General features: G+C 38.8%; 1 pseudogene; it reads left to right on the top strand.

Moving 5' to 3' along the window:
• The first annotated feature begins 12,248 nt into the window (after nt 1–12,248).
• Nucleotides 12,249–44,259, top strand: LOC130854234 (WD repeat-containing protein 55-like; annotated as a pseudogene).
• Nucleotides 44,260–72,089: the final 27,830 nt, after the last annotated feature.

Here is a 72,089-nt window from a genome sequence, read left to right as displayed (position 1 = left end):
AGGCACCCATGGAGACTTGTTTTCACTCTGGGGAGATTTGGCTGCAGTCTCCAGGCCAACCATGATTCTGCCGTGATACAGCTGTGGAGTCCTTTGCCTTTGCAGCCTGGGAGTTACGTGCACATAATTCTCCAGAGGGCAGTTCTCTACAGATGCTGGCACAGCATGGCCACATTCTCTGATTTCCCATCCCTGCCCGAGTGGACTCGGGGAGGCTGAGTAACCTCTATTGCCTTGGCTGCTGCGAATCACAGTGATAAACAGCGTGGGCTCTGGCGCCACTTAGTAGTCACGTGCTCTTGAACGGGTTACTTCTCTGTGCCTGAGTTTCCTCGTCTGTAATAACGTTTCCTGCTACTGCCTGTCTCAAAGTATTGTGTCACAAGCGTTTGAGTTGGCTGTTAAGACTCTGTAGTAGAACCACCTGGGCCATTGAGGAAGCAGTTCATGACTCTTGGGTCCCTCTCAGCAAAGTGGGGGTGGACGAAGCCTACACTATCTCAAGAGAAACAATGAAATGCAGTGAGAAGATGCTACAAAACAGTAAAGATCATTCAGTGCTAACAAGCTCCAGGCACTCTGCTAAACACTTAATATCTCACAGTAATGCCAGAAGGTGGGTATTTTTAATCCTGTTTTACAGATGCAGAGAGCTGCTCAGTGGTGAAGGTTGAACCCCAATTTGTCTGTCACCCGGTACTGATGCTCTTAATGACTCTTCTAGAATGCTCCCTAGGAGGTTAGGATCGGGAGATAACAGTGACTCAGGACTTAAATCTACTTATGCCACTAGCTAGTTTTGTAGCTTGGTGACCTCAGGTAAATTATTTCTTTGAAACTTAATTTTTTATTTCAATAGAATTGCATGATCTCTGTGGCTTTTTCCAGGTATGACTACTTATGATTCTATAAAGAGAGAATATATTTGGGAGGGAGGGAAAGGGAGGGAGTGAGGAAGAAGGAGAGAGAGAGGAAGAAGCAAGAGACTTTGATGGGTAACTATAATTGAAGACAGTGGTACCTTTGTAGCTTATAAGGATGTCAAAACCCTTTAAAATAACTCAATACATTCATTCTTGTAAAATATATAACTATATATCACCACCATCATTTTATAAATGAGGAAATTGCAGTATACCAAGTTTGTAACTTGCCAAGGTCACATAGCTAAGTCATAAAATCTAGCTATTTTACTGCCAATATAAAACAACATTCTCTGGATTAGGCTGAAAAGTCAATATATAAAGCACTTCTGAAAACTTCTATTGCTTAATAAAGCAAATAGTTATGTACTTCATGTTATGCAATCAAAGAGTTACTTGAAAGATGCAAATCAGATTTCTTTAAATCAAATCCTACTTGTACTGGCAACTCTTCAATGGGTGGTATCTCCTTTAGATTTTTCTCCTGCCTTATTTCTTATACCTTTTTTCCAGCCTTTATCCAGTTATTCAGAGCACAGTGGAAATTCATATTTAAATTGACTCTGCAGTGAATCTACTAAAAATTCTGTGACTGCATATTCACAGAACAGAATTCATTCATTCTGCTATACCTTTAATGCCGAAGTTTCTATACTTACAGTTGGGGACAGTGGTCTCCTCCTTGTCACATATATGTGACAAAGCTTAGACCAGAATAAATTTGTAGGAATCATCTCATTCGCAAATATGAATTTTTTATTAACGTTTCTTAAAAAGACATTTTTGTAAACACACAAATGTTCTTTTAGTATCATACACACTGGATTTTGAAAATTGGTTTTGTAGGTTCTGAAGTTTCTGACAGCAAACAAATTCCACCCTATAGGAAACTGTGGAGCTATCCTTAAAGAGAAGGATGCAGTTAAATCTGTTAGCAATAATACAATGGTAAAAATTCCAATTTCTATTTTTATCAGGAGCCTGGATCTATTAATATTTATGCACCTTCATGTAAATGTGTATGTGTAAAGCTCCTCCTTTAAAAATCTCAATTGTAAAATAGAATCAGAGGACTCATCCTTTTCTTCCTCTCTCTTCTTCTCTTTTAATTTTCCTGTTCCTGGGGAATTATCCTTTGAGGAGTTCCGTGACGGCAGACAAATTTGTTTCTCAAATGGAGCATTGGTTTTTGCAGTTCTGCTGGAGGGCTGGAGGAGATCGCAATGCCTGTTTGCTTCACAGAATCTTGTAAAATTCAACTTCTCCCAGTCATACATCTCTCTGATTACTGCTTAGCCGTATACATTTTGACAAGGAGAAAAACAGTCTCGAGTTTTTAGTACCGAAAAGCTCTAAGAGTTTTGTTTCAGCGGCAGCATATGGATATATTTAAAGGCTGAAATTCTTTACATATTTTGTGCTTGGATTTTAATTTCACTTGCTAAATCATGAAGCATAACTTTGGAGGAGAGTATTCCTATTAAAAAAGAAAAATCCCTAGGGATGGATATATATATTAGATATTAGATATGTATTTATCCTAAACACGTGTGTGTGTATCCTATTTATACATATTTCTCCTACTCTCACACACACACACACACACACACACAGAGTTTAGCAAAGGGTTTTGCTCCAGAAAGACTCTGTTAAAACAATCACATCTCACAAGTCTCCGACAGCCACAGTGTGCTGGGTTTCTAACCTCTGGAGAGCGCAGCACTGTGGTTTACTCATGATAACCAGAGATGGTGAAGAAGTTAACTGCCTGGCAGTGGATCACATTTCTGTAATAATCCAATACACGTTTACTTTGATTCGTTTCAGCTCTGGCACAAACTTAAGCAGCAAATATAGACGTTTCTTTAGTCTTTTGACACCAGTTTTGACCACGAACTTCATTCAGATGGCACTTTTTCCTTTTTTGCAACGAGTCTCAATGGGGAGTCAGCAGCTCATTTTCAAAAATTTCAACCTCAGAATTTACAGGTTTGGAATTTTGATCAAAATCCAAATCTTTTGGCAATTTTCATTTGCCTTTGGCAAAAAAAAAAAAAATCTTGTTTTCAGAAAGAAACAAGTCATAAGAGAACTTTATTAAAAAAGACTCAACCAGCTGTTTAAAAGGCTCTTTTGATGATGTCAGTGCAAGTGAATAAAAAACACATGGATTTAAATTCCCTTAAATTATACAAGCCTTTAAAAATTAAAGGAACTATGTCGGGCAAATGTGTTTTAGGTTTATTAACGTAGGAGTCAGTCTTCCATGGTTTCTAAATAGTCTCGTATTGGAGGGATACAACAATTATTTGTTAGACTTCAAGACAAGTGACAACAGGGAACATGGTTCGATAAGAACCAAAAGGCTTATGTTTGGGAGTCAGAATGGGAGTGAGAAAGCATGAGAATCACCCCTAGCTCCCTCCGCGATAATCCAGCAGTTAACAGAGGGAGAACAAGTGGTACACTTTTAACTTTCAACTGCAAGTCTCTGTGATGTTTTATTTGCTGCTTCAATGTTTATTGTCCTATTATGTGGACAAAGCCCTGGCTAGGGAAGAGCTTTTGGACTGATACCAGTTGCTGAAAGGAATCTACCAACCTCAGGGTTTCTCCATGGCTCCTGAAGATCGTGGTCTCATTCCTCTGACACTGAGGACTTTTTTAGCTTCCATAAGTTGGGCAGGACGACAGACTGTAAACAACTTTACTTTCAACGCTTAAGGCAACATGACACTTCTTTGCAGAAGATGTGCTGAAGTTTTGACGAATGAGTACGTTCATACGTGGATTCTATAATAAAAGCATTTAGAATACATGATCGATGGCCCCAAACAGACCTTTCTTGTCCTTAATTTGATAGAAAAATAAAAGTTTGTGTCTTCACCTGCTAGTTCCTTGGTGTCCTCTAAGCCGTTTCTGTCATGACATTGTGATATGATATGGGGACTTTGAACCCTGACGTAGCAGACGGAAATAACCAAATCACATCTGCACCAGCAACATCTTGATATACTTTTTGAAGGATTGTGAAGCACTAGATGCCACCTCCTTAGCCCTAGCCGATAGCCACCTCTATTGGACAGAGACAGAGCTGTCCAGCCCTCTGGGAACAATGGCAAAACTAACCCAGAGTCTCTGCTCTCCAGAAGGCCACGTGTTTACACGTCTGATGGTGGGGCAAGAGCTGTTATTACTGCTGTTGCTCATAAGTACTGTATCCTAATCTCACCAGTATGGGTAAATACTTAACATAATGGTATATGGTAGATGCTTAAGAAATTGTTATTTATTTTTAAAAAGTATTTATTTATGTATTTGTCTGCATCTGGTCTTAGTTGCAGCACACAGGACCTTTGCTGTGGCATGTGGGGTCTTTCGTTGTGGCGCACAGCCTCCAGTGCCCTGTGGGCTCAGTAGTTGCAGAACAAGGGTTTAGTGGTCCGGCCGCATGCAGGATCTTAGTTCCCCGGCCAGGGATCAAACCCGTGTCCCCTGCATTGGAAGGCGGATTCTTAACCACTGGACCACCAGGGAAGTCCCAGAAATTGTAGTTATTATTTCATACACATTATTTCATTTATCATTTGCAATTCTTTTATGTGATAATTATTTTTATTGTCATGCTGCAGATGAGAAACACAAGATTCAGAGAGGAAATGTGACTTGCTTGGGACCACATAAGCTGCTAGAATGTGCCACAACAAGAATAAAAATCCTGAGTCCAGTTATACTCTTCACATTGAAAATCCCCACCAGAGCAGATAAAATTTAAAAGGTGAACAGTTTGAGAACCTGAGCAGTTGGGCCTTGCATACCCTGCTGGTGGGAATGTAAATTGGTGCAACTACTTTGGAGAACTATTCAGAGATTTCAGTTAAAGCCGAATATCCTATTTTATGTTTCCACAATTCTGCTCCTAGATATAGCAACAGAAATATGTACATAGATTTACCAAAAGACATGTGCAGAAATGTTCATTATTTATAATTGTCCCAAACTGGAAACAACCAAAATGTCCATCATCAGTAGAATGGATATAAAAATTGTGTTATATTTATCCAGCGAAGTACCACGCAACCGTAAGAATGAATAAACAACTACAGTCGACCACATGGGTGAATCTCATCAACATCAAGCAGAATGACAGAAGCCAGATTTAAAGAAATACATTCCATAGGAGTCCACTCATGTAAAACTCAAAAATGAGAAAATCTGATCTATCATAGTAGATGGAGGGATGCTAGTTACCTTGCAGAACAGATAGTGTTTGGAAAGAGGCACGAATTGTGCTTCTGGTCTAACTGGAAGTGTTTTGTGTCTTGCTGTGAGTGCCAGTTATATGGGTATGTTCACTTTGTAACATTTATTGAGCTGTACTTGTTTCTTCACTTTGCTACACCATGTTTACTTACCAGATGTACCCTTCAGTGTGAAGTTTGCTCTCACAAATTTAAGGTGTGACATCCAGAAAGAGGAGACACACCATAGAGAAGAGGCATCCTATTACCCTGTGTGCTAGGTCCGTGCTCGTCTCCCTACAGCCAGCCTCGAGCCATGAAAATGAGCCCAGGCTTGGGATAACTTCTGGGCAGAGAGGTCATAGGCAACCTGTGTGTCACCCAGGCAAGAGGGTGAACTGAGAGTCTTCCTCCCACTGATAAAGCATCACCCATAGAAGAATTCAACTCCAGTCATCCTTACGTGAAACATTTTCCAGATACTGAGTCTGCAAGAATTCTGGTCAGTTTACTAAGTTTACTCCTACTGTCCTGACATGGGTGAGTGTGGTAAAGTATGCCCAGCCGCCTCGCCTGTTTTGGTGGCCAAGGAAACACATGCATCTGATCAGGACAATTTGAATTGAGTGTTTGCTTTCCAAATCCCTAATACAAACTTTCCCAGCAAGAGGAGGCAGCCCTTGACGCATTTTGCTTCTAGACTTGTTGCCTGCTTTCTTTTCAGCTGAGCATGTGGCCATAGCCTCATTTGCATGGCTTATATGCACACCCAAGTCTAATTTGGAATCACAAGACCCCAGGGTCCCTGATGCTAAATAACCTGGGACTTCCATCTGTAGCACAGCATATGTTAGTCTGATGTAGTAAAACTGGGCAAGAAATCCAAATCTAATTATAAATGTACAGTTACAATGTCAGGTAAATTACACTTCCTACAAGTAAATTATCACCTTAGGACACAGTGGACTTGGGCATGCCGGGCCATCTTCCCCACAGCGCCCTCTGCCTGTAAGCACCCACAGTGGGGCGTTGCCAACTGAATGTTCATTTAAGGAGTCTTGGAGCCCTTGACGAGTATTTTGCTGCACCTACAAAGAATATTTTGTCTAAATTCTGTGAGCTATACAGAGACAGACGAATGAAGGCAAAGTTTAAACACATTTAATATTCATTTGCATCTTATGATTATGTAGTGCCCTAGGGCAGGGTTTTTCAGATTGTAGGTTAAAATTCATAAGTAGGTCGTGAAATCAATTTAAAGGGTCATGACTAGCACTTTTAAAAACTGAAAAAGAAGAGATTAGAAAACTTGAGAGTGACTTGTATGTGATGATTGTCAGTATTGCTTACAGCAGCTTTTTTGTTTGATTGTGTGTGTGTGTGTATGTATCGTGTATAATGTGTTTTTTACTGTGTGGCAGGTTTTTTTATTTTATTGGAGTGTAGTTGATTTATAATGTTGTGTTAGTTTCAGGGGCACAGCAAAGTGATTCAGTTATACATACACATATATCCATTGTTTTTCAGGTTCTTTTCTCATATAGGTTATCACAGAATATTGAGTAGAGTTCCCTGTGCTATACAGTAGGTCCTTGCTGGTTATCTGTTTTATATATAGTAGTGTGTGTGTGTTAATTCCAAGCTCCTGATTTATCCCTCCCCCCCTCATTTTCCCTTTGGTAACCATAAGTTTGTTTTTGATATCTTTAAGTGTGTTATTGTTTTATAAATAAGTTCATTTGTATCATTTTTTTAAAAAAAATAGATTCTCACATGTGAGTGATATATGATATTTGTCTTTCTCTGTCTGACTTACTTCATTTAGTATGATAATCTTTAGGTCTATCCACGTTGCTGAAAATGACATTATTTCATGTTTTTATGGCTGAGTAATATTACATTGTGTGTGTGTATCATATCTCCTGTATCCATTCCTCTGTCAATGGACATGTCTTGGCTCTTGTAAGTAGTGCTGTAGTGGAATACTGGGGTGCATGTATCTTTTCAAATTATGGTTTTCTCCAGATGTATGCCCAGGAGTGGAATTGCTGGATCATATGGTAGCTCTATTTTTAGTTTTTTAAAGAACCTCCATACTGTTCTCTATAGTGGTTGTACCAATTTGCATTCTCACCAACAGTGTAGGAGGGTCTGCCCTTTCCAGCATTTATTGTTTGTGGACTTTTTAATGATGGCCATTCTAAAAGTGTGAGGTGATACCTCATTGTAGTTTTGATTTGCACTTCTCTGTTAATTAGTGATCTCGAGCATCTTTTCATGTGCTTATTGGCCATCTCTGTGTTCTTTGGAGAAGTATCTATTTAGATCTTCTGTCCACTTTTCGATTGGGTTGTTTGTTTTTGAACTGCATGAGCTGTTTGTATATTTTTGGAGATTAAGCCCTTGTCAGTCGATTCATTTGCAAATATTTTCTCCCATTCTATAGATTGTCTTTCCATTTTGTTTATGGTTTCCTTTGCTTTGCAGAAGCTTTTAAGTTCTTTTTTTTTTTTTTTTTTTTTTTTTGGTCTTTTTTTTAAGGTCTTTATTAGAATATAATTGCTTTACATTTTGGTACCAGCTTTTGAGGTACACCAAAGTGAATCAGCTGTATTTATACATATATCCCCATATCTCCTCCCTTCCATGACTCCCTCCCATCCTCCCTGTCCTGGCCCTCTAAGGCATCATCCATCATCAAGTTGATCTCCCTTTGTTATACAGCAGCTTCCCACTAGCTATCTATTTTACAGTTGGTAGTATATATATGTCTATGCTACTCTCTCACTTCATCCCAGCTTCCCCTTCGCCCCCTGACCTCCCAACCCCATGTCCTCCAGTCCATTCTCTGCATCTGCATCCTTATTCTTGCCCTGTCACTGGGTTCATCAGTACCATTTTTTTTTTATATATTCTGTATATATGAGTTAGAAGTTTTTAAGTTTAATTAGGTCTCATTTGCTTATTTTTGTTTTTGTTTTCATTACTCTAGGAGCTGGATCAAAGAAGATATTGCTGCTATTTATGTCAAAGAGTGTTTTGTCTATGTTTTCTTCTAGGAGTTTTACAGAGTCTGGCCTTACATTTAGGTCTTTGATCCATTTTGAGTTTATTTTTATATATGGTATTAGAGAATGTTCTAACTTCATCCTTTTACATGTAGCTGTCCAGTTTTCCCAGCACCTCTCATTGAAGAGGCTGTCTTTTGTCCATTGTATAGTCTTGGCTGCTTTGTCATAGATTAATTGACCATAGGTGCATGGGTTTATTTCTGGGCTTTCTATCCTGCTCCATTGATCTATATTTCTTTTTTTGTGCTAGTGCCATACTGCTTTGATTACAGTAGCTTTGTAGTATAGTCTCAAGTCAGGGAGCCTGATGCCCCCACCTCTGTTTTTCTTTCTCAGGATTGCTTTGGCTATTCAGGGCCTTTTGTTTTTCCATACAAATTGTAAAATTTTTTGTTCTAATTCTGTGAAAATTGCCATTGGTAATTTGATAGGGATTGCACTGAATCTGTAGATTGCTTTGGGTAGTATAATTATTTTGACAATATTGATTCTTTCAAATGAAGAACATGGTATATCTCTCCATCTGTTTGTGTCATCTTTGTTTCTTTCATCAGTATTTTATAGTTTTCTGAGTACAAATCTTTGCCTCTTTATATAGGTTTATTCCTAGGTATTTTATTCTTTTTGATGTGATAGTGAATGGGATTGTTTCCTTAATTTCACTTGCTGATCATTTGTTGTTAGTGTACAGGAATGCAAGAGATTTCTGTGTATTAATTTTGTGTCCTGCAACTTTACCAAATTCATTGATGAGCTCTAGTAGTTTTCTGGTAGCATCTTTAGGATTTCTATGTATAGTATCATGTCATATGCAAACAGTAACAGTTTTACTTCTTTATCAATTTGTATTCCTTTTATTTCTTTTTCTTCCCTAATAGCCATGGCTAGGACTTCTAAAACTACACTGAATAAAAGTGGCAAAGGTGGACACCCTTGTCTTGTTCTTGATCTTAGAGGGAATGCTTTCAGCTTTTCACTGTTGAGAATGATGCTAGCTGTGGGTCTGTCATATATGGCCTTTATTATGTTGAAGTAAGTTCCCTCTGGGTGGCAGTTTTAAAAAGTTTGAAGAAACTGATTAGAGGTGAATTGTAAACAGTAATATTGTAATGACTGTAACCATATCATTGGTAGTTTTACAGCTCTTTCATTTAGCAAAACCAACTCAATGCCTGGCAAGTGCTAGGCACTGAAAATTGAGCAGTGAGCAAGACAGACTAGGTGTCCCGCTTCATGGACCTTGCATTTCAAGAGGAGATGTGGATTAAATATGAACTGCATGATTAATTAATTTTGCAAGTGTAATGGTCCCAAGTGACACTAAGGAAACAAATTCAGAGGTTGTGAGAGTGAAAAGCAGGTGGATCTGGTAGAGGCAAGGGTGTCAGGAAACCCTTCCTTAAAGAAATGATATTTAAGCTAAGATCTGAAGGATGAATGATACAAGTGCAATATCAGAAACTCTAAATATTGTAACACAGCCCTTGATTTTCCCAGGTTCCCCATTGGTACCTCAAGCTATTTCATGCCTCACTTGCATTCCGGAAAAGCCCCTCGTGACACTACCAGTGTTCTGTGTTAATGGTAGGTCCTCAAAACTTCCATTTGACAGTCCCTCATTCTCCATTCACACAGACTGATTCCTGCCTTGCCCTGCTCATTGATAGACATCCCCCTACAAAGTCATCATCATTGGCATCTTTCAGTGAGTATCTGAAAGTGGTAGAGGAAGGTTTGGACCTGATGCACAGAGAGCTTCTGAACTATGGGGTGTGTGCTGACCAGCTCTGCCCCCAGCTCTCCACTTTTCTGAGTCCCCCCTCTATTTCTGAGTCCCCCCTCTAAGAAGCACCACGTAACATCTGCTTTGCCTCACTGAAAACTACCCTCTGCCCATTCACATGATCCCCTTTTCAACTCGGGTAATTAAATGAGAAAACTCCACGTAACAGATTTCTTCTTGGGGTGAACACTGCATTTATTTGGAGAAATAGTTTGAAACCACTGCTTGGGAGGGTGTTGGCGAGATGACAAGGTGTCCATCTGGCACAAGTCACAAAACTATTCCTTCTGCAGAGGGTGGGCTCTTATTGAGAGCTAACTTTTCTTTCCGAGGAAAATTTGTATGGAATTATGATGTTGAGGACTGGGTCAGAGATGAAGGGCTCTGCCTAATAGATAGGGGATGTTGCCATTCCCTGGGAGAGATCCAGGAAGCTGTGTGCTGCGTAGAAGAAAGATGAGAGAGGAAAACTCATGGGGCTCCTTGCTCAGCTTTTGGCCCCCGTGGGTTTCCTGCGCTCCTCAGCTCAGCTTTGCATTTAAAGAGATGTCTGTATCTTATCCATTATTTCCTAGTGTTGGAGCAGGAGGGCTTTTCACAATATCTACTTTGACATACCGCCAACAGTAGACGTCTTTGGTACACTTAAATTGTGAGCAAAAACCACTCACTACAGTATATATACAAATTTTATTTAGCAATAACGTTTTCCTTTCATCATGTAAAATACAGTTCCTGGGATAACAGAGTTGTAATTCTCAGAAGCACAGGTAACATTGGTGCTTCTCTAGAATGTGAACAAACTATATATTATTAAGAGAACTAGGAGATACCACGTTAGTGAGCTAGATCAGTCCTCTAATTGGTGATCCCCACGTTTTAACCAGGGATTACAAATGGACTCTACACTGCAATGGTGTGGTCCTCTCCTCTTCTCTAGAAGCAATGGATAACTAAAATGAAGGTAATTCTGGTTAAAAAAAAATAACTTTCTTATTTTGCCCCCTCTTATTTATTGTGGAGATAATCAACATTGGTAAGGAACTTTCATTCACTAAGTTTTTAAGAAATTTCGGGCAGAAGGAACTCCAGAGAAAGTTTGAAAAGAGGTTTTAAAATTGTTTACTCACGGGGACGTAAGGCCACTCTTCCACCAGCTCCCACTCCCCCACCCCAAACCCTTCAGTGAAAGTCGGCATTGCTTGCTGATACTTCCGCGTGATGAATTCTTTGTGAGAAACAAAAAAAAGTTGTTGAGTTTTGTGTCTCAGTGGGTGCCAGGTGAAAGCAGAGACAGCAGTCAGAAGTTGAAAGAAAAACTGTCTTTTGTTTACCACCAAAGCAGGAGAATATGGTATTTTCTTTCACAGCAACATCAAGATCTCTCTTGGCTTTTTTTCTTTTTATATTGACAAGAAATAGTGATATAGTGTAAGTTAGCTTCTCTATGTCAGGAGGTCAACAAACTTTTTCTGTTAAGGGTGAAATAGTGAATACTTTGGGCTTCGCGGGCCAGATTGTCTATGGTAGAACTGCCCAACTGTCTTTGTAACAAAAGCAGCCATAGACAAATATGCAAACAAATGGGTGTGGTTTGTTCTAATAAAACTTTATTTACAAAGACAGGGCGTGGATTGGATTTGGCCTGTAGGCTGTTCGTTTGCCAATCCCTGATCTATGTTAAAAGGCAAAACTTTAACGGAAAAAAAGCCTGAAACCTGTTGATGCTCACACCAATCTTAGGCTTTCCCAGTAACTGTTTCTTTGCAAAGCAGTGATTGTAATTTTTTCAGTAGTTTGTAAAGATTGTAGGGGCATTGTGTGTTCTTTCTTTAATCCCTTCAGCAAAGAAAAACTTCAAGTGATTTTCAAAACCATCGTGCTTTTTCTTTTTTTGCTTCCTGACAGTTGTGCTGATGTTACTCTTTTAAGAATAATCGATGTTTTCCCCCAGAAGAAAAACTGTACCTCTGATTGCCTTGTGTTATTAGGAGAGAAATCAAATGCCCCATGACTAGAGAGAAACTCTCCAAAATGAATCTAATCAGGGCACTGCCTGTGATTCATTCAGAAGGTTAATGTTGACATTCACTAAGCCTCATCCAAATATAAGTCAAAGACCTATATGTTCATATAATGTTTTCAGATTCAAACTCGTTTTCCACTTAGCATAGCGCTCACTCTGCTGCTCCAAAGAGGATGGTTTTAAAAAGTCAGTTTGGCAGATTTCATGAAGCTGGAGGGAGCCGTGGAGATCACCGGTCAGCTTCGCAAGCGATGCTGTCCTGCCTTACCCACACGTGCTCGTACACATTCAGTAATTGTAGTTCTCACGCTGCCCCAGGGCGGTACCTTCCTTTTCTGGCTCATTGTCATTCAAGATGTTATTGCCTTCCTCTGGATTTTTTCTACCTGTGGAGGCAATAGTACTTTATTCATCCGGTCGCCCCTGCCCCCTTCTGCAGGAACATCCTTCATATATTTGAGGATAGAGGATAGCTGCTTGTCTCTCATGATTATTTATTTCTCAAAGCCACACATGACTGATTCTTTCCAGAGTCCCTCTATAACACAGCTGGGAAAGGAGTCTCAAATAAGGACATTGACAGGCTTGAGAGATTGAGAATAAACAAGTGAAAGCTTGTTGGCTGGGACTGAGGTGAACCAGAGAGGGGCCCCAAGTGAAGAGACAGGTGCTACCTGGGATCTACTAGTTGTTGCTGTGTCATGGTTTGGACCAGGGCTGATGGTGAGATTTAAAAAAAACTGAGGATCCAGATTTCTGTTGAAAATCTCCCGATTCTTAAATGTTGGCAACTAATTTTTTGAAAATGTTTAAACACTCTGTAAGTCAAACAAAACACATCTGTGGGCCAGATTTGACTTGTGCAACCTTAAATCCAGAGTCATCTTACGGTCCTGGTTGCCACATTTTGTACACATTTCAATTTAGTCAGTTGTAACTTCAGGAATATTAACCATTGAAAAGAGGGAGAGAATTCCTTAATTGAAAGGAAAACAGAGAAACAGTAACTCCAACACAGATGAGCGCTAGAGATCCACTTTCCTACACAAACAAAATTTAGGTCACACTAACATAAGGTTAAGTTTTAACTTTTTAACCATTATGAACTCTAAAAGTAGAGACATGTGTTAACAGTTGATGTGATAGGTCGACATGAAAACATATTGCTCTTGTCTAGAAGAGGTCTCCTAAGAAAGGGAATAAAACACTAACGGAGTATAATATAAAACCATTACTGGACCATATGTTTGTGATATAAAACGAGTTTTCTTGCCAGGATATCACATAACCATGGCAAAGTGCCATTAGCTTCACTTTCTCAAGAGAGAGAGAGAGAGAGAGTCAACAGACATTCTTGGGATACGTGAGGTTGATGTTTTATTATACATATTTAATTTACAAAATATATTCCTGGAGTTCACTGCCACTCACCTAAGTAAACAGTTATATCATTGGGCTGCGAGGGTATTGTTTGGTCATTTGTAAGGCTGCCCTTTCCATGACACTTTGGTTTGCTGACTTTAGAAAGAGCTATCTGGAATACATTTTTGTTCCTGTGCTTCTTGCCCTCTGTTGTATGTTCTGATTCTCAAGCCAGTTTGGTCTTTCTCCCCTTATTTCCTCAAGAATCTGTTAGGAGTTTAATTGAAAGGACAGAATGAACACTGAGCCCCAGCTGGATAGCCCCTGGTGTTCAGGTCAATCCGCCAGCACCTTCTCTAATTGCAGACCTCTTCCTAGTGGAAAGGGTGGTCTTGGATGCTTCTGCAAGTCAGTCGACCCCATAAAAGTTTCTTTGTCCAAAGTTGGCAGCTCACAGAGTGGGGCAAAAAAGCAAACTTTGTGAACTATTTTACATGCTACAAATCCATTAATTTCAGAATTGCCTCTTTTTTCTAGTTCAGTCATCTTGTGAAAAAAAAATTTCCTGGCAAGAAAGCTCTGAATACTTAGGACATATTATTAAATTAAAAACTTAGATATCTTTTCTAGATGCGTATTAAGAAGGTACTTCAAATAAAATTTTGATGTTATATTTTGGAGACAAACTTATTTTAGAATTTAGAATATTTTGTTATTTCTGGAATCACTCTTTGTGATTATATAAAAAGAAATGCCAAGGAAAACTGTTGCCCCTCAGCTAATAGAGATTAAGAGATTAGACATTCATAGACTTAAATTACGTGCTTCTCTAGCCAGGCAGTAATTAAAACAATACCATTTATAGTTATAATATACAGTTCATCTATTGGTTAAAACCTAGAATTAATAACATTGAACCTAATACTTAGAAGGAAAGATACTCTTACTCTTGTTTTATGTTACACTTCTAAAGAGATTTAAGTCAATAAAGAAAAATAAATAAAATCTAGACAATTTAAAAAGCTGGATGATTGTCTCCATTTTCAGTTTACTACTTCGGTAAACCTAGTCACCCACAGAGTTACTCTTTCAAAGGCTATTTCTCAAATGCACATTATAGAACCAAGTCTTTGAAAGTTTAGATTTTTCTTTCTAATATATATATTTAGATTAATCCAGTGTGAAATGTAATACAGCTATTTCCTACAAACTTTGATACCTAAAGAAATTGTATTAAATTGTATTGTATAACTTCTATCTTCCTGAATGCCACCTTCCAATTTTCTTAATCTCAGACTCTGAAAATCCCTCTCATGCTGCTTATGAGACAAGTTGCTATCCTGAATGAAGCTGTTTTGAAAATCTTATAAAGTATCGGCCATCTTAATGCACAATTTACATGGACTTGTAGCAACTTGCTCACGTGCTTCTGTGTGTTTCGGATGCATATTTTTCTAAAGTGCTTGATATGGAATAAGCTATGACATTAGCTGTTCTGTGTGCTATTGCCAAGACACAACTTGTAAACACTAGCAGAATTTCTGATGCAGATGACAGTGTCATTTTGAAAGACCTCCAAGTTGATGTCTTTGCAGTTTTATAGATAAAGTTACATACATGTGTGTGTGTTACATATGTATATATAATATGTAGATGCATAATATATGTATATAGTTTTAAATTATTTTAAATTAATTGCACATATATATGTGCATATATATGCAATTAATTAAAAACTTTTTCTCTGTGAAGGACTCTGGAGAGTGGAAGGACAAGCTACAGACTGGGAGAAAATATTTATAAATTATATATCTGATCAAAGAATTTGTATCTAAAATATGTAAAGAACTCTCAAAACACAATAGTAAAAAAATCTAAATCCAATTAGAAAATGGACAAAAGATATGAAGAGGCATTTCATCAAAAAAGATATACAGATAACATGGCAACTAAGCAAATGGAAAGATGTTTAATATCACTGGCTGTTAGGGAAATGCAGATTAAGTGCATCATGAGCTATCACTGTATACCTATTACAATAGTTAAAATAAAAAGTAGTGAGAATACCAAATGCTGCTAAAGATGCTGAGGAACTGGGTTTTTTGTACCTTGTTGACAGGAATGTAAGATTGTACAGCCACTCTGGGAAACAATTCAGCAGTTTCTTAAAAAACTAAACATATACTTACCATACAAGCCAGCCACTGCTCTTCTGGGTGTGTGTGCTGGAGAAATAAAAACTTGTGTCCACACAAAAATCTGTACATGATTGTTTGTAGCTGCTTTATTTGTAATAGCCCCAAATTGGCAACAACCAAAAGGTCCTTCAAGAGGTGATAGTTAAATAAACTGTGGCACGTCAAACATGGAATACTGTATGCAGTAGGAAGGAGTAGACTGTTGGCACAGGCAACAACTGGGTTGGGTCTCAAGGGCCTTATGCCCCTGAAAAGAAGCCAGTCCCCAAAATGACAAAAGTATAGAGACAGACAACAGATTAGTGCTTGCTAGGGTTAGGGATGATAGGAAAATGGGGGCAGACTTGACTCTAAAGAGGTAGCATGAGGGAAACCTTGGCAGTGGAATAGTTCTGTATCTTGATTATTGTGATGGTTACCTGAATCTACAGATGTGATAAAATGACACAGAATTTCCATACATACATATCAATATTAACTTCCTGGTTTTGATATTATACTGTAGTCGTGTAAAATGTACCCCAATTGGAGGAAACTGAGTGAAGGGTATCCGGGGACTTTCTGTACTTCTGCGACTTCCTGTAAATCTATAATTATTTTAATACAAAAGCTGTTTTTAAAATCCTCCCCGAGTTATGTAGAATCCATAGACTATATATTAGTTATTCTTAACAAGGTGAAAAACATTGTTGTTTTAATGAATTTATGCCCTGAGATGCATGTGAAGAGCCTGGGTTTTGGTGTCAAGTAGCCTTGAATCTCAGCTCTTTATTTAGCAGCCACAGGTCATGGAAAATAACTTATTGTCTCCAAGTCTCAATTTCCTTTTCTGTTAAAATTTAATTATGGGAATAATAGTAATAATACCTACCTCGTGGCATTTTTACAAAGATTAGAATGAGATAATATATGTATTGCTCTTAGCACAGTGACTGACATCTAAATATACCTCAATAAATGGGAGTCGAAATTATTTTCTTTCTTTCAGACCTTCATAGAGCTCTGTACTAATTCTTTATTTTACTGCTGTATTTAAATTGGTATATATTTATGACTTGACACTGTAGCTGGGTAGGAAACTTCATGAGCTCAAGGACTGAGTTATACTTTACATGCCATTAGCACCTGGTAAATTACTAAATAAAGTTAAATTATTAAAACCCATACTTATCAAACGCATCATCTGCTTTGCACAATCCAGTGGTCCCTTTTCAGTGTCCCCTGGACCTTAGTTCTCAGCACCATTTGACACAATCAACTAGTTTCCCATTTTAAATCCTGCTCTGGGCTGAATTATGTTCCCCAAACTTCGCATATTGAAGCCCTAAACCCAGGGCGGTATAATTTGGAAATGGGGCCTTTGTGCAGTAATTAGGTTTAGATGAAGTCATGAAGGTGGGGCCCTTATGGTGGGATTAGGGCCTTTATAAGGAGAGACACCAGAGAGCTCTTTCTTTAGTTCTTTCTATACCATATGAGAATACTATGAGAAGGAAGCCATCTGGAAGCCAGAAAGAGCTCTCACCAGAAACTGATCTCACTGGCACCTTGATCTTGGATTTCCCAGTTCCCTGAACTGTGAAAAACAGATTTCTGTTGGTTAAGCCGCCTAGTCTATGACATTTCATTATGGCAGCCAGGCAAGTGAATACAAATCCCTTTTGCCCTTTCTTATGACATCCTTTTCTTTTGGTTTCCCTTTTATCTCACTGACCAATTCTGCTCAGTCTCCTTTGCTTTTCCACCAGCCTTTAAATATTAAAACTCCTTTGTGATCTTTCTTAAGCTTTTTTTTCATCTTTTAACTCTGTTCTCCTTCTTAGATAATCTAATCCGTTGCCAGCGTTCCAGTCAATACCTTTGTGCCAGTCACATCCACATTTATACCATCAAGTCACAGTTTGCTTCTGAGCTTCAAACCCATGTATCTAAATTTCCACTGGGGTGTCTTAAAGTCATCTGGATGTCTAAAACCAAACCTGTATCAGCCAGGCTTCTGGCAGGAAACAGAAGAAATGTTAATAAAGAATCTGTTTGCAAAATGGTGGACAAGGTTTAGAAAAAGCAACGTGGGTTGATGCCTTACTGTAGATCCAGTAACAGCAGGAAGCTATTAGGCCTCTGAATCTGAAGGGCAAGAGAAGGAAGTGGTTACAAGAACCCAGGGAGAGAGAGAGCATGAGAGAGCTCTGTGGAGAAGAATTTCTGATAGATAGTGGGACAAAGTCAACCCAAGAAGACCCAGTAGGAAAAGACCCAATGAAGTGCATATCCAGTCCTCACTCTCCTCTCTTCCTTTGATCTCTTTCCTCTGCCCCATTCATTGAACCCAGTTAGAAGTGAGAGGGCAAAGCCATTCATTGAACCCAATTGGAGGTGAGAGGGCAAAATCGTCTGTTGAGTAGGGCATAAAGATCAGCCTCCTGGGGCAGAGAGCAGGGTGGTGAAGACAGGAAGAGAGGAGATGTGGAAGAGTCAAAGGAAGCTCTCTGGTACAGAAAGTGTGAAGTACAAACCAACTGCATCTCCAATATTTCCTAGCTCAGCAAACATCACCACCATCCACACAGATCCTGAAGCCGAAATCCTGAGCGTTATCCTTGATGCTTCTTTCTTTCTGTTCCTACATCCACATCAAGTACAAATACAATGCCAATATTTTACAAATCTGATGAGGTTTCTCCATCCCTACTACCACTGCCCTGGATTGAACCCCCATGACGTTTCTCCTGCACTACTGGAATAGACTTCTACCCTGTCTCCCTCGTTCACTTTGGCCTCTCTCTGTGCCATTCTCCACAGGCCGTCAGTGCGGTTGTGGCAGGCAGAATCACGGCCTTTCCAAAAGTCCACGTTCTAATCCTTGGAACCTGTAAATATGTTGCTTTATATGGCAGAAGGGACTTTGCCGATGGCACTAAGTTAAAGGCTTTTGAGATGGGAGATTATGTTGCATTATCTTGGTAAACCAATCTGATCATGAGTTTTTGTTTTGTTTTGTTTAATTAATTAATTTACTGGTTGTATTGGGTCTTCGTTGCAGCCCGAAGACACTACTCTTTGTTGTGGTGCGCAGTCTCCTCATTGCTGTGGCTTCTCTTGTTGTGGAGCACAAGCTCTAGGCACGTGGGCTTCAGTAGTTGTGGCACATGGGCTCAATAGTTGTGGCTCATGGGCTCTAAAGCGCAGGCTCAATAGTTGTGGCACATGGGCTTAGTTGCTCCATGGCATGTGCGATCTTCCTGGAGCAGGGATTGAACCCCTGTCCCCTGCATTGGCAGATGGATTCTTAACCACTGCACCACCTAGAAAGCCCTGCACTGTTGTTTCTTGACTCCTTCTCCCTTGTCTCTGCATCTGTTGTTTGCCACTTTCAGCTTCTGGTGGCTGTCAGCATTCCTTGACTTGCGGCCACATCACTTCAATCTCTGTCTCCACAGCCACACTGCTTCTCCCACTTTTTTGTATTTTCTCCTCTTTTGTCCATCTCAAATATCCCTCTGCCTTTTTCTTATGAGGACTCTTGTTATTGGATTTAAGGCTCACCCAATAATCCAGAATGACCTCCATATCTCAAGATTCTTATTATGTTACATAAGATCCTTTTTCTAAATAAGGCAGCATTCACAGGTTCTGGGGGTTAAGGTGAATATAGCTTTTGGGGGTCGCCATCCAACCTACTACCAGTCAACTGCTTGAACGCCTTTCTCCCCGTTACCTACTCCACAGCCCCTTGCTCTTCTGCATAACCGCAATTGTGATCACATGTTCAATGCCTGTCTTGGTCAACTAGAGCACAACCTCCTGCCGTTTTGTTCACCACTGTGTTTCCAGTGCCCAACATATATTAGGTATGCAAAAAGTGGATTTTTTTTTTTCTCTCCCAAACCAACTGGATCGTTTCCTTCTCTTCTACTTTGCTGGGTAGAAATAGCCTAAGTCATTGCTAATGAAAGTTCTTCCCACTAATTGTGAACTTGTCATCTCGCAAGCTGTCTCATTATAAAAGCATTCATATTCTGCATTTAAATGAAGCCATTTTCCTTCTAATGCATTGCTTTACCTTAGGACCTTCAGACAGTCTCATTGTGTAAGAGACGGGTTGACATATAGAGAGTGCAACACAACTTCTTTGCTCTAGTCCATGGCATGTAAATGTGGCACAGGATACTGTGTCTACTTTAACAGCTCCATTCCATTAAGCTGATCACATTCCTTTTTACAATACAGATATTTAATCCTTTCAAGTCTTCCTGCACGCTGTGCCTTGCACACTGCAGAATGCAGAAGTGGTACTCAGCAGATAACAAATAACCACCACAGTGATGATTGTAATGCATACCGTAATATTGTTACTAGCAATATAATTATGTGAACAGACAATTTACAGAAGAGAAGGGACCTCAGAGCCCTTGTGTTGTCAATCTGGCCTCTCTCTTAATCAGGGATAATAATAATAAAAATATCCCCCCCCATCTGCAGTCAGCTTGTCAACATAGCAATATTTATAGAATGCTGTATATAACAGTGGCATCTCCATGCAGATGGATTAAGATCGAGGAGCAGCTGCAGATGGCTGTTCATTAACTGGAAGAAGAAAACGAATCTGAACAAAGGCACTTATGGAACCCCTAATTTATTAGTGCTGTAAGAGGGAAGAGGAGCTCTCTGGAATGGTAACTGAGTAAGACCACTTACAAAGATAATTGTGAAAACAAGACACAGATTCAGTACAACATACAGGGACATTTTATTGCCTGTAAGCTCTGTAGAATTACGAGGTCAACAGATATCAGATTCAACATCTAATCCTTCATATTTATTAATTACATTCCACAGAGCACTTGCCATCAGTCTACAGACTGAAACTAGATTAACATTCTGTCACAAAAACCTGCTTAGTTCATCCGGAAAGAGGTTAAGATTTCTTTTACTTCTCTGTTGTATTTAATACAGCGCGTGTACACACACACACACACACGTGTGTGTGCACACACATCCTTTCCACAAAGCACTCTCTGACTGCAGTCCTCAGAATGACTTCCTAACATTCCAGGATTTGATGAAGTAAGATATGTTAAATGCTCAACAAAATGTCAGACATGAAGAAGGTGCTCCCGGCTCCTTTTTTTTTTTTTCCATTGCACAGCTACCATGTAACTGAGAGACTTGTTGCCTGTGAGGATCTCTGGTTTCTACTTCTTCAGAAGAGTCCCTAAGTACCTGCAGTTGTCTAAGGCCAGGCGCGGGGAAATCCTCTGGTGGTGGTGGTGGTGGGGGTGATGGAGTGCCTCCCTGCCTTGATTATGGTGGTGGCTCCCCTTGTCAAAACTCATTGAACTATTCACTTAAAATGAGTTTACTTAACGTATACCTCAGTGAGTTGGTTTTAAAGATTCCGTTGCTCAAGTATGTTTCGAGAAATATTATACCGTGTATTCTCCTCTCACGAATTCATAGTTAATCAATTAAAGACTCTTAATCCATTAAAGACAATTGAGACATTAAAAGCCCTGAGCAATACTATGGTGTACAACACTGATTAATTGTTGATTTCCAGATTCCCTAAGTCTGTGTTATTTCCAGATCCCCCCATTTGAAAAATTAAATCCTATTAATATAGATTATTAATTTATTAACTGTGTGATTTTGGGTGAGTCCTTTAAATTCTTTGTACTGCTATTTCCTCACCTGAGAAATGAGGTATTTGTCTCTGCCTCATAGGTGTAGTGAGGATGAAATGAGTTAGATGTTTCTAATGCAATTAGAACAGTGCCTGAGACAATGTGTTAATTACTCTTGGAACACATTCTGGAAAATGAAGAGCCTTCCTTCAATCATTAACTTCAGTGGAGAAAGTCATGATGAATTATTGTCTTACACATTCTTGAAAAAGAGGACAAAAGTGAGTGACACTTCTTAATGTAGAATCTGCTGAAGTGATCTGTATGTGAAGCAATGCTCAGTGATGCTCTAGAAAAGAAATCAAACTTGACTTGATGCTCCAGCTTTGAGGTTTACTCACTGTATAACCTGGGAAGTCATGTGATGTCTCTAGACCGGAGCTGCTTCCCTTCATTTAAACATAATGGAGGCAAAAAGCAGATTAGAGATGGACAGGGACTGGGGTGGAGGATGGGAAGTGACTGTTCAGTGGGTACAAGGTATCTTGCCGGGGGTGCTGTTGGTGATGAAAATGATGTGGTGTTGGTTATACAATATTGTGAATGTGCTAAAAGCTACTGAATTGTAGACTTTAATGTTGTTAAGGTGGTGAATTTTATATTATGTGAATTTTATCTCAATAAAAAAATAAGGTGGCTGTACCGCATAATATTCAAGACCCGTAAAAGTGTGTTCATTCATTCACTTATTCAGTAAATTTCTATGAAGCCTCCACTCTATAGTAGGCAGTATGTTCTCCCGTGAGGACAGAATAATGAATAAAAAAGACATGGTCCCTAACCTCACTAAAATTGTATCTTTGGAGCTTTCCTTCTTAATGGTGCCCCTGGTTTAGGGTATTATATTCTATTCCCTTGAAGTCAATGAATAGTTTGAAGGTTGGAAAGCATGCTAAGGGTTTGATGCTATGGCATGAGTTACTATTTGATATTTTAGACAGAAAGAATAAAGGGATGAGACTGTCATTTACTCAGCCCCCAGTAGCAGTCACTGGACTTGACCATGCTTATCTCATTTAATCCTCTCCAGAGTCTTGTAAAATAGGTGTTATCATGCAAATTGCACAGATAAATTAAGCCTTAAGGGCATTAAGTAAATCTTACTTAGATTACAGATTTTATAAGTAATAGAACAAGGAGTTGAAGTACATAAACTCGTGGATTTCATAAAATACTACATTTGTTCCCGTAATGTAATTTTTATAAGCCTAACGTTATTTATGTAAAATGTAGAGTACCTATGACATTAAGATTTATAATGTTTCCTGTGAAGTTTGGCCTCACTATGACAGATGCCAGCAAACAGAGTTAACAAGGTGAAGAAAACTAATTAGAGGCCAAAGACCCAGTGATGCCTAGAGAAATATCCTTTGTGGTATTTACATATTCAAGATAGTTGTTAATATTCAAAACTGTCATTTAGAATGTTTGGGTTTTTATTTTTTAGGGTTTTTTTGCAACTAAGGGAGGACATTTAATTCTTTTGCAACTCCTAAAAGACTCTATTAAAATAAAATCTTGTAGTTATCATAATTTTTAACCAGATACTGGGCACATTACAAAAAAAAAATAAACCCTGACTGGGCATGTTCCCACAGTCCTTACAGTTTGCATGCACACATCAAGTGACAGCTGAAATGAAGCTGGCAAGGAAATTGAAGACAGTTTGGATAGTAAAAGATACTGAGGAAAGACAAACATGGACTCTTTACTTTGGTAGTAATTCACTGACACAAAGCTATTGTGACATTTAAGTTATATTATCAACTGGAGTTTTTGGTGGGTTGAAATATTTGCTTTAATCAGTGTCTCAGTTGGTACTAAAGTTAGATTTACTCTTCACAATCCAATAATTTATTTATTAGCTGAAAAGGAAATTTCCTAAGCAAAGCATCACTCCTACTTACGTGTTATTTCCTTTCTCCTTTTTGTTTTTATTTACTTGGCTACAAGTGCAACTATAATGTAAAAGAAAAGTGGTGATAGAAAGTACATTGTTTCTGACTTTAAAGGAGATATTTCTTATGTTTTAGTATTAAATAAGCTGTTTCTTTAGGTTTGTTGGGAGAAACTCACTACGAAGTTAAGAAAGTATCCTTCTGATCCCAGTTTGCTAGGAAGTTTTTGAATCAGTGTTTACTTTTATTGAATTCCTTTTTCTGCACCTGTTGGTAAGAACATACTGAATTTTCTCTTTTTTTCTGTTAAAAATTGTGTATTACATTGATCCACTTTCAGAGATCAAACTATCCTTACATTCCTGGTATGACGTTTGCCCTTGCTTATCTCTCCAGTCGCACTTCTTGCCATTTCCCCCAATATTCACAATCAACAGTCTGGTTCTATTTGATCTTTTTTCAGTTCTTTGAATAAATTTACTTTCACCCATCATACATGATGTTTTTTTTCTCCCCAGCACAGTCTTCTGGGCTTCTCTTTCTCCCAACACACCAACTTTATTAAATTATAATCTACTACCCTTAGCTTAAGCAAACCTTTTCCCAAGAAAGTCTATCTTGATACCTTGCACTCCTAGACTCCCAGTTTAGCACCCTCTCTGTCCTTCGACAGCCCTTATATTGAGTTGTAACTGTTAATTTTTCTTTCTTCTTAAATATCCTGTGCATTCCAAGGGAGAAGATACTAGGTATTCTTCAGTAAAATGTCCCCTATACCTCACTGAAGGCCTGGAACACTGTAAGAAATCAGTAAATTCTGAAAGAACGAAAATGAGAGAGTGGGGTGGCGCAAAATAGAAGAATATCTTCACTTTAGATTTCTGAGATGACTCTAAACATGAAGTAGCTTGTATTTCTTTTGATTAGCTTTGGAATTTTCTGGTTTCATTCAAATTATGTGTATACAGAAAAGCATGGAAAGAAATTCTATTTCTTGAACCTATGGGCAACCAAGAAGAAGCAACATTGATGTAGAATAAAGAAAAGGCACGGCTGTAAAAGATTTCCTTCCTACCAATAAAAGCAAAGCTGCATTGTTTTCTTTTTAATGTCACCGCATGTGAAGACGTCCAAGATATTGATTCATGTTTAGGACCTTGAAAACTATCATTTTATAATATAATCCTAGCAGTTGTGATATATAGACACTGCAGCTTGGGCATTCTGATGTTAAAATGCCAGCAGCTCTGAGATTGTCACAGAAGGTCCTAGGCAACAACAGGACAAGAGAACAAAGTGACAGAAGAGAAAGGAATAGAGCAATTACTTCTAGAACAGCCCTAGTAAGAATACAAGTTAAGGGTGTTGAAAGAAAGCAGAAGATGGAATAGACATGCACCTGCCATCTCTAGATTAGTAATTTCAGTGCCCATATCATAGTCCCATTTAGATTTCCTTTTCCTTTCCACTCCATTCTTCCTGTTCACCCTAGTTTATACTCTTAACAATTCATGCCTGTGTCTTTGCCTTCAAGCTCTTTCTGTTCCCATTTATCTTCCTCCTAGGAATACCCTTATTCAGATCCCTCTTCTTCTCCACTTCTTTCAGGTACATCTATCTTCTCCCCTGTAAGTCCCAGCAAGCTTGGGGGTTTGTTCAGTACGTAACAGGATGCATGTCAGATGTTCCAGGTTAAGTTATCACATTGTTTCAGCTTCGGCCTTCTTTCTGGCTAGGAAGAGATAGAAGTGAGAGTTGTCACATTCTCGCAGTCCAGTCTTCTTTCTTATCACCTTTGGGTCCAGCCTCCTTATGTAGGTTTCTAAATGCCAGATTAATAATCTCACTGGTTTTTCTTGTCCATTTCTGTTCCTCCCACTCTTGGCACCTACCTGGATATCAACGCTCTGACCCAAAGCCAAATTTCCTGCCTCTTATCACCTTGAACACAGAATTCAAATGTTCCCAGCTTTTTCATTCATCTCTGCCCCAGAAATGGTCTTGACCTCATGGCGCTTGTAAACACCTTCACTTCTTTCAGGAATTAGGATGGTCATGAGTAGATAAATAAAAATAGAAGTCAGCGAGGAAAGAGAGTAGGACAGACTCTGTTCCTGTTATGTATGTGCTGATTCAGAGTTAACCTGCCTGTTGCTGACTCCTGCTCTCCTGGGTGATTCTACTTCAGACCTTGACCCCCACTTGACCTACCAGCCACCTTTTCTTTCTCCAGCAACCACCCAAGGTCTGCAGCGTCCACACCCGCTTGCTGCCAGAAAGATCTGTTTCCATCATTTCATCTCCTCCCCACTTAATCTGCAAAATTTAACTGTTTAACACCGTGGCTGTCAAATTATGCTTATCTCTCTCTGGCAGCCAGGTACTCCACTGCAAACTGCAAATAATGGGACTCTTTTTCTGTGACATAGGAAAATTAAGTGAATGGGTTGAAATTTTCTCATTTTAATACCATTTTGTATTTCTATTAGTCATAGCATACAGCAAAAGCCTAAACACTCAATTAGCCAATGAAGAAATATTCACTGATTTGACTTTACCATTGTTTGTGGTTTGGGATTTATGTGAAAAGAAAGGACAGTTTCTAAAGAGTAAAGGGTGTGGGGGATTTTTATGCTCACTCTGTGTCTCTTGATAATATGGGAATCTGATACAATAACAATTAAACTAAATATAAAATAACTACTGTATATCTCTTCTACGTACATGCTATACTTTATATATAGTAAGTGTATCTACTAAAAGTATACATATAATATATGTTTTATGTAATACATATTATATATACACACACACTTGTGGTCATAATTATATACACAATATAAATAAATAACCTATACACACACACTCATACGCACAGAGAGGTGTTACTCATGCTGTGATTCCTTCTGTTAGTGAACGTTTATAACTCCAGTATGCTTTACTTTATAAGTGAGAGCAGTAATATTCTCTACATCTCCTTAATCCATTTCCCTTTTACCTGTTTTTGCTTTTTAGTATTTGAAATATTGTCTCTGTGTTTTTGATTAAAATAAAAAGTCTCTTTCTGTTAATAATCAGGATTAACTTCAGACAAGGCTGAGGCCAGAGTTCCTTTGGAAATATGCCTAGGGAGACCTCATGAGTGTCTGGTAACACTTAAGCCTTCACTAAATATCCTATTATATATTTATCAAATAACATATCTGTTTGTATCAAGCTTCACAATAACTCACTCTCATGCATTAGTCAAACATATGGATTGCTTAATGACATTGGCATGTCTTCTCTCTCCAGAGAAGTTTCCTCCCATGGCATCCACACACTATAAAGAAATCGTAGATGCATTTTTTGGAGCAAGGAATGAATTTTGGAATGACAGCCTGGCTCTGCTCCACGATTTAAAAATGAATGATAAAGCTTTTCAAAAAAGCTTGGTTAAAAAAGATAATTCTAAAATACTGGTTTACAAAGATCCCTGAACTTGTTTCGGTTACTGGAAATTTAGTATCTTTGGTAAATTATTCTGGAAATCTAGGTGACACTCACTATTCTATTTTGCTTTTCCAAACCAGTAATCCAGGGAGATGTTTATAATAACTATTTTCCTTAATCCCCAGCTGAACTGATGAAGGTGATTTTCTGAAATCAGGAGGCAAGGGGCTTCCATTAATCACTGAAGATAACAGTTGCTGGACAGACTTCAGATATCTAAAAATAGAAGGACATTGGTTCCTACCGCCACAGAAAGATTCTGATGTCAGCAGTGTCAGGAAATGCAACCTAACCAGAGTGAAAACACCCCATGGGGTTATATAACTCACTGGAGTCATTTTCAGGTTCTGCATGTAAATTTTATAAAACTCCCAACAATATAATCCTCAGGATATGGGGATGATTGGCAGGCTGCAAAGCTTTTTCTTTAGACTCAAACAGTTCTTTGATACAAACAATATTTTTCATTTCAAAGGTAATTGTTGGTAGCCAATAGGCACTGATAGTCCCATGTGAGTAGCACAATAAGTGCATTGCCTTTCAAAAAATAGTATTGCTTTTCATGTGATAGAGACCATTTGTGCAATTGAAAACCCACTCAGAAAGCACACTGATAGACAGACCCTTTAAAATTCCAAGATGTAAATGTATTGAAGTACACTCTCAGACAGGCTTTCACACAAAAGCTCCTTGGGAAATAATCTAATATATATATTCAGCCATCATTGTATTTACTTTTTTGGCAATAATTCCTTTCCCTTATTTTCCACTACACTTAGCAGAAAACCTCAGCTGTGTCTCAGCTGAAACAAAGGCAAGCCACAGCCCCAAATTTCAGTTTTTATCGTTGTCTCAATTACAGTGTTTCCCATTGTCCCAGTTTTGTTTCTTATCAGAAATTTGTAAATAATGTACAGGACACAGAGATCATAAATGATTGCATACCTATCCCTGGGCAAAAATGCCCAGGAAAGTAGGTTTTTCTCCAAGCGAATCTTGCCAATTATCTCTCTTTATCTCCCACGGTGAGTTTATTTTATACCAAATAGCAAATGGTTTTTATCCTCTCATTTTATTTCTAATACTTTTCAGGGAGATTGCAGGCCAGTAAGAGAGATTCTTAGGCTGTTCAGTATTTGTACTTATTGACAGAGCCGAAGAAAACATGTAATCACAGAGTGTAACAAAATGAACTATTAAAAAACATAAAGCCAAGAATAAAGGAAGCATTACCATTCATCAAGAGATTAACCATAATCCTATTAAGAAATCAAAGAACAGTTCTAAAAGAATTCCACATTCAAAATTCTGAGTGATCAGTTGTCTGAAAGAAAATCAATTCTTACATCACATCAAGAATAATCTTTGATGAATCTCTACATAACTATTGATAGCTATGCAATTAAAATAATAAAAGTTCAATGACAATCTTAAACCATTATTTAATCAATTTCTATTAAATGAAAAATGAAAAGCTTATTTCACTGAGTCTTGGTACCTGGGAAGAATTAGGTCACAATATAAAACTGGTGTGGGAATCAAGAGACAATTCATTTTTTTTCTCTGCATTGAGTCACTGTGCGACCTTCAATCAGTTACTTAATCTCTCTCTTTCATTTTTACCTCGTGTGAAAATGAGAGTTAAACTACAAAATCAGCAGAGATGCTAGAAGGACTAAAGACATCATGTTCCTAAAAGTACCTACAGCTATTGAGAAACATAGATTCATGCACTAAAGTAAAAAAAAATCTGTATTTCAAAATTAATGCTTGAATTAACTATGTGCTAGGAAGGTTGCATGCGCTCTAATACAACAGAGAGATTTCAAATGCTACTTTTTTTTTTTAAACGAATGTCTCCAGGCTTTTGCAGTTTCCCTGATGAGGGTTTTAGCTAATCTAGGGTCTCGTGGGCTGTATTTGCTGTACCAAAGTTATCCTCATCGTCACACAGTCTTCTAGCTACTCTAGCTAAACTCCAGGATGCTTATTAATGACCACACTGTAGCTGTGCCTTGTATATGCAGGCCACTTTGCACTTTACAGTCTAATTTACATAATGCTTTCTTGACTAGTAAACAGTTCTGCTTTAAGGGTGATGGTACACTTGCTATGACTTCAGTCCTTTGGAGCTAGGGGGTTGGTGGAGTTTGTCATCTGGAGATGGAAGATTTCTGGGATTTTGCCACTTAAACCAAACAGTATGATTCAGCAACGTATTCATCTTCATTGGATATAATAACAACACGCATTTGGCTACTGCAGGAGTGTGACTGCCAGTGTCCACGGGTCAAGATATGTAAAGTGAGCAAAGTGAAACGTGTGTCAGGATACTAAGGACAGCTGGAAACTCAGCTCTGATTGTTGCCACGTGGTGACTCAAGCCCAAGAGCAAGCTCTACAAACATTCTAAGAAAAACTTAGAATCTGTACACATATACATAAAATACCCCAATTGTTTTAAAAAAGTAATTAAACTATTTTGAGAACTCTGAGAAAGATGTCTGTGCTAGGACATGATAATTGAGGTACTGGAAGTCTCACATTAACAAAAATTCCTCATGAGAACAATTGTTTCAATGGGAAAGTGGAGATTCCGTGCTTGAGAGTTTCAGGCTCCCTATAACATGAGTCTTCATCCTATAGGAGTTTTACAATAATAGTGGGTTTTGTCATCATGTAAGTGTGGAGCTATAATACCGAAGCATCCCAGAGTGTTGATATCATGTAGACTTCTGCCCGAGAGCAACATCTTCTCTCTCCACGAGCACCATCACTGATTCAGCACTTCTTACATTACCATCACTCTCCTCATCTCTGTTAAGATAAACAAATCGTAAAGTCACTCAAACAAAAGAGGTGGGTATAAACACAACTGCATTATACATTAGTTGCTTCTGATTTCCATCTCGTTAAAACCTAAAATACACGTACTGTTCTCAAAAATGCAGCAAAAAAGTGGTCTTTGAATTTTCTGTAACTGTTTTCATCTTTCACAGAGACACCCATTGCCTGATGATGGCAGAAAAAAAAAATAAAAGACTTGAAAACTTGCACATGACAGTACCTCGGATCCTTCCAGTTTCAGATCATTTCTTTTGGTTAAGATAGTCTTGTTTCAGAAATTATGAAGGCAACTCGAAGCTCAATTCCTGTCCAGAGTAATTCTTTCCTCTCCCTCCCGAAGGCAGCTTCTGGTTTCAGGGGCTACTCTTCTCTCCTGATGGTGAGATAGTGGGGGCCCAGTGTCCTCAGTCTTTTCTGGATCTCCACTGACCACTTGCGGGTATCTAGCACTGGTGTTCCAAAATAAAGGGCTCATTTCATGAAGTCATAATCTTAGTGAAATTCATATTCTTCTGCATGTACGATGCTTGTTGAGTGTTCCACTGGGGAGTTAGCCATCACTCTTGCTGACAAGGCCCTGCTTCTATGATACTGGTGATGGTGGTGGTGGTGGTGGTGATGGTGGTGGTGGTGGTGGTGGTGGTGGTGGTGGTGGTGAAGTACCCATATCATAGAATTTATCCATTTGAACCATTTAAAGTATACAATTCAGTGTCATTAAGTACATTTATAAGACTATGCAACCTTTCTAGTTCCTGAAGTTTTTTTTTATCACCCTAAATGGAAAGCAAGTACTTAATTAGCAATCACTCTCCATTCCCTCTTACCCCCAGCTCCTGACAGCCACCAATATACTTTCTGTTCTGAATTTGTCTATTCTGTATATTTCATATGAATGGAATCATATGACATGTGACCTTTTGCGTGTGGGTTATTTCACTTAAGTTCATCCACGTTTTTACATGTGTTACTACTTCATCCCTTGTTGACGGTTGAATAATGTTCCATTTTATGGATATATTGCTTTTTTGTTTATCCATTCATCTCTTAATGGAAATTTGGTCTGTTTCCACCTTTTTGCTATTGTGAATAGAGCTGCTATAAATAATTATGTCCATGTTTCTGTTTGAAGACTTGTTTTTAATGCTTTTGGTCTCTACCTAGGAATGGAATTGCTGAGTCATGTGGTCATTCTGTATTTGCCCACTTCTGCCTTTGCTGGCATGCAGATCCTCTCATTCTCAGCCACTTCCCTTCACCTCACCCCTAGTTAACGATGTCCACCCCACCGTTTCCATGCTGGAGATACTTTGCCTCTCATCCCAGAAAGCTTCCTGGCAGACCTGCAGGTTTGTCACTCAGCTTTCTGGATGAGAAGAGACACTCAGAAATTTCTGAATCTGTTACGTACCACATGTAAAGATACAAAGCCAGCAGGACACCCTGTGGCCCTTCCCTCATCTCTCTCCTTCTATGCCATCTTGTCACCTCTGAGCCTTGTTGGATGTGCTAGGAAAACAAAACATCTACTTGAATATTCTCATATTCTCCCTCCATCTCACAGGTTTTTTTTTTTTTTCTTGTCTTATTATGCTCTTGTCACCCTACAAATACACACACACATAACCTGCGTGGTATTTCTACTCTCCTCACCTGGTGGGTTGTTTCAACTCTGAAGAGGATAGGACATTTCCCCTAGACTTGTTATCCTTCCTTCTGCATCCCTTTTTCTCCTTCCATAACTGGAAGGGCTTTCCATTACATCATATCTTATTCTTTTTTTTTTTTTTTTAATTTAATTTAATTTTTTTATTTATTTTTCCCATCAGTTTTTTATTTTTTTTATTTTTTTGGGGGTACACCAAGTTCAATCATCTGTTTTTATACACATATCCCCATATTCCCTCCCTTCCTTGACTCCCCCCACCTCGAGTCCCCCCCACCCTCCCCCTCCCAGTCCTCTAAGGCATCTTCCATCCTCGAGTTGGACTCCCTTTGTTATACAACAACTTCCCACTGACTATCTATCTATTTTACAGTTGGTAGTATATATATGTCTATGCTACTCTCTCGCTTCGACTCAGTTTCCCCTTCACCCCCCTCCCCCTCCCATACCTCGAGTTCTCCAGTCCATTCTCTGTATCTGCATCCTTGTTCTTGTCACTGAGTTCATCAGTACCATTTTTACATTCCGTATATGTGAGTTAGCATACAATATTTGTCCTTCTCTTTCTGACTTACTTCACTCTGTATGACAGATTGTAGTTCTATCCACCTCATTACATATAGCTCCATCTCATCCCTTTTTATAGCTGAGTAATATTCCATTGTGTATATATGCCACATCTTCTTTATCCATTCATTTGTTGATGGGCATTTCGGTTGCTTCCATGTCCTGGCTATTGTAAATAGTGCTGCAATAAACATTATGGTACAAGTTTCTTTTGGGATTATGGTTTTCTTTGGGTATATGCCCAGGAGTGGGATTACTGGATCATATGGAAGTTCTATTTGTAGTTTTTTAAGGAACCTCCAAATTGTTTTCCATAGTGGCTGTACCAACTTACATTCCCACCAACAGTGCAGGAGAGTTCCCTTTTCTCCACACCCTCTCCAACATTTGTGGTTTCCAGATTTTTGATGATGGCCATTCTGACTGGTGTGAGGTGATACCTCATTGTGGCTTTGACTTGCATTTCTCTGATGATTAGTGATGTGGAGCATCTTTTCATGTGTTTGTTGGCTATCTGTATGTCTTCTTTGGAGAAATGTCTATTTAGGTCTTCTGCCCATTTGTGGATTGGCTTATTTGCTTTTTTGGTATTAAGCTTCATGAGCTGCTTGTATATTTTGGAGGTTAATCTTTTGTCCGTTGTCTCATAGGCAATTATTTTTTCCCATTCTGAGGGTTGCCTTTTAGTCTTGTTTATGGTTTCTTTCGCTGTGCAAAAGCTTTTAAGTTTCATGAGGTCCCATTTGTTTATTCTTGATTTTATTTCCATGATTCTAGGAGGTGGGTGAAAAAGGATCTTGCTTTGATGGATGTCATAGAGTGTTCTGCCTATGTTCTCCTCTAGGAGTTTTATAGTGTCTGGTCTTACATGTAGGTCTTTAATCCATTTGGAGTTTATTTTTGTGTATGGTGTTAGGAAGTGTTCTAATTTCATTCTTTTACATGTTGCTGTCCAATTTTCCCAGCACCACTTATTGAAGAGCCTGTCTTTTTTCCATTGTATACTCGTGCCTCCTTTGTCAAAGATAAGGTGCCCATGTGTGTTTGGGCTTACTTCTGAGTTCTCTATTCTATTCCATTGATCTTCCTTTCTATTTTTGTGCCAGTACCATACTGTCTTGATCACTATGGCCTTGTAGTATAGTTTGAAGTCAGGAAGCCTGATTCCACCAACTCCATTTTTCCTTCTCAGGATTGCTTTGGCTATTTGGGGTCTTTTGCGTTTCCATACAAATCATAAGACTTCTTGCTCTAGTTCTGTGAAAAATGCCATTGGTAATTTGATCGGGATTGCATTGAATCTGTAAATTGCTTTGGGTAGTACAGTCATTTTCACGATGTTGATTCTTCCAATCCAGGAACATGGTATGTCCCTCCATCTCTTTGTGTCGTCTTTGATTTCTTTCATCAATGTCTTAAATTTTCTGCATACAGAAATTTTGCCTCCTTAGGCAGGTTTATTCCTTGGTATTTTATTCTTTTGGTTGCAATGGTGAATGGGAGAGTTTCCTTAATTTCTCTTTCTGCTCTTCCATTGTTAGTGTATAGGAATGCAAGAGATTTCTGTGCATTAATTTTGTATCCTGCTACTTTACTAAACTCATCAATGAGTGCTAGCAGTTTTCTGGTAGAGTCTTTAGGGTTTTCTATATATAATATCATGTCATCTGCAAAGAGTGACAATTTTACTTCTTCTTTTCCAATTTGGATTCCTTTAATTTCTTTTTCTTCTCTGATTGCTGTGGCTAAAACTTCCAAAACTATGTTGAATAATAGTGGTGAGAGTGGACACCCTTGTCTTGTTCCTGTTCTTAGAGGGAATTCTTCCAGTTTTTCCCCATTGAGAATGATGTTGGCTTTTGGTTTTTCATATATGGCTTTTATTATGTTGAGGTAATTTCCTTCTATGCCCATTTTCTGGAGAGCTTTCATCATAAATGGATGTTGAACTTTGTCAAAAGCTTTTTCTGCATCTATTGAAATGATCATATGGTTTTTATCCTTCAATTTGTTGATATGATGTATCACGTTGATTGATTTGCGTATACTGAAGAATCCTTGCATCCCAGGGATAAACCCCACTTGATCATGGTGTGTGATTTTTTTAATGTGCTCTTGGAGTCTGTTAGCTAGTATTTTGTTGAGGATTTTTGCATCTATATTCATCAGTGATATTGGTCTGTAGTTTTCTTTTTTTGTGACATCTTTGCCTGGTTTTGGTATCAGGGTGATGGTAGCCTCGTAGAATGAGTTTGGGAGTGTTCCTCCTTCTGCAATATTTTGGAAGAGTTTGAGAAGGATAGGTGTTAGCTCTTCTCGAAATGTTTGATAGAATTCGCCCGTGAACCCATCTGGTCCTGGGCTTTTGTGAGTTGGGAGATTTTTAATCACAGTCTCAATTTCCGTATTTGTGATTGGTCTGTTCATGGTTTCTATTTCTTCCTGGTTCAGTCTTGGAAGATTGTATTTTTCTAAGAATGTATCCATTTCTTCCAGGTTATCCAATTGATTGGCATATAGTTGCTTGTAGTAGTCTCTCATGATGTTTTGTATTTCTGAGGTGTCCGTTGTTACTTCTCCTTTTTCATTTCTAATTCTGTGGATTTGCATCTTCTCCCTTTTTTTCTTGATGAGTCTGGCTAATGGTTTATCAATTTTGTTAATCTTCTCAAAGAACCAGCTTTTAGTTTTATTTATTTTTGCTATGGTTTCCTTCCTTTCTTTTTCATTTATTTCTGCTCTGATCTTTATGCTTTCTTTCCTTCTGCTCACTTTAGGGTTTCTTTGTTCTTCTTTCTCTAGTTGTTTTAGGTGTAAGGTTAGGTTGTTTATTCAATCATTTTCTTGTTTCTTAAGGTAGGACTGTATTGCTATAAACTTCCCTCTTAGAACTGCTTTTGCTGCATCCCATAGGTTTTGGGTTGTTGTATTTTCGTTGTCATTTGTTTCTAGATATTTTTTGATTTCCTCTTTGATTTCTTTAGTGATTCCTTGGTTGTTTAAGAGTGAATTGTTTAGCCTCCATGTGTTTGTATTTTTTGCAGTTTTTTTCCTGTAATTGATATCTAGTCTCATGGCGTTGTGGTCTGAGAAGATGCTTGATATGATTTCAATTTTCTTGAATTTGCCGAGGTTTGATTTGTGACCCAAGATGTGATCTATCCTGGAAAATGTTCCGTGTGCACTTGAGAAGAAAGTGTAGTCTGTCATTTTTGGATGGAATGACCTATAAATATCAATTAAGCCGAGATGGTCTAATGTGTCATTTAAAGCTTGTGTGTCTTTATTGATTTTCTGTTTGGATGATCTGTCCATTGATGTAAGTGGGGTGTTCAAGTCTCCCACTATTATTGTGTTACTGTCGATGTCCCCTTTTATAGCTGTTAGCATTTGCCTTATGTATTGAGGTGCTCCTATATTGGGGGCATAGATATTTACCATTGTGATATGTTCTTCTTGAATGGATCCCTTGATCATTATGTAGTGTCCTTCCTTGTCTCTTGTAATAGTCTTTACTTTCAAGTCTAATTTGTCTGATATGAGTATTGCTACTCCAGCTTTCTTTTGACTTCCATTTGCATGGAATATCTTTTTCCATCCCTTTCCTTTCAGTCTATATGTATCCCTTGGTCTGAAGTGGGTTTCTTGTAGGCAGCATATAGAAGGGTCTTGGTTTTGTATCCATTCAAGCCAGTCTGTGTCTTTTGGTTGGAGCATTTAATCCATTTACGTTTAAGGTGATTATTGACATGTGTGTTCCAATTACCATTTTCTTAATTGTTTTGGGTTTGTATTTGTAGGTGTTTTCCTTTTCTTGTGTTTCCTACTTAGAGAAGTTCCTTTAGCACTTGTTGTAAGGCTGGTTTGGTGGTGCTGAATTCTCTTCACTTTTGCTTGTCTGGAAAGCTTTTGATTTCTCCCTCAAATCTGAATGAGATTCTTGCTGGGTAAAGTATTCTTGGCTGTAGGTTTCTCTCTTTCAGGACTTTCAGTATATCCTGCCATTCCCTTCTGGCCTGCAGAGTTTCTGTAGAAAGGTCAGCTGTTATCCTGATGGGTTTTCCCTTATATGTTGTTTGTTGCTTTTCTCTTGCTGCGTTTAATATTTTTTCTTTGTGTTTAATTGTCATTAGTTTGATTAATATGTGTCTTGATGTGTTTCTCCTTGGGTTTATTCTGTATGGGACTCTCTGTGCTTCTTGGACTTGGTGAATTATTTCCTTTCCCATGTTGGGGAAGTTTTCCACTAGAACCTCTTCAAATATTTTCTCAGACCCTTTCTTGTTTTCTTCTTCTTCTGGGATGCCTATAATTCGAATGTTGGTACGCTTAATGTTATCACTGAGGTCTCTGAGACTGTCTTCTATTCTTTTTATTCTTTTTTCTTTTTCCTGCTCTGTGGCGTTTATTTCTCCCATTGTATCTTCCAACTCACTTATTCGTTCTTCTGCCTCAGTCATTCTGCTGGTTATAGCATGTAGAGTATTTTTAATTTCAGTTATTTTGTTATCCATTGCTGTTTGTTTTTCTGAGTTCTTATGAACTGTTTCTTTTACTTTCTCTATTTTGTTATCGAGATTTTGTATCATTTTTACTATCATTACTCTGAATTCTTTTTCAGGCATTTTTCCTATTTCCTCCTCATTTATTTGGTCTTGTGGGTTTTTTTCCTGCTCCTCTGCCTGCATGATGTTTCTTTGTTTCCTCATGGTTGTCCAAACTTTTGGGGTTACTTGTCCTGGTGATAGAGGTGTTTATAGAAGACTGTCCAAGCCTCAGACTAATGTCCAAGTATTGGATTAAACAAATATTAAGTCTAGGAAACACATACATGTATAAGACACACAATTACTGAATCCATTAGGACATAAGGCTCTAGAAAGACCTGACAGAACCCCAGTGTGCTATCAGATATTCAAAGAGAAACCCAACAGAAATTGACAACTGAAACAGAACAAATCAGAGACAAAAGCAAAAGCAAACAAACAAACAAATAACACCTTACACATACAAACATTAATCCAGGGAGATTTTGTAAGCTAAGATCAAATATAGAAAAGAGCCAGAGTACCACCAGAGAGAATGGAGATTCTCAGAATGTAATTAGACAACTGTACTAAGAACTAAGATAAAGACAAAAGCCTAATATTAAATACCACGGCAGTGCGTCATCTGGAGAACAGAGCAAGGAGTCTGAGCAGACCGATAGTGTTGCTTATAAGTATGTTAAGAGAAAATAAACTTAAAAAGGCTGGAAGAAAGGGGAACAGAAGAGCGTAATGTGGTCGGAAATATGCAAATAAAAAGAAAGGAATAGAAATGTATAAAAGATAGGGATGAAAGGAAAGTATGAGAGATATATTGTCCGTACTATCAAAAACTTAGCTAGATATAGAAGTATATAAAAAGGCAAAAAAAAAAAAAAGAAAAAAAAATATCATTAAAAAATTATGTTATAAAACTTGTAGATCCCTTAGGGCTAAGATTGTATTTAATAAAGAAAAAAAAAAAAGAGAAAAAGAAAAAAAAAAAATCCAGAACTGATCCCAGAATGGACCAGTTCGATAGGTATTGATACTACTATTTCTGTTTCCTTAGCGTCTCAGCTGTAAGTGTCCTTCTCCTTGCCTTGGGTTTTTTTGCATTATTCTGTGACCAGCAGAGGGTCCTTTATTGTTCGTCTGTAAGCCTCGGTGTGTGGGGAGGGAGAGGGTACAATAGTGGCTCCTTCTCCTGGGAGTGAGTGAGCAGTGGCGCACTGTTGTTTCAGTCAGGCTTGGAGGTGCCTGTTGCAGAGGGCGCTGGTGGCTCAGGCGTAAACAGAAAGTCTTAGAGTTGGGCCTCTCTCGGGTTTTTTTTTTTGTTGCTGTTGTTGTTGTTTTTTTTTTCTCTTGGCAGCCTCCCTGCTGCTGGCCTTGCAAGGAGTTTTAATCTAGCCCCGCCTGAGTGCCTGAGGGTGCTTGTTATCCCTGAGCGCCTTAGGTGGCCCGCAGGGTGTCTCTTCACTGCCTGTTGCAGAGGCTCGGAAAGAGAGGGAGAGGCTTCGCGCGCGGCTCCTCCCCCTGCCTGTGAGCCTGCAGCCTCCAGCCGCCATCATGGCCGGGCAGCGCTCAGGGACGGGCACTCCTCCCCGCGAACCTCCTCCCTCCTGTCCTCTCGGTCCGTCACCCTACCGGCAACAATGTTTCTCCCCCTGAACCAGCTCTCCGGTTCCCACGCTCCCGCTCCCGGACGCTCCGTTCAGCCACGGATCGATGTCTAGGTCCAGGAACGCTGAGCTGCGCTGCGGACCCCCCGTGTTTCTCACTCCCTCCCGTCTGCCACAGCTCCGCCACTTCACCCTCTTTGAGCCGTCGTAGATGCCTCCCTACCGGCTATGTCGGGCTCCCCGTGGTCCTTTCTGGTGTCCGAGGCCGTTTGCTGGTGTTCAGCTGGTTCTCTGTGGGAATGACTGCGTCCTTCCGTGCATTCCCAGTGCATCTGTGGAGAGGGATGCACTCCACGTCCCTCTACTTCGTCGCCATCTTTTCCATATCTTATTCTTTAATGAGGTATTATTTGCCCTTCTTTCTTGTAGCCGTAATGGCAGAAGGGCTGTAGGGCAATCTGATTTAGTGGGAAATGGAAATATATATGTTTAATACTTCCAGTATCAAATTATCCTCTTTTCATGTCTAATAGCAGTCTAAGTAATGCAAATCACATCCCTTAATTAATTGGTTATTTTACATTCACTTTCGCTTTGGGAAATCTTGTACTATAAGAAAAATTGTGTGCATTTTTAGGTATTTCTAGAAATATGAAGCTCTTTGGGAAAATTTCCACTGGGTCCACCTGGCCTATAGTCATGTTCTCCCAGTTGTTTATGCTTCCCATGGCTTCATTCTTAATGACTCCTTCGAAGTTGCTGTCAGTAACTTTTACTACCAACTGTTTGACTCCATTGATGCCTCAGCCCCCAGAGCTGTGTTTTAGCTCCTGTGTTGTCCAAGGTTTGCAGCCACAAGCCTGTCCTGCAGTAATTCTCTAACTTGGCCTGCGTCCCAAAACCCCTTGTATTAATTTGTTTGGAAGGCAGACGAAATGCCACCAAAAAAAAAAGAGGCCGTCAGGGGAGCAGGGAGCGTCAGGAAGGAAGAAACTGTGAGCAGCGTCAGACATTGAAGAGAGTTTAGATAAAACGAGGAAAGAAATGGGTCTTAATAACCTTCTTGAGAGAAATTTTGGCATTGCAGTAGAGCTTGAAGTCCTAAATAAATGCCTGATAGTTCCAGAATTTGTGGATTGCCTTCCACTTCTTTGTAGCACTCATTCCAGCTCTAATTCATTTTGTAAATAATGGTTCAGGGTTGCTATGCTTCCAAAACTTGTAAGCCTCATGAGTACCAAGACTGTACCTTTTGTATACTACTTCTATATTTTGTGTCCTTAGGACTGAACATAGTTCCTGGTACATAAAAATGCTGAGCGAGCAGATGTGGAGTGAGTGCCCATTAATGACAGTTTTAAAGACACCAACCTTTTAGGAATTGAGGGCGCCAGTGGAAATTCCAGGAGATGTTAGTTCTAGTCCTGGTCCCATCATTAGCAAGATGTGTACACTTGGACGTGTCCTTGGATTCCTCTGATTCCCAGTTTTCTCTTCTAATAAACTGATTGAATCTGTGAAAGGTTTTTCTGTTACTGGTGCCTTTTTAGTACATGTAGCCTTGTTTTTCATGTATGAAATGAAAAGTTTTAACTTCATCTTCTTTAGAGTCATATATTTTATTCATAGCTTTACTCAGTGTATTGCCTGAAGTTGAGCTTGCTGGAATGCAGATACTGAGCAACTCATATTTGCCTTAACATCTTGTCTCATTTTCCGGTTTTGGGAACTCTGCCTTTCTTCATTTCTCTTACGAATTTACGTTGCCCATCCTTGTTTATTTCTTATTTGGTCTCTGCTTGTTTTCTTTCCCCCTTCTTGGCAAGAGAAAAAACAAACAAAAAGGGAAAATAGAGGCAGGCTAAATACCTTGGGTAGCAGTGTGACTCTTACGTGATGATCTTTTTTCCAGTAGTAAAGGTTTTCCTCTGGGAACTGTACTACTGTTTTTTATTTCCAAACTGAAATTGTATTTATACATTATTAAGAGCTCATTTGCACTAAATGGCTCTTTGTTGAACCTCTGTTTGGATTTGCCTGTGTGTGTGTGTGTGTGTGTGTGTGTGTGTGTGTGTGTGTACACATACCTGGGTTTATGCCACAGTTTCCTTAAAGTTTGAGCCCACTTTTTATTTTGAACCTTTTAAACAACATCTAAACTAAACACAGCAATTAAATTTTTTAAAAAACTCAGAATTATGTTCCAGATATACAGGTTTATTTCAGAGAGAAATGCTTTATAATGGTTAAGGATGGAGATGTGACTCTGTCTTCATTATATCAAAGCATTCTCTACTATCATTGCCATGGTTTCTTAGCTACTAAAGAAATCTAATATCCGAGAGGGACCAAATTCAAGAAGCTTTAAAATCAAATAGAATAAGCTTAATATGCAATCCAGTTTTCTGGTCTCCCAATATTATGATGTAGATTAAATCAGGCTCTGAGAGGACTGAAATGGAAGATTCCAGTTCCTATTAGAAAATCAGGCAATTAGGAAAAAAGAGTGGTTTAAGGGAAAAAAAGAAACCTTGAGCTACTGTTAAATTAATTATGTGAAATGAGTGAAAGAAGTTTGAGTTGAAATTATTTTTACAACTTTAGTCGTTTTAGGCAGAAGAATTAGAAGGTGATACATGGGAGATCTAGAAAAGAAGATGTGGGGTGGGATTTTTCAAGAGATGTCGTGGTCAGTTTCTCCCTGTAGTCCCATAACTCTTAATTCTTTTAAGTTTTCCTGCGGGGGAGCATTATTTTCCATTGTAAAAACTGCCCTAAGTTCTTGCCAATAAAAAGCACCTATATATTATAGTCTATTGAATCAAGACGGATACATGGGAAGTAATTTACAGAGAGATGCATTGAGGCCAGTCCCCCAAAGAGATGCTATCATTTCATGCAAACGTGACTCAAGAGTAAAATGAACTCTCAGAAATGTTATTCTTTCACTGGCCAACTCCTGTCATCCTACAGTCGGGACCTAAAGTTGATGGGCTCAGAGGTGGGAGGTTGCTATTGTAGCTGTGTTTCTAAGTCTAGGAAGTTACTTCTCTTATATTTTAAAAAGTAAGACGACATGACAACATTTAAACTTTTTCTTTGGGGTATTTATTTGCCTGCATCAAAGAACTGAAGATGCAACTTGTATTGAAATAAAACTGCAACCAGAGGGAATTCCTCCCCTTCAAGATTTATATTCATGAAGTATTAAGAATTCCTGTATTTTTCTAAAATACACTGATGGATGCATTTTGGCAAAGTGAAAATTGAATATAAAATGTTATGATGAATTATAAATACAGATATATTTCATTCTCTCATCTCAATACTTTGCATTAAATATGAGTGTTGTATTTCTTTCAAGTGACTGAGTTAATTTTATCTGAGAAAAATAATAAAATGATCATTCATTTCAGAAAGCCCTTTTGGAAAAGTTTACACTCATTTGCTTTCTATTTTTACATACATATATAATCCACTCTTGAAGAGCCAGGAAAATGCTTTATACATCTCATGAACTCCATCAAGTGGAAAAGAACTTAAAGTAAATATTGACATAGGGTAGTGACTTACAATATTACCTAGTGGGGAGAAATTTAAATTAGCTTCCTGAAGGATAGATCAACAAAACCCAATGGTAAGTTAAGTCTGCATTGATCTTTAAGAAAGCTTGAACTCAAGTGTAGACTTGGAAATTTTAATGAGACTGAAATGGAAAATGGGGCAAGAAGTAGTTTACAAATCATCCATGGTTATTTAAAAGATGCGTGTGTGTGTGTGTGTGTGTGTACAGATGAAAGGAATATAGGGGGAACAGGAGAATCCAGAGTATCTATTAATTATAAAATAAATTAAAATAATTTTAACAAAATAAAATATAACACAAATTGTAATAAAACTGCAAACAGGACATCACTACAAGATATTTAGCAAAGAGAGTCAGAAAACCAGTTTTGCCTTCCATATCAACTACATGTAAATATGTAAATTTTCTCCAGGTGGAAGGGTTTGTGGGTCCCAGGAAGAGTTCTTAAAGGTTATTATCTTAGGAAAAGTCACCAAGATTTCACATTTCCCTACAGAGAACAGAATAGTATATTAGGCTACAGAATAGTATATCATTTGTGACTGGAAACGGAGCTCATTGCCGTTTGCTCTTCAACCATTTCTTCTGCCCTGCAAATCTCTTTATGGATCCAAAGACAGAAGATAAATGATGAAAAGGACATCTAACAAATTATTGGGTCAAATTCAACCTTGCATTTAATAATTTTTAAGTTGTCATATTCCAGGAGGGCTTTAAGAAGTAATTCAAGATTAAATTTAAAAGTATCAATAGATAGGGGCAAACAATAATTAATGTTAAAATAAGTAAAATTAAACTAAGATCTAGATTAATACTAAAAACTCACTCTATTAGGAATGGACCACAAACTAGGCTCTGAATTTTTTAATTAATAATACAAAAGTTAAAATAGACCAATTATATGATAATTGGTAATGTCTATTATTTCCCTCAGGAGAAGGAAAACCCAGACATTCCCAGTACTCAGGCCAGGGAGAAGCTTCTCCCAAGGCTTAATAAAGTGCATTGTGAAATGTAATGAACACAGTCCTCAGCCACATCTTGCTACAATTTTAGTCTCTGAGACCAGTTTGGAGATCATAATGGCATGATCCTGGAAGCATCTCTTACATTGACCAACATACTGTTTAGTATAACGTCACTGATTAGTTTGTTGTGGGGAGGATTTTGAATTTACAGAAATATATACAGATAAATAGTCACATTTAACAAACAGCTATGTAACAAAACCTCAGCTTAATTACATCTTAATTCTTTGCTATATTTGCATTGTCTATATATTCTTTTAAAATGAAACGAAACATAGAGTTGAACTCTTCCCACCCCTACCGTTAACCCTTCCCAAATGTCAACTTCCACCCTCTTTCTCCAGAAGTAACCACTGTTATGATTTTGATATTTGTTATTTCCATGCATTAAAACAATTTTTACTCATTAGTTGAATTTTAAATACATGTTAAAAAATATATAAATGTTAAGTGTACAGCTCAATTTTCATAAAGTAAAAAGGCTCATGCAAACACTAGTTTAGAAAATAGAACATTGTTGGGTCCCAAGGAGCCCCTCCCCACCCAAACTTGTACTTCCTAAAACCACTATCCCTCTACCCTTCTCAAAAAGTAACCAGTGTTGAGGATGGGAGCGACAAGGAGGACCCCGACTCCACAAAAGCCCCAGCCCGGGTCCAGGACACTCTGGAAGATATTGTGCTGGAGGCTCTAGCCAGTGGGCTGGCGTTCCATCCGGCCCGCGATCTCCTGGCAGCGGGGGACATGGACGGGGACGTGTTCGTCTTTTCCTACTCCTGCCAAGAGGGAAAAACCAAGGAGCTCTGGTGCTCAGGTCACCACCTCAAATCCTGCTGAGCCGTTGTCTTCTCTGAAGATGGGCAAAAACCTGTTACTGTCTCCAAGGACAAAGCCATCCGTTTTCTAGATATGGAGCTGGGAAAGACACATTTCCAACGGGAAAGACACATTTCCAAGGCTCATGGTGCCCGCATCAACAGTCTGCTGCTGGTGGATGAGAATGTTCTGGCCACTGGGGATGACACAGGTGGCATCCGCCTCCGGGACCAGCGGGAAGAGGGCCCCTTAATGGATATGCGGCAGCATGAGGAGTACATCGCTGACCTGGCTCTGGACCCAGCCAAGAAGCTGCTGCTGACAGCCAGTGTGGGAAGAAGGTGGCCTGTGGCTCCAGTGAAGGGACCATCTACCTCTTCAACTGGGATGGCTTTGGGGCCACAAGTGACCGCTTTGCCTTGAGAGCTGAGTCCATCGACTGCATGGTTCCAGTCACTGAGAGTCTGCTGTGTACCGGCTCTACTGATGGAGTCATCAGGGCTGTCAGCATCCTGCCAAACCGAGTGGTGGGCAGTGTGGGCCGGCATGCTGGTGAGCCTGTGGAGAAGCTAGCCCTATCCCATTGTGGCCAATTCCTGGCCAGCAGTGGCCATGACCAGCGCCTCAAGTTTTGGGACATGGCCCAGCTGCGGGCTGTGGTGGTGAACGACTACCGCCGGCGCAAGAAAAACGGAGGGCCGCTGCGGGCACTGAGTAGCAAGGCCTGGAGCACCGATGACTTCTTTGCAGGACTGAGGGAGGAGGGAGAGGATGCCACTGTTCAGGAGGGAGAGGAGGAAGAGAGTGAGGACGACAGTGACTGAGGGGATGAGCTCAATCTCAGGATGGGTCCTCAATGGACAAGAGTCTTACTGGGCTGGATTCCTAGAGAGGCTGGGAATGTAAAATATCCTATTGTGCACAAGAAGATGCTCAGTATCGGCACACTGATGTGGGGAAATACTTGGCCTGTAGCAGCTGCTCACTCCACCAGTGTAAGACAAGCCCACAGCTGGGGCAGGACAGCACAGACACAGGTGTACACCAACCAGGGGTTTAATATAAATACAACCAGCATAGAAAAACTCAAAACTATGTATATACCAAAACCAGAATGTCAGGTGGTAGGAGCAAAGGCAGATTTCTGACCCTTTGGCTCAGCCAGCCCCCAAATAAAAACATCAACAAAGACAAAAAAAAAAAAAAAAAGTAACCAGTGTTCTTTTTTCTGCCACCATAGATCAGTTTTACCTGTTCTTGGACTTGATATATTAGGAATCAAATTGTATATCTCTTTTTACTTGATTTCTTTTGCTCAGAATGATGTTTGTGCACCATCTTGTAGTTGCATTTGGCTTTAATTGTTCATTTTGATTGCTGTATAGTATTCAATTACGTTAATATATCAGAATTGATTTAATTGCTAATGCCATTTAGAGTGTGCCTAGTTTCCAAATATTAATAAATATTGCTTTAGGCATTCATCTCCATAGATTTTTATTGGCTACATATCAAAGAAGGAAATTGTAAATTAATGGATGATACCAAAGTTTCCACAATGTAGATGCTAATGATCACACTCCCACCAGCAATGGTTGAGAGTTGCCTTCACTCTGCATCATTGGAAAACTTGGGATTATCAGCCTTTTAATTTTTTAGCCTTTTTTGATAAATATATAGCGTTATCATGATTTTTATTTGCATTTCCCTGATGACAAATGAGGTTAAGCATTTTTCTTTTATGTTTATTGGCCTGTTCAGGTAACCTGCCTATTCAGACATCTTGCCCAGTATTCAGCTGAGTTGTCTGTTTTCTCTCCTATTGATTTATAGGAATTCTCTATTATGTGCATGTGCTGTCTGTCAAATTATGTATGTTAGAAATACATTCATTCATATAATTTTTACTTGATAAATAGAAGTTCTTAATTTTAATGTGTACAGCTTATACTATCTTCCTTTATGGCTATGTCTTTTTAAAAATCTTATTTAAGAAATAATTCTGCAAATGCTAAACAATCATCGACAGAAAGACACTGGAACTCACCAAAAAGGACACCCCACATCCAGAGACAAAGGAGAAGCTGCAATGAGACAGTAGGAGGGGCACAATCACGTTAAAATCAAATCCCATAAATGCTGGGTGGGTGACTTACAAAATGGAGAACAGTTATACTGCAGAAGTCCACCCACTAAAGTGATGGTTCTGAGCCCCATGTCAGGCTTCCCAACCTGGGAGTCCAGTAACAGGAGGAGGAATCCCCAGAGACTCAGACTCTGAAAGCCAGTGGGATTTGATTGCAGGACCTCCACAGGACTGGGGGAAACAGAGACTCCACTCTTGGAGGGCACACAAAATTGTGCTGCCCAGGACCCGAGGGGAGGGAGCAGTGACCTGATAGGAGACTGAACCAGACCTACCTGCTGGTGTTGGAGGGTTGCCTGCAGAGGTGGGGGGCAGTTGTGGCTCACCAAGGAGACAGGGGCACTGGCAGCAGGGGTTCTGGAAAGTGCTCATTGGCATGAACCCTCCCAGAGTCCACCATTAGCCCCACCAAAGAGCCTGTAAGCTCCAGCGCTAAGTAGCCTTAGGCCAAACAACCAACAAGGTGGGAACACAGCCCCACCCATTAGCAGAAAAGCAGATTAAAGTTTTACTGAGATCCGCCCACCAAATCCGATTAAAGTCTTACTGAGCTCTGCCCACCCAGCCCTACCCACCACTAGTCCCTCCCATCAGGAAGCACCCACCAGCCTCCTAGATAGCTTCCTCCACAAGAGGGCAGACAGCAGTATCAAGCAGTATCAGCAGTATTTTGTCTTGTGGAACTGAAAACCACAGCCACAGAAAGAGAGAGAAAATGAAAAAGCAGAGGACTTTGTACCAGATGAAGGGACAGGATAAAACCCCAGAAAAACAACTAAATGAAGAGTAGATAGGCACCCTTACAGGAAAAGAATTTGGAATAATGATGGTGAAAATGATCCAGGACTTTGAAAAAAGACTGGATGCAAAGATCGAAAAGTTTACCAAAGACCTAGAAGAATTAAAGAGCAAACAAACAGAGATATGCAACACAATAACGGAAATGAAAAATACACTAGAAGGAACCAACAGCAGATTAATGGAGGTAGAAGGGCAAATAAGTGACCTGGAAGACAGAATGGTGAAAATCACTGATGCGGGAAAGAATAAGGAAAAAAGAATGAAAAGAACGGAAGACAGCCTAAGAGACCTCTGGGACAATGTTAAACACGCCAACATTCGCATTATAGGGGTCCCAGAAGGAGAAGAAAGAGAGAAAGGACCCGAGAAAATATTGGAAGAGATTCTAGTTGAAAACTTCCCTAACATGGGAAAGGAAATAGCTACCCAAGTGCAGGAAGCGCAGAGAGTCCCAGGCAGGATAAACCCAAGGAGAAACACGCCAAGACATATAGTAGTCAAATTGACAAAAATTAAAAACAGAGAAATGTTACTAAAAGCAACAAGAGAAAAATGACAAAAAACATACAAGGGAGCTCCCATAAGGGCAACAGCTGATTTCTCAGCAGAAGCTCTGCAAGCCGGAAGGGAGTGGCACGATATATTTCAAGTGATGAAAGGGAAGAATCTACAACCAAGAATACTCTACCCAGCAAGGATCTCATCATTCAAATTCGATGGAGAAATCAAAAGCTTTCCAGACAAGCAACAGCTAAGAGAATTCAGCACCACCAAACCAGCCCTACAACAAATGCTAAAGGAACTTCTCTAAGTGGGAAAGGTAAGAGAAGAAAAGGACCTACAAAAACAAAAACAAAACAATTAAGAAAATGGTAGTAGGAACATACATCTCGATAATTACCTTGAATGTAAATGGACTAAAAGCACCAACCAAAAGACACAGACTGGCTGAATGGATACAAAAACAAGATCCATATATATGCTGTCTACAAGAGACCCACTTCAGACCTAGGGACACATACAGATGGAAAGTGAGGGGATGGAAAAAGATACTCCATGCAAAGGGAAATCAAAAGAAAGCTGGAGTAGCAATGGTCACATCAGATAAAATAGACTTTTAAATAAAAAATGTTACAAGAGACAAGAAAGGACATTACATAAAGATCAAGGGATCCATCCAAGAAGAGGAGATAACCATTATAAATATATATGCACCCAATAGGAGCACCTCAATACACAAGGCAAATGCTAACAACTATGAAAGAGGAAATGCAAGGGAGAAATAGAGACACAGATGTAGAGAACAAACACATGGACACCAAGTGGGGAAAGTGGGGAGGGTTGGGGGGGAATGAATTGGGAGATTGGAATACCAAATTGTACACTCTAAATATATGCTGTTTATTGTCTGTTAACTGTATCTCAATAAAAGTTCTTAAAAAAAAAAAAAGAAAAATAATTCTGCGGCCCATGGTCATGAAGATGGTCTCCCATGTTTTCTTCTAGAACCCTTATTGCTCTTCCTTCCACATTAGGTTCTTCAAACTACTTAGAGTTGATTTTTGTATATGATGTGTGGTAGGGGTATAGTTTCATTTTTGACCCATGTGGATGTCCAATTGATTCAGCACATTTGTTGAAAAGGACATTATTTACCCTGTGTGTTTAACATAAATCATAGACAAGAGGATTTGCTTTCTTTATTATGAACCAGTTGTCCATCTTCCTACTAATACCAGACTGTTTAATTAGCTAATGTAGCTTTATACCTTATAATTTTGTAGCCTTGTTGCCTGATGTAGTACTTTCCCTCACATTTAGCTCTTCTTGTAGAAGAGAGAAGGATGAGAGAACTCAGTCTTCATGAGTGTTTTGGTTATTCTCAGCACTTGTATTTCTATACACATTTTAGATTATCCCTGTTAATGGCCACAAAAATTTTTTTTTGCTAGAATTTTGTTTGGAACAAATTAGTATACTTGAGGATAATTAAAATTTTTACAGTATTGAATATTCTAATTCATGAATATGATATACTTCTTCATTTATTTAGGTGTTTAATTTTTCTAAAATTTTCCAAATTTTCCATGTACAGATATTTCACATATTTCATTAAATCACTACAAATTTACTAACTTTGTAACTAACCCAAATTCACCAGTTTTTAGTATTTGCCAGACACACATAAACAGACACACGTATTTACGTATAGTCCACCTCTCTATCTGTATGTCTGTCTGTCTGTCTATCTAATCTCTCCTTCCTGGTGCATTACATCAGAAGCCACATATTGTTAAGTTTTTTCCATTTTAGTGGTGTTACCTTTATCATTTGACTATGATGGTGTCCACCAGCTTTGTTCCACTTTACACTTACCATTTATTTCTCTTTACCATTTATTTCTATTTTCACTTAAGTAAACTAAGTAGAGATACTTTGAGATGAAGTAAATATTCTATTTTTCTTCAAATATTCACCCAGTAGTTTAAACATTTATTTATGATTCTTGCCTGAATTAATTATATAATCATTGTACTGCTAAAAACTTTCAATTCTCCATTATATATTTGTTTATTAATTTCCTTTCAGCATGGACTCAAGGATTATTATTTTATTCAATGGTAATGATGGTCATTATTCATTTTTGAGGCTAAATTTGCCCCTAGTATTGCCAGTGGGGAGCTTTTTCAAGTTGCTTCTGTATAATTTTGGTGTGTCTTCATTTTGGGAACAACTTTTACTTTTCAACATAACAAGATGTTCCAGACTCATCTTTTACTTTTCCTGTAGTGACTTTGGGATTAGCCAGATCTTCAAGGAACCTTGTTTCCTCAATTTGCTAAATTAAATTAACTTTTTTATTCTAACATTTATTATAGATTCTTTTGGATCTTAAAATATATAATCATGAGATGTGCAAATGATGGTGGTTTTATTTCTTTCTTTACAATCCTTTTATCATTGATTTTACTTGCCTTATGGCATTGGGTAGGACTTCTAGTACAGTGTTCAATAGAAAAAGTGATATTGGGCATCCTTGTCTCATTTCTAATTTCAGAGAGGAAGCTTACAACATTCCACCTTTAAGGGTGATATTTACACTATATTTTTTGTAGATTCCCTTTTAAGATTAAAAAAATTCCCTTCTTTTCCTGATTGCTAAGATTTTTAAACCATAAATGATAATATGTTAATTTCCTATTGCTGTTGTAACAAATTGCCACAAGCAGTGGTTTAAAACAGTACAGGAAGAGCGGGAGGGAGTGGCGGGAGGGAGGGGATATGGGGATATATGTATAAATACAGCTGATTCACTTTGGTGTACTTCAAAAGCTGGTACAAGAATGTAAAGCAATTATATTCCAATAAAGAGCTTAGGAAAAAAAAAAAAAGGAATGAAATTTTGCCGTTGCAGCAACCAGGATAGACTTGGAGGGTAATAGGCTAAGTGAAATAAGTCAAAGACAAATACTATATGATATCACTTATATGTGGAATCTAAAAAATACAGTAAACTAGTGAATATAACAACAAAAAAGCAGACTTGCAGATATAGAGAACAAACTAGTGGTTACTAGTTTGAGAAGAGGAAGGGTGGAGGGGCAATATAGGGATAAGGGGGCTGTTACGGGATTATGTGAGATCACATGTGTGAAACTTCTGAGTATTGTAAACTACTATAGGATTTAAAGAATTTTCCATTCAATAAAAAAAAATAAGTAAAAAAACAAAAACAAAAACAGAAAAACAGTACAGATGTGTTATCTTACACTTCTGGAGGTCAGAAGCCCCAAGATGGGTCAACAGGGCTGCATTGCTTTCCAAGGCTCCATGACAGGCTATGTTTCCTTGCCTCTTCCAGGTTCTAGAGGTTGTCCACACTCTTTGTTCATTGCCGTGCATCATGCAAACTTCTGTTTTTGTTGTCACATCTTTTTCTCTGACACTGACCTTCCTGCCCCCCTTTTAATAAGGACTCTCATTGGCCCAGTCACAATAATCCTGGGTAATATACCCATGTCAAGATCCTTAAATTAATTACATCTACAGGGTCCCTTTTACAATTTACGGCATCATGTTCATAGATTCTGAGGATTAAGCTATGTCCGTTCAGCCTACCACAGATAATAAGTGTTCTTAGATGAATTTTCTGTATCAGTTGAGATGATCATACTATCTTCTCTTTTGTGCCGTATATGTGGTCACTTCATTTCTAATGTTCTCATGTTAAACAACCTTCATTCCTGGAGTAACTCAGTTTCTTTGTGATGTGCTACTCCATTTACAAATTCCTAAATTTTATTTGCTGATATTGTCCTCAGTGTTTTTGCATCTATCTTCTTAAGTAAAATTGGCTTATAGTTTTTCTCTTTTGATGTCTTAGTTTTCCCCCCCAAATCACAGTTTTCTTGGCCTCAAATAATGATCTGAAAAGTGTTTTCTTTTTTTCTAGTCTCATTAAAGTTTCTGCTTTATTATTATTGTCTTTATTATTTCCTTTCCTCTGCTTCCTATGAGTTTAATTTACTTTCCTAAATTCTTGAGATGAGTGTTTAGCTCATGGTTGTTTAGTTTTTCTTCTTTTATGATAAACAGATTTAATGCTAAAAATGTCCCTCTGACATGACCTTAGCCGCAGCGAAGAAGTTTTGTTATGCAGTCTTTTCACTGTCATCAATTCAAAATACATTAAAAATTCTACTTTTCCTTTTGATTTTTTTCTTTGACCCACAGCTTCCCAATTGCCTCTTCCAGAATACATGCAAACGTATCAGGATTTTCCCCATGGGTGTATTTATCTAAATTGCTAATCTGCCCTTATCAGCAACGGTATCCTCTAGGACTATTTTCGACTATTTCTATATATATATGGATCCATAAACAATATATATTTTTCTGTGTGCGCTCAAAATTTACATTTGTATATATAAGTTTATATGTATATAAAATGTCGAATAAACATTAATCAAAAGATAACAGGCAGGGAATTATTAGTATCAGATAAAATAGAACTAAGGCAAGACGGACTGAGTAGGAACAAAAAATAATAAAAAAAGAATAACCCACAAGGAATATATGGGAATCATGAGCTTGTGTGCTACTAAAAATGTCATCTTGTATAAAGCAAAAACTGACTGAGTGTTCACTAACAATCATGATGAGATATTTCAAGTCAAGTCTGTAAGACACTCCATAGGTCAAACAGCCAAAAGGAAAGTAGTTAGAATATAGATGTTTTGAATTAGATACTCATAAATAGCAGGGCAGGGGTTTTGTGGGGAAGACAGAGACAGAGAGAAAGAACGTTACACCAAAGAAATAACAAGCATGCTTTTATTTCAAGTGCACAGTAAACATTTATTAAAACTGAGCTCATACATTCCACACTCTTTAAGATAAAATTGAATTAATAAAACAACAATGAATTGAAAATTAAAATTAGAAAATTTAGAAATTAAAAAGGCTCTTCTAAATTTCTAATAGAAATTTTTAAATATTTGGAGTTGAAAAATAAAAGTATGAAATTATAATTGGAATAAATTTATAGGCTTAAAGGTCTTCAGTAAAAAAACAAGAATATTTGAAAATAACTGAGTTTAGCTTTCAACTCAAGTAGGTAGAAAAATAGCAAAAAACAAACTCTTAATTAGGGAGAAAAACATTTCAAAAGTAAGATAAGAAATTAGTGTAAAAGGAGTGAAAGAAACAAAAGATCAACAAAACTAAATATGTTTGTTTAGTGAACTAGTAAAATAGTCACACTTCCACTAATTGATCAAGAAAAACAAAAATATTTTTGAATATTATGAACTAAGAAAACACAACCACAGACCTATCAATTTTTAAAATCATAAGAGAACACTATAAAGAAAAGTTTAAAAATTGAAAACTTGGATTAAATATAAAAATTTCTAGAAAAATGAACTAGAGCTACACATATCAAGTTTAATAAATGCCAGAAACATAAGGTTAAGTATAAAAAAAGGGTAGAATGACACAATATGATTTATAATTCGAGATACCTATATTCATATTTTAAATGCTCAGGGTAGTTTTGTCTTGGATGGATTTTGTTTTCTAAACCTAATATAATAAATCACAGTCTTTTGTTAAGTGTTAGCGTTATTAAATGTTAAATCTGTTACATTTATTATATTTATTCATGTTTAGTCTTATTCCTATCATCTTATTTTGTGTTTCTCTTCATTCTTTTCCTTTGTTCCTTTTTTCTCCTATTTTCTTTTCAATTAATAAAATTTTTAATCTATTTTGTTTTCCTCTACAGGCCTAGAAGCTCAATTATATTACTGTTTCATTAGGCATTCTGGAATATTTTAAAATTATAAAGTTAATTTTATTTTCTAGCAAATTCTGCAGCTATGCAACATTTTTTCCCTTCTCTTGTATATAACACAGAACCTATCATACTACAACTATGCACTAATCATTTTAGTCTATCATCTCATTATTTTCCATCAGAGTTATAGTTCACATTTCTAAAAATATATAAAACAGTAAATTGTTTTTGCAGTCAATAAATAAATTTAGCGACATATTTTATCCGTTTCTGAGTTCAATTCTCTGCTTGATGACAGTCTTTAATTTTTTTAAGCTGAGTATCTGTGGTAGTTAACAATCTTAGTATTTGTATATTTGGAAATATCTTCGCTTTGCTTTCACTGTTTTAGTTTAACTGGGTATAAAATTCTAGGGCATAGGTATTGGCCTCAGCACCTTAAATAAATCCGTTGTCTTCTGGGGCTTCTTGTTGCTAAAGAGAAATCTCCTAATTGTCTAAATGCCATTTTTCTTGAGATGATGTTTGCCTCCAACTTTTAGGATTATTTTTATATCTTCAATGCTTTAGTTCTAGCTCTATGGTTTACCTTGCACACTCTTCAGAACTCAGGAATTTGTTATGAACATTCTTCTCTTCCTTCACTTTTGGGAAATTGACCGGTATACCTGTTCAGATATTGTTTCTTCACCGTTTCTTCTATTCTCTGATTCTGGAGCCTCTCAAATCAGTCATCCGTATTTCTTTGATGCCTTTCCTTATCCCGTAGAAATTTATTTTGCTCTTTGTGATGAGTTCTTTGTGAATTCCTCAGTATAATAATATAATTCATTAATTCTCTCTTTTCTACCATGTTGCTTCATCTTTAGAATTCACCTAATGGGTATTGCGTTTTTTTTCTTTTGTTTCAATGACTGTATTTTTCACTTCCAGAGTCTGTGATTCAGTCTGTTTCATCTCCCCCCAGGCTTATTTTATTTATGAATTATTAACATAATATATTTTATTTACATATGTGTTTGTTTTGTTTATGTTTTATAGATTCTTACTCTTGGTAAATAGAAATTATTATTCTTTCATTTGAAACTGTCATTGCCTTCCCTCATCTCTAATACCCTAGTTCCAGGTAGCAAGTCAGCAGTAGTTGGGTTCCCCCTCCCCCGCTTTATTTTTTCATGAGCAGGAGAATACCCTGGCCCCTGTTTTCAGGTAGTGATTCTAGCTTTGGTCCTAATATCATCTACAACTATTAATTTCCCATCAGTAGCTGCTGCAGCCTGAATGGGGACGCATGGATTCAGTCCTGCTTACCATTTTCTGTTGTTTCTCATCTCTCCAAGAGTTTATCTGGGTGGGCCTCATGATGACAGTTATAATGCCTGATATTATATTTTACCTCCTTTTGCTGTGGTTTTGGAACTGTGCATGTGGTAAAACTGTAAACTCTGCTCCATTTTGCGTATGTTTAGAAATTTGTTACTAGATTGAAAATCATAAATGTGCTCCCACTCCAGATCTGGTAGGATATGTGTTATGCCTCCAGATAAATTAGTGGAGAATGTTTTCAGGCAAGTAACCAAGAATTCTTGGTAACAATAAGATGATTTGGAATGGAAATAAGGAAACCTTATTGCCACTTACGGTTCTGCAACAGGAGCCAGGCAACCTTGGAATGATATCAATGACCCTCAAATTATCTGTCAAATAGGATTTGTTGTAGATATACAAAATGAATACATTTTGAACACTGCAGACTCCAAAATTCTGATTTAATATATCTCATTTCCAACACTGTGGAATTCTGTGGAATATTAACATATTTTATGAGAAAAACCTTCCTTGATCAGATAAGCTTGATAATTCTGTTTAAATGGAGGGAAACAGGTTTCTTTACTGCCAAAAGTCTCAGAAGCTTTAATGTGCTCATGGATGGGTGTCTTCCTGAGTTAGCCATCCATGCAACACTTCAAGTGTTGACCTTGAAATGCAAGGTCAACATGAAACGTGTAGGTGTTAGCCTTGGCACTTCCCTTCCTGTGCTTTTTAAAGAATACTTTCTCTTTTTATTTGAGAATTAGTGTTCTATGAAACAAATGTTTAAAATTCAGTGCTTGATTTTTTTTTTTTTTTGAGGTAGCGTATGCTTTCTGGAAGAGAGCATATGGATATAAACTACAACTGACTGCCATCTTAATTTTGATGTAACTAACTGCACCAAGGTATAAACTCAAAGAACAATGATAACAAAAAAAAATCTGCCTAGGACTTCAGCCCATTATTTAACCTCATTAGTATCCTACGCTAACCACTTACAGAATTAAAGGTAAAAGGACACTTGAATGGGGCGTACCACAAATTCAGGGTCAGGATCCTTAGGCTTGGAAAGAGAGAAATCAGCCAGCTAAGGAGACCAGCTTCATGGGGCGATGCTAATGGGCCCTGAAGTGCAAGCTTCTGTTTCTATGGGCAGCTACTCTAACCAGTGAATTAGGTTAGAGGAAGCCAGGACCTCTATTTCTTAAAAGGGAACAGATGTCGTTTGCCTATTTTTATCTCACATGATGATAAGTAACCTGGATTACAAAGAGTTTTCAAATAGCGCTGGTCAGCAGTCTCAGTAATTATAGGATTGGGGGAATGATTTTTAAAATGAAAAGGTACTGGATCAACATATGTGTATTAGTGGCTATATTTTTAGTTGTAGAGTCAGACAGAGATCATGAAAAGCACTAACGAGGTATAGTTTGTATATTTACATCTGTGTCGATCCTTAAATACCTATAGTAAGCTTAGTTTGCTGTATTACTTAAATTAATATTTTTATATCATTTCTGTCTTTCTTGTAAGCGTCTATCTGGCTAATCACTTGAGTTCCTATAATGCACTTACTTGAAATTCGAAATCATTTCTGAGAAACCCTTGGTAAATGTCCTCATTGTTTGCTATAAAGTGAGCTCTGAGAACACAGAGATGTTGCAACACAAGCTGAGGCTGAGTTGTTAATTCCTTCTTTAGAGATACTTCCCCTCTGGCAATTCCTCAGACACAAGCAAAAAAAACAAGGTCATAATTTTGGAATTTTACAACTGTTATAAGGGACCCAGGAGGTCATTGACTTAATATTTATGCTTTCTGCTTGTAATCTCTAATAATCATTTAAAAGATGCTTGTAGCCTGTATCATTATTTCTGATGACTTTTAAATATAGCAAGCAATATCCTAATTAATTAATTTCCATAATATTTATTTTCCTGCCTTTTGCATCACTTCTCCCCAGGCATCAAGAGACCATAAAAGAAGAAACCTCTACAGTTGTATAAAGTCATTTTTTTCTTTCTTAGTTGTTTAACATGCCCTGCCCACCCACACCTCACCCTTCTCCAGAAAAAGAGAGAAGGGTTTGAGTTGGCTTAGGGAAGAATGACTCTCTAGCAAAAGCAAAATTAAGTTCAGACATCAGTTGCTCCCATGATCTGACTAACTTAGCCCTCCAGTTGCAGCTCTCATGACTCAGTATTGAAGTTTATATTCTAACAGCACTTAATCTCATGCTGCTGACTCATTGCTGGGTCTTATTTCTCCATCTGTAGGAATGGTCTCTCTTCCTACCCATGGCCTGCTGTCTCTTGGCCTGGTGAACCCCCCACTTGTCCTCTAAAACTGCCTACACCAGGCTAGGGACTTCTCTGGTGGTCCTGTGGTTAAGACTCCCCACTTCCACTTCAGGGGGTGCAGGTTTGCACCCTGGTCTGGGAACTAATACCCTGCATGCCATGTGGTGCTGCCAAAAAATAAAAATAAAATGAAAATAAAAGTCCCTAGGTAAGGCTTTGCTGACCTTCTTGGGTTGGTAAGTGCCTTTTTCTGGGCTCTCATAATATCTCATGTAAAGATCCACCTTTGCAGTTTCTGTAACGTATTATATTTATGTGGTTTTTTCCTCCCTGCTTGAAAAGAAGTGGTGCATCTCATTCTTCATGTCACCAGTGTGTAGCGCAGTAGGTGCCTAATTAACATTTGCTGGGCTCGCGAGTGCCATGTGTGATAATTACACCATAAAATATTTTGGAGTTGGATAGGTAAACCCCACTAAAATAAGGATTAAAAAACAAAGCTATGTAAAACAATGAAGAAGGTTTGAAGGATTGGAGAAAGAAATTCCTGAAGACTTTAGTGAAGGATAATTGCTGTCTCGCATCAGTGAGGCATTCAAGTGTCCCATATAAATGAATTTACTGTATATGCCCCAGTTGGTAAGTGACATGCTTAATAGGGTTAAGAAGTTGGCTCTATTCTGGCGCTCTTTACACCAAACTGTGTTGCCTTGGTGGTTCTCAGCTGTATTTCACATCTCAAATGTAGGTTCTTTTCATTTGCATGTATTTCCAGGATGTATGGTAGGATACAAGCTCTCTGGTTTACAGATTGGATTGGAAAGTGGATGTGCTATAGGATGAGTTAAATTCTGAATATGGTGGTAGAAAAGGACCAAAGACAGATTTTGCAAATTTACCATGTGCCGTGAGTTGACCTTGGGGTTATGCCAGATTTCAGGCTCTATGCTCTAAACCCCTGAAGGCAGGGACTGAATTTCATTAGGGTTAGCCCTCTTAGGCAGTTAGCAGCACAAAGTCAGTGCTTGATAAATGTTCAATGACGGAGATGCTTATCTAACAATTCACGCATCAAAGAATAATTTGTTAATTATTATTACGGTGATCTCTATATTTGTTTTCTGACTCGGAATCCCCAGTGTTTCCAATAAATATATTTGTAGATACAAGATGTTTTGCTGCTAATAGTATTTTGTTCAAAGATAAAAGATATGTTGACCCAAATTAATTACAGAAAGCCAAGAAAGTCAATTGGGGCTTTAAAAAATTCTCTTGCTTCCCTTACAAACACTTTGATCTTAAAGTATCATGCTGTCTGTAATCTCCTTACTTCTTAATCCTACTGACTGAAAATATCAATCTTCTAGCAGGTCCAAGTGGGATGTTTCTATGGAGGTGAAAGGGGCTTGGGGCAGGGGGAATAGAAAGGCAGGAATATCAACTATATCACTAGTGTTTTGGGGTTTTTAAATTTAATTAATTAATTTATTGGCTGCATTGGGTCTTCGTTGCTGTGCATGGACTTTCTCTAGTTGTGATGAGCGGGGACTACTCTTGGTTGTGATGCACAGGCTTCTCATTGCGATGGCTTCTTGTTGCAGAGCACAGGCTCTAGGCACGTGGGCTTTAGTAGTTGTGGCACACGGGCTCAGTAGTTGCGGTGCACGGGCTCAGTTGCTCCGTGGCATGTGGGATATTTCCGGACCAGGGGTTGAACTCGTGTCCCCTGCATTGGCAGGCAGATTCTTAACCACTGCGCCACCAGGGAAGTCCCACCACATCTCTAGTCTTGAGCTCTCTCTCAACCTCCAGACTTGCATATACAAATTCTTACTTGACTTTTCTACTTGGATATCTAATAGTTGTTTGAAATTTACCATATCCAAAAATGAAACTTTTCCTTTTCCCTGCTTCAGTAACTTCTAATCCCGCAATCTTCCCCCATCTCATCAACAACAGCTTCATCTTTCTCTCTGACCCCCAATTTTTACTCTTTCTTTACTCTATCTTCTCTCAAACTCATCTCTAAACCATCAGCAACCCCGATACCTCCTACCTTCAAATTAAATGAGAACCTGGCATTTCCTTGTCTCTCTGCAGCCACTGTTCTTATCCAAGCCACCAAAATCTCTCACCTGGACCATGCACTGACTGCCCAACAGATTTCCTGGCTTCACCTTTCCCCTCTATTGTCTATTCTTAACACAGAATCTCAATAATCCTTTTCAGATGGAACTCAAATCATGTCTTGTCTTTGCTCAAAAGCTTCCAATAGCTTCCCATCTCATCCAGAGTAAATTTCAAAGTCTTTACAATAGGATATTCACCACTGGAGGATCTCATTTTCTGTGGTGTCACTCTGGTCTTCTTCCTGTTCCTCAAACACAACACATCCACTGCTTCCTCGGGGCTTTTGCGTTGACTTTCCTCTGCTGGAATGCTGTTCTCCAGATGTCCCCCTAGCTCACTCCCTAATTTCCATCATGTCTCAGGTTTTATTGCATTATTGAGGCTTTCTTTAACCAATCTACCTAAAATAACAACCCCTTCACCTCCATCACTTCTTGACACCTTTACACTACTTCTTTACTTTCTTTTATTATCCATCATACAATATATTTACTTGCTTTTCAAAAAAAATTTACCTTCTACTTCCCTCCCTTAGAACAAAAGTTCTGTTTGGTAATAATTTCTTTTTCTGTGTGCTTTATCCTCACATCTAAAGCATTGGTCATAGCGGACACCAGGAAAAACATTTGTTGACAAAATGAATGAGCTTGAAAAAGATGAACAAAGAATGTCCTTGTCCATCGACTCACTTGCCCCTCACAATGAGCCCATGATAATAGTGGGTCAGGAGTTCTTCCTTCTGTGGTAGAAAAAGAAAAACCAAGACATCAAGAGTGTCTTTAGAATTCTTGCGGTTGCGTGGAACAATGACCCACAAAATCTAGAAAAACCATAGAAGGCACCCCAAGTGCTATGACATAGGGTGTTTCACAGAACCGGAGTGTGGGTATGCAGCCAAATGTCACGTTAGGGTCTCAGTGGAGGCTGTGGGTTGGGAACACTGCCAGGGTGACTCGAGCTCCTTCCCTAGGATGGCTTAAGGATACATAAGACTCAGTCTCCCTTTCCTGTATTGCCTCTTCTCTTCCTTTCTATCACATTATTTGCTTCCTGCAGATCAACTTTTTCTGCTCTTTTGTCCACATGACAGAATGAAGCTTTCTGTAGCTTAACCTTTTATCAAGCCTGTTGGCGGAGAAAATCTGATGGATAAGGTCTAATTCAGTGTGGGTAAGGAGTATGCAGACGAGACGAACATAGTTTCCCAGATAAATGGGAATCACTTTGAGTTGGTCATATACCCTTAAATATATCTGTTAAAAAGTGGCAAAGACATTTTCCCAAAGCATTACATCGAAGGAGAGTAGAGGCTGGACTTGAAGGGGGGCCTTCTCTTCTAAATCGTGTACTTCTCAAACTTCTCCACACGTACTGTTTAGTGAGTTACCCGTGAAGCTTCTATATCCCTTTGATGACCATAAGCAAGTGTAGTCAGGTTTAAAAAAAAAAAAAGACAAAATAAAATAAACAGGGCTTTAGGGGGAGAACATTTAGCATGTAGGGATGGGCACTGATTATTCTGAGAACCCAACGCCAGCTACCGCGCTGCTGGGAAGATGGCTGCAGCACCGGGCAGTTTGCTCCGGCTGCTGTGAGTGTCCGTGGTGCTGGAGAGCGTGGGGGTGGAGAAGTACTTGCTTCTTTTGTGTTTCCGGAGAGGGTGCCAGTGGGAGCACCAAGGGCATTGGCCTGGCATCATTCCACCACTGGTGAGCATGGGCCTGCTCTGTAAAATAGTTATTTTATCAAATTTGTTTCAGACGCATTCCTTTCCGAAACAGGGATGGCGGCAGCCCAGTGCTGCTACTGGCTTATAAAAAATGTAATTTTCTTTACTTTCTGCCCACAGTTAATTTAGCCCCATTGTGTCCTTGCCCCAAGTTCACGGAAATGTGACTTCGCTAGGGAAGAATCCACGTAGAGATTGTACATTCTCCTTTAATGTCCGAAAGGTGGACGAGTTGACATCGTATAACGGAGAGCGTATCACGTTTTTACTAAGAGATGTAATAGCAGAAACAGTCTTGACTGTGGAAACTGCCATAATAACTGCTGTGCTCATTTTTTATTGATGATGGATAAAAATTCTCATAATCCTGAAGCCCAGTAACTTGCTGGAATATAGCTTCGGGCTGCCTCTAGGGCAGACTTTATTTATGCCTGCCTACTTTCACTATTTGTAATGATAATGGTGATATTAATAATAATAATAATGAATATCAGTGCTTTCTGAAATACAATAGGAACGGGACGTTTCAGCTCTTTTCACCTCGACCTACTCTACCGAATCTTCTTTTAAAGATGTAACGCAAGAGAAACCATTGTAATCCTCACCGTCGTTCTGGTTGCTAATAGACCTGTGCTAGCAATTTGGAACAGGAAGTGAAATCTGCCCACTGTGGGTTTTGCTGGTTTTGCAACTATTATTGTAGGCTTTTTAAAAATTATTAATTTATAAAGTGCCCTGAGCCTTACAGAATATAAGCAACTGAGCAGGCTGGGGGGAAAATGTTACATAAATCGCTATTAAGTTAGTAGCATAAACCACAGTGACCCTACGATGGCTCAATACAGTAGTTTTGGAGAACAGGCACAGTCAGGAGTTTTTGAAAATCTAAAAGAAGAAAGTATATTTTAAAATATGTAAGTTTGATGATTTATAAAGGGAGTGTCAAGTGGAGATTAGTGGAGAACCCAAAGAATCAGCAATAACCAAGAAGATCAGGATAATGTATAAAATTCTTGTATGGTTTGATGTTTTGATGGCTTTAGAAGTGTTCATCAGAGAATCAAATTACAGTCAGGATGAAAAGGACAACTCACAAGAGATAGTCATGCTTTCCCTGAATTGGGCTTGCAGCCCACCCACACTTAGGAAACTCGTCGCTGCATTTACTGTTTGCATGCTGTAGAGGGTGCTGTTCAGAACAGTGCGTACAGTGTAACTTCATCAGGTGCAGTGGGAGAAATTCCTGCCTGATCTTAGTGCCAACAGTAGCGGTACTTCTGACTAATGGGTTTGTTTTTTATTTAAATGGCCCTGGGAACTGCGTAATTGATCACATTTCCCTTTTCATAATGACAATGAAAGAGCAAAATTTTTGTTTATTCTCCTTCCCATAACAGTGTATAGGTCCATATAGTGTTTTCTTTTTTTTTTTTTTTTTTTTTTTTTTACAGTAGTACTGGCCTCTTTATTCACCTGTGCAGTTAATATAGTGTTTTCTGATCATTTCTGAATCCACTTTATATTCCTGTAACACGTTCTGTTATGTTTAGTTAGCTTTATACATCTGGTTAGCTGCCTTACCTTACTGAAAAGAATGTGGGGGTTAGGGGGGAAGAGAAACAGGGAGAAAGTTGAAAATTTTAAACTTAGACATAAGTATAATTTTCTATTACAAATTACAGAATCTAATTTTTCTGTATTTACAGAAGAGGTAACTGAATTCCTGTTAAGGGATTCATATCCCTAATGCTAAATAACTTTGACAGTAAATATCAGTTTTCATTTGTACCATATTCATGGGTATAACCACATTCATCCACATTGACTGTCACCTCAGAGTTTACGACTGTGGGGTAGTTGCTTAATAAGTTTCTTATCTCTGTTTCAATTTATTCATCTATAAAATGGCAGTAATTGTGTGTACCTTGAAGGCTTGTTGTGAGAATTAAAGAGAATTTCTATGAAGAACAAGTCTTAACCTTCTTGTACCTCAGTGTTCTCATCTGTGAAATAGGTATAAAATAGTACCTATGTCACAAGTAGGTTTTGAGGATTAAACATGTGGGCATAGTAACATATTTAGGAAAATTCCCAAGAATTTTAGTACAGTACAAATAGTACAGTATAAATGCTATTATTATTTCTCATATTTTTATTTTACAAAGGTTTTATATATATATCCAAAAATAATTTCGCCAACTTAAGCGTTGGAAATATAGGTTTACTGAAACTGAATCCATAGTAGGCTTCTTAAATGGGCTTTAAATGGGCATTTTTTTTTAAATCACATGGTCTGCCGGTGCCTCCATGGGATTCTGTGTTCATATTGACCCTAAACATCACAAGATTAGCGACTGTAGCGCGGTAGTTCTCAACTGGGTGCTTTCCCCACCCCACCCGCCAATGCTAAATAACTTTGACAGTAAATATCAATTTTAATTTGTATCATGTTCAGGGTACATTTGACAATGTCTGAGGTCATTTTTGGTTGTCACAGCTGGAGAGGGGTGTGCTCATGGCATCTAGTGAGTAGAGGGCAGAGAGGCTGCTAAACATCCCACAATACACAGGACAAAAAGTGATCTAACCACAACTGTCAACGGTGCCATGGTTGAAAAATCCTGGTGTAGAGTTTCATAGCCAAAAGGGGAGTAACAGAAGTAACTCTTAGAGAACTGGTGGAAATCAAAATCTTTCTCACTTAGTTGCTGCTGTCTCTGCATTTTCCGCCAGATTTTAGTTTTCAGTTTAGTTTTATTACAACCTTAACAAATATGGTAAGAAAATTAGGAAATGTGACATGGTATAGTTTCAAGAGTCCTGGAGCCTGCCATTAGCCACTTGCCTCTAAATTTGCAAGCAATTCTATATTCAAGAAGTCACTTAGACCCAAATTAAGAATCTCAGAAAGATCTGTTAGAGTCCACGTCTAGCACACATCCTAGAGAAACTCTTGTGCAAAACAATATTTTGGTAATGTGAAAACGTAGGGCCATAAAAAAGAAATGCATAGAGAAAATAAGTTTAAAAGTAAGTGAATTAGATATATATTAAAGTGGATAGAGCTCAAACATAATTTGAGTGAAAAAACAAGTTGTAAAACAGCTGGTTAGGATACCACCATTTCTATAAAAATCTTAAAAACAAAACATCAGCAGTTAGGATTGTGTTTGGCTGCATTTGAAGAAATTTAATGACAGTGGCTTAACCAAATTGAGGTTTATAATTTTGTCCTGTAAGAGTTCAGCTGAGGGTGATCGATGATCCAGATGAAGGTGGCTCCAAGAAGGCATCAGTCAGGTCCCACAAAGCGAAGGGGGGGACACTTGTACAATTAGCCAGGTCTGGTGGTCCAAGAAGGGGACAGGGTATATAACATGTAAATATGTTTAATTAGTCCATCTCTGGTGGAGAGCTTGAAAATTGTTTTCAGAGGTCCCCAAACCTGGAACCAGGGTTCCTTCCCCAAAGCTCATTCTATCTTTTTCTCTTTCATCCTCAAGATGACAAGATAAGCGCTTCCACACCACACAGTGCATCCGTGCTTCTTTCTAGTCCATAGAGATGGAGGGTAGAAGATGAATCTGAACCTGATTCTGAATACACCCCCCTCCTACCAAGAAAATAATGGTTTTCCAGAAGCCTCATCAGCTGAACTTCTGCTTCTACCTCCTTGGGCAAACCTAGGTCACATCCTTCCCTTCCCACCCCTCCACTCTTTCGCTGCACCAAAACCTGGGGGGACGAATGAATAGACTTCTTGGCCACTGCTTCCTGGGTAAGCCCAGGGTCCTGATAGAAGGGAAGAGGGGAATGACAGTGATTAGGTGGGCAAACAGGATCGCCTGCCTCGAATATTACAAAATGTTTAAAGATGGGTAGTAGAGATGTAAGAACAGGGGCTGGGAGAATATATCCCAAACTGATGAGAGTGTGTGCCTCTAGGGAGGGAGAAAGAATACCATTGAGTAGGCACATGAAGCAGATTTTCCCTTAATTCGTATTTTATATATTTAATATGAAAAATCTCTGAAGCAAATATGATAGAATATTACATTTTAAAAATCTGAGTCCTCCATGTATAAATCTTTTACTCTGTTCTTTTATTTAATTTTTCTAAGTTAAGAAAAAATCTCAACTTTTGCTAACCTGCAAAATATTTAGGCTAGTGATATGTATTCTTTTGTCTTGAGAGAAAGAGAGACGTGAATGTATCTGCCCAAATAATGAGACGAGAGAGGACTGAGATGAGAATTCCAGGCAGCAGCGTTCCCACTGGCCACGGAGCTGGACAGTTGTTGGAAGCTCCAACTCCCAAATCCATATTGCATATGGCTTCCCCCAGGTATATACTCTGAAACAATTAAACGAGGATTTAAGCAGAACCATGGGGAAAAAATTTTAAGTATTCATGATTCATCTTGTTCTCAGTGAAAGTCAGCATAAAAGCTTGCACGTACAATGTTTCCAAATAGCTGACTGTCCTAACATTTTCTTTCATAAGAGATAGGTCACACAGGACACTTATACAAGAGGTGCTTTTATGAAAGGCACTTTATCCACCCCACCACCAAAAAAAAAAAGGGTAATGAATTATTTTCCAAAGCTGATGGTTTCAGAGCATTCTTTTATATGAAAGTCAAAGTCACCCCCACTCAGTAATGAGTTCCTTTTGGATGCAATTCAGACTTTCCAAGGTTACCAACTCAGGTTTTACAGAAAAAAATTATACCGGTCTGACAAGAGATATGCCTGAGAAGTTGAGGCACAAAATGTTAAGGAAGTAGAAGGCCTAGGATGAGGTGACTGGGCATTTCGTGAGCACCTGAAGAACTTATTTTCATGCCAAAGGAAGGAAGCCAGTTTAGAATGGGTTTTAATTTATGCAGATGAAGAAGTCAGAGAAAGAAGAAAAAGGAAGACTTACTATTTTCCTTTCACTTTTACTTGCTGCAGACTTATGATCCCATGACCGTAGTGCTTCTGTGAAAGAGGAAGAGCTTGGAAGGGAAGGGAAGGGAAGAAATCTTTGTCAGGGAAACTCAAAAAGTCTTCCATAAAAGAATCCCACATCTTCCCTGTCACAATGTCTTTTATTAATTTGCCTAAGAAAATATGGTAGGCTTTTCAGTGTGGCAAGGAGGAAAAATGGGTCTTATTTTCCTAGCTCCATTAAATATAGAAAAGGAGGGACTTCCCTGGTGGCGCAGTGGTTAAAAATCCGCCCGCCAATGCAGGAGACATGGGTTTGAGCCCTGGTCCAGGAAGATCCCACGTGCCACGGAGCAACTAAGCCCGTGGGCCACAACTACTGAGCCTGCGCTCTAGAGCTCGCAAGCCACGACTACTGAGCCTGTGTGCCGCAACTACTGAAGCCCACGTGCCTAGAGCCCGTGCTCCACAACAAGAGAAGCCACTGCATTGAGAAGCCTGTAGACCGCAACAAAGAGTAGCCCCTGCTCACCACAACCAGAGAAAGCCTACGTGCAGCAACGAAGACCCAGCACAGCCACTAAATGAATAAATAAATACAGGAGGAAAGGAAAGGAAAGGAAAGGAGACAATAAAAAGAAAACACTGTGGCGTAATTAATCTTGGTACCACAGAAGCAACAGCAACAGTTTTCTTTGAACAAATGTACACAACACAAATCTCTCTTTGGGAGGAAGCAGTCCAATTACTTTAATATTCCTGAGGATCGACGCTCTTGGGAGCAAACCAGCTTAGGGCCCAGAGAAACAGAGTGGTCATTTAATTCCATTCTGATTATGCTGACAGATGTTGTCATCTTATGGAACTGGTTTTGGAGCCACTTGCGGGGACAGCAGGACAATTTTGCTGGTCAAGGCTAAGTTTGGAAAATTTCAGACCAATGGGAAAAGCAAGTCTATTTAGATTTTTAAGTTGGTTTGTATTCACTGCTACTCACTGATGGACAGAATCCTTTCATAATGCATTCCTGCCTGGGGATCTGAATCTTTGGACTTCAGCCCCAGTTCAGACCCAAAGACATGAACTCTGCCAGTCTTTTGGCCACCCTGCGTGCTCATTTCCTCATTTGTTTAAGAAAAAAAAAACTTGCATCTAGAGTGGTTGTGAGGATTAAAACAGTTTATGTGGAAGATTGCATAAACTCTAAAATGTTGAGCAAGGAAGATTATCTTAAGGGTATTATAAATATGATGTTATTAGCAGAACACTAAATATGTTTAATTTTTGGTTCTGTTGTATATATTTTGCTTTTGTGCACAGGTCATTTTGGTCTTGAATGTGCCATTCACTGGAGTAAAACTAGGACACCCCTTCTCTTCTTCCAGCTTTCATTTCTTCGCCTTCAAAGAGGTAAGGAGATCTAACATCCCTTCAAGCTCAAAGGCTCCAAAGGTATGTGACTCAAAGTACAAATAAAGAGCAGAATCTGTCTTGAGTAAAATCCTTGTGTGGGCAAATCTGAAAGGAAATCAACAGCATGACACTAAGTGAAAGAGCATTTCTGAGGCACTTGAAGCTAAAAAATAGAAATTATAGTAGTTGATGTTTGCTTTGGCTTCTCCAAGAAGTTGGAGAAATGAGGTCTGTATTCTTTAGAAGATTCTGATTGAAAAGCGGATTTTTATGAAGTTTTAAAAGAGCCATCAGGCAAGGATGAATTCTCTGGTAGCTGCTCCAATAGTTCCTGAACATTATCCCTTTCGAGGGACTGGAGCTTTGTTGAATGTGGCCGTCCCCCCCAGAGGTGTCATGCACGATATAACAAATGCATCAGCGCCGGGATGTTTAGTCTTCTGTGGAACAACACAGAACACACAGATTCGAGGGGAAGCTGATTTTGCTTGGTGCTGATTTTACATCAGGGCAGATAGGTGTGCAGTTTTTCAACACAACCTACCAGGATGCTGTCGATCACCAGTGCTCAGGCTGTGAAGAAGCGCGTGTGTACAGCGGAACCAGAGATGTCCGTGAGCTTTGTCAGGTCTGACTCAACAGTCTCGAAAGTAGAAGCCACAAGCAGATCCAGAGATACCAGCCGTTGCCACTCGTGCTGCTGACTTTCAGGCCAAAATAAACTGGACTGAATGAACTTTTGTGTCACATCCGATTCAGCCGCCTGCCGCTTAATGGGCTGCTTCCCCAGAGAGAACTGGTGGACATCTGCTCGTAAATATGACTGACATTTTCCCCAACTAGCTTTTTCTCTAGCGCTTTTATGCCATATATTGCTGAAGTATAATCTTAGACTTTTTAAAAAGTACTTGCAAAGAGATAATGAAAGAGGTTGTAATCTTCAAGTAGAGACCAACCAAGTATGTCTTCCTTCTAAGATTGTTTTTGCTGTGATGGAGATTGCTAGAATGTGATGGGCCTGTGTAACCTTCCTTTCAGCCCAGTGCATCTGTAAAAATAAATTTCACCGCTCCCTCACATGTGACAAACGAGCATCTTCAGTCCTGGACATGTACTGGGAAAACACTTCAGATTATTCTGAAGGTCCATGTGGTGCTTTCAGGTCTTCCATGGTGCTTTCACATGAGTGGTGTCCCACCACGTTGAGCCTAGAAATGTGGCTGAGTGCATAGAGAAGCCTCTCCAGAATAGCTGCATCCTTCGAAAAGAAGACAGCAGATTATAGCCGAAATCATTACAGATCCAAGATGAGCTCTTGCAATGTGTGAGGGGTCCTACGGTGACCGTCCCACAGTGATCAAGCGCCATCACCTACAAAACGTGTTTTCAAAAAATAAACAACTTTCATTTCTTTTACATTGGCCCTCTCAGATCTCCTTTCTTTTTTGCATCCCCTCTTATATTTCAAAGTGTCTGTTGGGAGCAAAGCTGGAAACTTCAGGTCCCACACAAAACCCAGAGAGAACCAAAATGAGCCCTTCACAGGCCTGCAGACAGGTGGTAGGGAGTGAAGTTTATGGAGGTTAAAGTACCATTTTTTTTGAAAAACCATAGATATAAATTTCCTCAAAAACAAGGGCAATGTCTTATTCGTTTGTGTATCCCTCGCATAGCTAGCGGTGGCTTGCATGTGGTAGGCATTAAAAGGTATTTGCTGAGGCCATTGATCCTTCACAGGGCAAAATATTATTCTACATATACCGTGAGAGTCTGCATGGAGCATAGAAAGATGACTAAAACAAGGTCCCAATTCCAGAGTTTCTGCAGGGGCACCATTTGATCCAGGCTTCAAATTCACAAAAACCCTAAAACAGACACTCTTCGTGTCTCCACATGAGGTTATATATACCTTCATAGAGGTGATACTGACATCATCAAGTTTTCATCATTACAAATTTAAATTAGCCCACAATTTCTGCAACTCTTTTGATTTTTTTTTTACCTTCAAAGATTTAATTAGTATATTATCCCATTTATGTGAACTCATCTAGCTAGGTAGCTAGCTGTCATCTATCTATCTATCTATCTATCTATCTATCTATCATTTTGCTATCTGAAGTAAAAGATTCATGAAAAAATGATTATTATTATTAATGACTAAAGATGAACATTGCAGTAAGGTGGGGTCCCCTGTGATTTTTACTCTCTTACTTTTCTATATGTTTGAAATCGTTGCCTTGAATACATGTGACTTGTGTAATCAGAGAAAAGCAACAAAATTATATCATTATATTAAAAAAAAGAGAAATAGGATTCAGCAAATGTGTGAATGAAGAGAGTCAGTCAAAAATGACAAGTTAGTTTGAACCAAAATGACCGGAAGGATGGTGGCTCTGTTAACAGGCACTGAGGGTGCAAGAAAAGGAGTTGATTTGGGAGAGGACGTGTTTTGAATCCAGTTGTGGACATGGTGGGCTGGGAGTGCCAGGAGAACATCACCATGGAAACTCAGGAAAGATGCTTAGGGAACAGCTGGTGCTCTAGATATAAGGGGTCATTGATGAGAGTGGAATTGCAAAGGGAGAGAGTAGCCCAGATGGACAAGATGGAACTTGCACATTTAGTGAAGGAGTAGACATACCCATAGATAGAAGGAACCAATAATGAGAACAGATGAGGACCAGGAGGTGAGGATTTCTCACATCACCATGGGGGTGGCCACAAAGAGAAGGCATTCCACACACCCAAGGAGGGTACTAAGGAGGAGGATGGTTGGGAAAGTCTGTGGTATTTGGTGATTAGGCCTTTTTTTTTAAATTAATTTTTATTGGAGTATAGTTGATTTACAATGTTGTGTTAGTTTCTGCTGTACAGCAAAGTGAATCAGTTATACATATACGTGTATCCACTCTTTTAAATTCTATTCCCATATAGCTCAATACAGAGTATTAAGTAGAGTTCCCTGTGCAAAAGACAAATATGTGGAATCGAAAAAAATGGTATTTAGGTCTTTTTCTACATTCACACAAAGGAGCAGCTGGGCATTTTGTTCTCAAGGAATAATTAACATTAGGAAAAGCTCAAGAAATGATAATAAATGAACAAAGCAGAATATAGACATAACTGTGTAGTGTGATTTTACTTTTATAAAAAATTATGGGTATAAATAAGCACAGAAAAATAATGTGCTCAACAATAGTTTTTGAGTAGCTACTGTCTGCTACTCACTGGGGACAAGTGTGTTGTAGAGATGAACAAGAACCCTTGACCTTTACATTTTCGTTATAGGTAGGATAGACAGTAAACAAAGAAATGTATAAAGCAGAGATAATTTCCCCTAATGATAAATGCTAGGAATGAAATAAAGACAGATGTGATGGGGATTATTAAGGAAGGGAAAAGTGATGGCCTCTCTGAGGACCTTGCACTTAAGCTGGAATCCAAATGCAAAGAAGGAGCCAGCTCTGGGAAAATGGGAGGCAGGATGGGAGTTGTCCCAGAAAAAAGCACCAGCAAGAACAAAGTCCCCGAGATAGAAAGACGCTTGGTGAATTCTGGGAACAAACAAACTTTTCGATGTGTCTGGAGCTCCATGGTTATTATAATAGAGTATGAGACATGATCCGTGCCCTCGGACAGCTCACAGACACGTAAACAAATCATTGCGTGTATTATGATAACCACTGGGACAGAGACAGGTACAAAGTGCTGTGAATACACAGTAAAGGAGGAGAGTCGCTCCGTCTGGGAAGCAGGCAGGTGGGGTCTTTGAGCTAAGCCTTCTGAAGTTTTTGTGGGGGTTTCTACCAAGGTTGGCGATGGCTGGGTGAGAAATATTGGTAGAAGCGGGATTCTTCCTAAGGAGAAACACTAAGACAATATGAATAGAAGCTGTCATATTAGTAAATACAGGAGAAATAGCCTAGTTCAGCCAGATCTGAGAAGAAGAGGGGAACACTTCTGGGCACCACTGACCTGTTGCTTTTCCTGTAGATTCTTCTTTGCGACAATGACAAGTGACAAATCCCATAACTCTACATCCACATTGTCTTTCCCGGTGTCCTCATCAGCACTGCTGCTTCAGAGGAAACCTTAGAAATCAGGGACCCAGGACGGGAGGATGTCTCTGCTCCCAGAGATGTCTGTGCTCACTTTCCTGGGTGCCCTTAAGGGTGCAGAATAATCTTGGCTAATGGGATTGTTCTTCCTCCCCTAACTACCAACTGGATGGGGAAATGGGATGCCCCCAAGAGGGGAGGGGTGAGTAGACGAGGAATCAATAATGGAATGGTGGCAATGGAGAGCATCGTTGAAAAAAAGAACTAGCAAGGCACACAAATACATAGCAATGTAAAGGATAATGGCAATTTAGGGAAGCGTCAACAGTATGTTATGGTGGCGTGTGGGGGGGGGGTTGGGGGGGTTGTGGGAAACAAGTGGGAAACAAGATTGAGAAGTCAGGTTAGGGTCAGCTTGTGAAAGGTCTTAAATGATTTCCTTGGGACTTTATGCTTGGTTTTGTTGAACGTGAGGCATCGCCAAAGTGTTAAATAGAAGAGACATATGATAAATGGTGCATTTTAGAACAGTTCTCATTGCAGTGTGGAATATCATTATGGGGGATTAAACCGGGAGGTTGAATGACCAATTGGGAAATGACTGCGGTCACTGAGACAAGAAATGATGAGACACTAAATTAGGATGGTAGCAGTTGAAATAGAGAGGGCAGGTGAGAAATGGAAAGGGATTATAAGGAACATAACTGAAAGAATTTGGAGATCACTTAGGTAGGAAGGATGAGCAAGAAGAACCAGAGGTCACGGATGTCTCCAGTTTTAGCATGGGTGCCTGAGTGGCTAGCGGTGCTACTAGCCATTACATGGGACACACAAGTGGGGTACGATTGGTGTGCTGTGTATATTGATGCTTGCAGAATAACTTGGAGGGGGGGGATGCAAATTCAGGCATGGAGTCCAGGAAGGAGGTTGATGTTAGAGGCCAATGGGTATTGGTAGGAGTTAGTTGAAACCAAGAGAGTGGATGAAATAATGATAGCTTTTGACCCAGCTGTTAGCTGTCACTCAGGTCACATGGAAACCGTTGACTACTAGGGAAGAACACTCTTTGCTAGAAGGTAGAAACAACCCCCAGGATCCCAGAACCACAGCCATCTGAATTCTCCAGCTACGCACTTGGCAGAAACTGAACAGCATCCACAGAGAAAACATATTTTGTCTTGTAGATCCAATTTTCCTTGCCCGAAATTCTTAGTTTAGATACAAAGACTCTATGATATCTGACATAATGGTTGGTTTAGGAATTTTTGTTTTCCTCACTGATTTGATCAGATTTGCATATGATCCATTTGATCACTTACCACAGTCACTTGTAAATTTAGTAAATATTTGACAAAAGTCTAAAAAGTTTACGTGAGCAAATTAGATGGGCTATGAATATGGATGTGGAAACAGATGCGCAGATTCTTTCTGAAGTTTTCTCTTTCAGGGTTCCTTTAGTTCTCTCTTTCTCCTGGGGAAATCAGACTGACTGACTACGTAATTCAATGTGAAATTCCTCTATGGTTTGTCTTGGCTGCATAAATGTCAGGGAGCATGAAAGTGTCAGACTGGCTCTTGCAAAGTGGTCTCCATGGTGTTCATCAAGACCCAGTGAATCATTATGGTCAGTTT

This window comes from Hippopotamus amphibius, chromosome 5 (genome assembly GCF_030028045.1).
Source record: "Hippopotamus amphibius kiboko isolate mHipAmp2 chromosome 5, mHipAmp2.hap2, whole genome shotgun sequence".
Lineage (NCBI taxonomy): Eukaryota > Metazoa > Chordata > Mammalia > Artiodactyla > Hippopotamidae > Hippopotamus > Hippopotamus amphibius.
This window is presented reverse-complemented; position numbering and strand designations above follow the sequence as displayed.